The sequence below is a fragment of the Chenopodium album genome, chromosome 24 (genome assembly GCF_948465745.1).
Source record: "Chenopodium album chromosome 24, dcCheAlbu1.1, whole genome shotgun sequence".
Classification (NCBI taxonomy): domain Eukaryota; kingdom Viridiplantae; phylum Streptophyta; class Magnoliopsida; order Caryophyllales; family Amaranthaceae; genus Chenopodium; species Chenopodium album.
Genome location: NC_137857.1, coordinates 18,653,774 through 18,725,862, shown reverse-complemented (window position 1 = coordinate 18,725,862; position 72,089 = coordinate 18,653,774).

Genomic DNA, 72,089 nt, shown 5'->3' with positions numbered 1-72,089 from the left:
TGGAATACAATTGACTTTCATTTGATTCAAAAAGCTTTGTTTAAATGTATTTGACATTCATTTCATTCTAAAAGCTTTGTTGAAAGTGTTTGACGTTCATTTGACTCAATTAGCTTTGTTGAATGCATTTGACTTTCATTTGATTAAAAAAGATTTGTTTGAATGTGTTTGACTTTCATTTGACTCAATTAGCTTTGTTGAATGTGTTTGACTTTCATTTGACCCAATTAGCTTAGTTGAATGTGACTTTCATTTGACTCAATTACCATTGTGGAATGCAATTGACTTTCATTTGATTCAAAAAGTTTTGTTTGAATGTCTTTGACTTTCATTTGACCCAATTACCTTGGTTAAATGTGTTTGACTTTCATTTGTCTCAATTAGCATTATGGAATGCAATTGACTTTCATTTGTTTCAAAAAGCTTTTTTGAATGTATTTGACTTTCATTTGATTCTAAAAGCTTTGTTGAAAGTGTTTGACTTTCATTTGACTCAATTAGATTTGTTGAATGCATTTGACTTTCATTTGATTCAAAAAGCTTTGTTTGAATGTGGTTGACTTTCATTTGACTCAATTAGCATTGAGGAATGCAATCTTCTTTCATTTGATTTAAAAAGCGTTGTTTGAATGTATTTGACTTTCATTTGATTCTAAAAGCTTTGTTGAAAGTGTTTGACTTTCATTTGACTCAATTAGCTTTGTTGAATGCATTTGACTTTCTTTTGATTAAAAAAGCTTTGTTTGAATATGTTTGACTTTCATTTGAATCAATTAGCATTGTAGAATGCATTTGACTTTCATTTGACTCAAAAAGCTTTGTTTGAATGTGTTTGTTTTTCTTTTGACTCAATTAGCTTTTTTGAATGCATTTGACTTTCATTTGATTCAAAAAGCTTTGTTTGACTGTGTTTGACTTTCATTTGACTTTATTAGCATTGTTGAATGCAATTCACTATCATTTGATTCAAAAAGCTTTTTTGAATGTGTTAGACATTCATTTGATTCTAAAAGCTTTGTTGAAAGTGTTTGACTTTCATTTGACTCAATTAGCTTTGTTGAATGCATTTGACTTTCATTTGATTCAAAAAGCTTTGTTTGAATGTGTTTGACTTTCATTTGACTCAATTATCATTGTGGAATGCAATAGACTTTCATTTGATTCTAAAAGCTTTGTTGAAAGTGTTTGACTTTCATTTGACTCAATTAGCTTTGTTGAATGCATTTGACTTTTATTTGATTTAAAAAGCTTTGTTTGAATGTGTTTGACTTTCATTTGACTCAATTAGCTTTGTTGAATGTGTTTGACTTTCATTTGACTCAATTAGAATTGTGGAATGCAATTGACTTTCATTTGTTTCAAAAAGCTTTGTTTGAATGTATTTAACTTTCATTAGATTCTAAAAGCTTTGTTGAAAGTGTTTGACTTTCATTTAACATAATTAGCTTTGTTGAATGCATTTGACTTTCATTTTATTCAAAAAGCTTTGTTTGAATGTGTTTGACTTTCAATTGATTCAATTGCCATTGTGGAATGCAATTGACTTTCATTTGGTTCAAAAAGCTTTGTTTGAATGTATTTTACTTTCATTTGATTCTAAAAGCTTTGTTAAAAGTGTTTGACTTTCATTTGACTCAATTAGCTTTGTTGAATGCATTTGACTTTCATTTGATTCAAAAAGCTTTGTTTGAATGTGTTTGACTTTCATTTGACTCAATTAGCTTTGTTGAATGTGTTTGACTTTCATTTGACTCAATTAGTATTGTGGAATGCAATTGACTTTCATTTGATTCAAATAGCTTTGTTTGAATGTATTTGACATTCATTTGATTCTAAAAGCTTGGTTGAAAGTGTTTGACGTTCATTTGACTCAATTAGCTTTGTTGAATGCATTTGACTTTCATTTGATTAAAAAAGATTTGTTTGAATGTGTTTGACTTTCATTTGACTCAATTAGCTTTGTTGAATGTGATTGACTTTCATTTGACCTAATTAGCTTAGTTGAATGTGTTTGACTTTCATTTGACTCAATTACCATTGTGGAATGCAATTGACTTTCATTTGACCCAATTAGCTTTGTTAAATGTGTTTGACTTTCATTTGAATCAATTAGTATTATGGAATGCAATTGACTTTCATTTGTTTCAAAACGCTTTGTTTGAATGTATTTGCCTTTCATTTAATTAAAAATCTTTATTGAAAGTGTTTGACTTTCATTTGACTTAATTAGCTTTGCTGAATGAAATTGACTTTCATTTGTTTCAAACGCTTTCTTTGAATGTATTTGCTTTTCATTTGATTGAAGAGCTTTGTTGAAAGTGTTTGACTTTCATTTGACTCAATTAGCTTTGTTGAATGCAATTTACTTTCATTTGATTTAAAAAGCTTTGTTTGAATGTGTTTGACTTTCATTTGACCCAATTAGCTTTGTTAAATGTGTTTAACTTTCATTTGACTCAATTAGTATTGTTGAATGCAATTGACTTTCATTTGTTTCAAAAAGCTTTGTTTGAATGTATTTGACTTTCATTTAATTCTAAAAGCTTTGTCGAAAGTGTTTCACTTTCATTTAACTCAATTAGCTTTGTTGAATGCATTTGACTTTCATTTGATTCAAAAAGCTTTGTTTGAATGTGTTTGAATTTCCTTTGACTCAATTAGCATTGTAGAATGCATTTGACTTTCATTTGATTCAAAAAGCTTTGTTTGAATGTGTTTGACTTTCATTGGACTCGATTAGCTTTGTTGAATGCATTTGACTTTCATTTGATTCAAAAAGCTTTGTTTGAATGTGTTTGACATTCATTTGACTTTATTAGCATTGTGGAATGCAATTGACTTTCATTTGATTCAAAAAGCTCTTTTGAATGTATTTGACTTTCATTTGATTCTAAAAGCATTGTTAAAAGTGTTTGTCTTTCATTTGCCTCAATTAGCTTTGTTGAATGCATTTGACTTTCATTTGATTCAAAAAGCTTTGTTTGAATGTGTTTGACTTTCATTTGACTCAATTAGCATTGTGGAATGTAATCGACTTTCATTTGATTTAAAAAGCTTTGTTTGAATGTATTTGACTTTCATTTGATACTAAAAGCTTTGTTGAAAGTGTTTGACTTTCATTTGACTCAATTAGCTTTGTTGAATACATTTGACTTTCATTTGATTTAAAAAGCTTTGTTTGAATGTGTTTGACTTTCACTTGACTCAATTAGCTTTGTTGAATGTGTTTGACTTTCATTTGATTCAATTAGAATTGTGGAATGCAATTGACTTTCATTTGATTCAAAAAGCTTTGTTTGAATGTATTTGACTTTCATTAGATTCTACAAGCTTTGTTGAAAGTGTTTGACTTTCATTTAACACAATTAGCTTTGTTGAATGCATTTGACTTTCATTTGATTCAAAAAGCTTTGTTTGAATGTGTTTGACTTTCAATTGATTCAATTGCCATTGTGGAATGCAATGGACTTTCATTTGGTTCAAAAAGCTTTGTTTGAATGTATTTGACTTTCATTTGATTCTAAAAGCTTTGTTAAAAGTGTTTGACTTTCATTTGACTCAATTAGCTTTGTTGAATGCATTTGACTTTCATTTGATTCAAAAAGCTTTGTTTGAATGTGTTTGACATTCATTTGACTCAATTAGCATTGTAGAATGCATTTGACTTTCATTTGATTCAAAAAGCTTTATTTGAATGTGTTTGTTTTTCATTTGACTCAATTAGCTTTGTTGAATGCATTTGACTTTCATTTGATTCAAAAAGCTTTGTTTGAATGTGTTTGACTTTCATTTGACTCAATTAGCAATTGTAGAATGCCTTTGACTTTCATTTAATTCAAAAAGCTTTGTTTGAATGTGTTTGACTTTCATTTGACTCAATTAGCTTTGTTGAATGCATTTGACTTTCATTTGATTAAAAAGCTTTGATTGAATGTGTTTGACATTCAATTGATTCAATTGCCATTGTGGAATGCAATTGACTTTCATTTGGTTCAAAAAGCTTTGTTTGAATGTATTTGACTTTCATTTGATTCTAAAAGCTTTGTTTGAATGTGTTTCACTTTCATTTGACTCAATTAGCTTTGTTGAATGCATTTGAATTTTATTTGATTCAAAAAGCTTTGTTTGATTGTGTTTCACTTTCATTTGACTCCATTAGCTTTGTTGAATGTGTTTGACTTTCATTTGACTCAATTAGCATTGTGGAATACAATTGACTTTCATTTGATTCAAAAAGCTTTGTTTAAATGTATTTGACATTCATTTAATTCTAAAAGCTTTGTTGAAAGTGTTTGACGTTCATTTGACTCAATTAGCTTTGTTGAACGCATTTGAATTTTATTTGATTCAAAAAGCTTTGTTTGAATGTGTTTCACTTTCATTTGACTCAATTAGCTTTGTTGAATGTGTTTGACTTTCATTTGACTCAATTAGCATTGTGGAATACAATAGATTTTCATTTGATTCAAAAAGCTTTGTTTAAATGTATTTGACATTCATTTAATTCTAAAAGCTTTGTTGAAAGTGTTTGACGTTCATTTGACTCAATTAGCTTTGTTGAATGCATTTGACTTTCATTTGATTAAAAAAGATTTGTTTGAATGTGTTTGACTTTCATTTGACTCAATTAGCTTTGTTGAATGTGTTTGACTTTCATTTGACCCAATTAGCTTAGTTGAATGTGACTTTCATTTGACTCAATTACCATTGTGGAATGCAATTGACTTTCATTTGATTCAAAAAGCTCTTTTGAAAGTATTTGACTTTCATTTGATTCTAAAAGCTTTGTTAAAAGTGTTTGTCTCTTATTTGACTCAATTAGCTTTGTTGAATGCATTTGACTTTCATTTGATTCAAAAAGCTTTGTTTAAATGTGTTTGACTTTCATTTGACTCAATTAACTTTGTTGAATGCATTAGACTTTCATTTGATTCAAAAAGCTTTGTTTGAATATGTTTGATTTTCCTTTGACTCAATTAGCATTGTAGAATGCATTTGACTTTCATTTGATTCAAAAAGCTTTGTTTGAATGTTTTTGACATTCATTTGACTTTATTAGCATTGTGGAATGCAATTAACTTTCATTTGATTCAAAAAGCTCTTTTGAATGTATTTGACTTTCAATTGATTCTAAAAGCTTTGTTAAAAGTGTTTGTCTTTCATTTGACTCAATTAGCTTTGTTGAATGCATTTGACTTTCATTTGATTCAAAAAGCTTTGATTGAATGTGTTTGACATTCATTTGACTCAATTAGCTTTGTTGAACGCATTTGACTTTCATTTGATTCAAAAAGCTTTGTTTGAATGTGTTTGACTTTCATTTGACTCAATTAGCATTGTGGAATGTAATTGACTTTCATTTGATTCAAAAAGCTTTGTTTGAATGTGTTTGACTTTAATTTGACTCAATTAGCATTGTGGATTGCAATCGACTTTCACTTGATTTAAAAAGCTTTGTTTGAATGTATTTGACTTTCATTTGATTCTAAAAGCTTTGTTGAAAGTATTTGACTTTCATTTGACTCAATTAGCTTTGTTGAATGCATTTGACTTTCATTTGATTTAAAAAGCTTTGTTTGAATGTGTTTGACTTTCATTTGACTCAATTAGCTTTGTTGAATGTGTTTGACTTTCATTTGACTCAATTAGCATTGTTATATGCAATGGACTTTCATTTGGTTCAAAAAGCTTTGTTTGAATGTATTTGACTTTCAATAGATTCTAAAAGCTTTGTTGAAAGTGTTTGACTTTTATTTAACACAATTAGCTTTTTTGAATGCATTTGACTTTCATTTGATTCAAAAAGCTTTGTTTGACTGTGTTTGACTTTCATTTGACTTTATTAGCATTGTTGAATGCAATTGACTATCATTTGATTCAAAAAGCTTTTTTGAATGTATTTGACATTATTTGATTCTAAAAGCTTTGTTGAAAGTGTTTGACTTTCATTTGACTCAATTAGCTTTGTTGAATGCATTTGACTTTCATTTGATTCAAAAAGCTTTGTTTGAATGTGTTTGACTTTCATTTGACACAATTATCATTGTGGAATGCAATAGACTTTCATTTGATTCTAAAAGCTTTGTTGAAAGTGTTTGACTTTCATTTGACTCAATTAGCTTTGTTGAATGCATTTGACTTTTATTTGATTTAAAAAGCTTTGTTTGAATGTGTTTGACTTTCATTTGACTCAATTAGCTTTGTTGAATGTGTTTGACTTTCATTTGACTCAATTAGAATTGTGGAATGCAATTGACTTTCATTTGTTTCAAAAAGCTTTGTTTGAATGTATTTAACTTTCATTAGATTCTAAAAGCTTTGTTGAAAGTGTTTGACTTTCATTTAACATAATTAGCTTTGTTGAATGCATTTGACTTTCATTTTATTCAAAAAGCTTTGTTTGAATGTGTTTGACTTTCAATTGATTCAATTGCCATTGTGGAATGCAATTGACTTTCATTTGGTTCAAAAAGCTTTGTTTGAATGTATTTTACTTTCATTTGATTCTAAAAGCTTTGTTAAAAGCGTTTGACTTTCATTTGACTCAATTAGCTTTGTTGAATGCATTTGACTTTCATTTGATTCAAAAAGCTTTGTTTGAGTGTGTTTGACTTTCATTTGACTCAATTAGCTTTGTTGAATGTGTTTGACTTTCATTTGACCCAATTAGCTTAGTTAAATGTGTTTGACTTTCATTTGACTCAATTACCATTGTGGAATGCAATTGACTTTCATTTGACCCAATTAGCTTTGTTAAATGTGTTTGACTTTCATTTGAATCAATTAGTATTATGGAATGCAATTGACTTTCATTTGTTTCAAAACGCTTTGTTTGAATGTATTTGCCTTTCATTTAATTAAAAAGCTTTATTGAAAGTGTTTGACTTTCATTTGACTTAATTAGCTTTGCTGAATGCATTTGACTTTCATTTGATTCAAAAAGCTTTGTTTGAATGTGTTTGACTTTCATTTTACCCAATTAGCTTTGTTAAATGTGTTTGACTTTCATTTGACTCAATTAGCATCGTGGAATGAAATTGACTTTCATTTGTTTCAAAACTCTTTGTTTGAATGTATTTGCTTTTCATTTGATTGAAGAGCTTTGTGGAAAGTGTTTGACTTTCATTTGACTCAATTAGCTTTGTTGAATGCAATTTACTTTCATTTGATTTAAAAAGCTTTGTTTGAATGTGTTTGACTTTCATTTGACCCAATTAGCTTTGTTAAATGTGTTTAACTTTCATTTGACTCAATTAGTATTGTTGAATGCAATTGACTTTCATTTGTTTCAAAAAGCTTTGTTTGAATGTATTTGACTTTCATTTAATTCTAAAAGCTTTGTCGAAAGTGTTTCACTTTCATTTAACTCAATTAGCTTTGTTGAATGCATTTGACTTTCATTTGATTCAAAAAGCTTTGTTTGAATGTGTTTGACTTTCCTTTGACTCAATTAGTATTGTAGAATGCATTTGACTTTCATTTGATTCAAAAGGCTTTGTTTGAATGTGTTTGACTTTCATTTGACTCAATTAGCTTTGTTGAATGCATTTGACTTTCATTTGATTCAAAAAGCTTTTTTTGAATGTGTTTGACTTTCATTTGACTTTATTAGCATTGTGGAATGCAATTGACTTTCATTTGATTCAAAAAGCTCTTTTAAATGTATTTGACTTTCATTTGATTCTAAAAGCTTTGTTAAAAGTGTTTGTCTTTCATTTGACTCAATTAGCTTTGTTGAATGCATTTGACTTTCATTTGATTCAAAAAGCATTGTTTGAATGTGTTTGACATTCTTTTGACTCAATTAGCATTGTGGAATGCAATTGATTTTCATTTGATTCAAAAAGATTTGTTTGAATGTGTTTGTTTTTCATTTGACTCAATTAGCTTTGTTGAATGCATTTGACTTTCATTTGATTCAAAAAGCTTTGTTTGAATGTGTTTGACTTTCATTTGACTTTATTAGCATTGCTGAATGCGATTGACTTTCATTTGATTCAAAAAGCTTTTTTGAATGTATTTGACTTTCATTTGATTCTAAAAGCTTTGTTGAAAGTGTTTGACTTTCCTTTGACTCAATTAGCATTGTAGAATGCATTTGACTTTCATTTGATTCTAAAAGCTTTACTGAAAGTGATTGACTTTCATTTCACTCAATTAGCTTTGTTAAATGCATTTGCCTTTCATTTGATTCAAAAAGCTTTGTTTGAATGTGTTTGACTTTCATTTGACTCAATTAGCATTGTAGAATGCATTTGACTTTCATTTGATTCAAAAAGCTTTGTTTGAATGTATTTGACTTTCATTTTATTCTAAAAGCTTTGTTGAAAGTGTTTGACTTTCATTTGACTCAATTAGCTTTGTTGAATGCATTTGACTTTCATTTGATTCAAAAAGCTTTGTTTGAATATGTTTGACTTTCATTTGACTAAATTAGCATTGTAGAATGCATTTGACTTTCATTTGATTTAAAAAGCTTTGTTTGAATGTGTTTGTTTTTCATTTGATTCAATTAGCTTTGTTGAATGCATTTGACTTTCATTTGATTCAAAAAGCTTTGTTTGACTGTGTTTGACTTTCATTTGACTTTATTAGCATTGCTGAATGCAATTGACTTTCATTTGATTCAAAAAGCTTTTTTGAATGTATTTGACTTTCATTTGATTCTAAAAGCTTTGTTGAAAGTGTTTGACTTTCATTTGACTCAATTAGCTTTGTTGAATGCATTTGACTTTCATTTGATTTAAAAAGCTTTGTTGAAAGTGTTTGACTTTCATTTAATTCAATTAGCTTTGTTGAATGCATTTGACTTTCATTTGATTCAAAAAGCTTTGTTTTAATGTGTTTGACTTTCATTTCACTCAATTATCATTGTGGAATGCAATAGACTTTCATTTGATTCTAAAAGCTTTGTTGAAAGTGTTTGACTTTCATTTGACTCAATTAGCTTTGTAGAATGCTTTTCACTTTTATTTGATTTAAAAAGCTTTGTTTGAATGTGTTTGACTTTCATTTGACTCAATTAGCTTTGTTGAATGTGTTTGACTTTCATTTGACTCAATTAGAATTGTGGAATGCAGTTGACTTTCATTTGATTCAAGAAGCTTTGTTTGAATGTATTTGACTTTCATTATGTTCTAAAAGCTTTGTTGAAAGTGTTTGACTTGCATTTAACACAATTAGCTTTGTTGAATGCATTTGACTATCATTTGATTCAAAAAGCTTTGTTTGAATGTGTTTGATTTTCAATTGATTCAATTGCCATTGCGGAATGCAATTGACTTTCATTTGGTTCAAAAAGCTTTGTTTGAATGTATTTGACTTTCATTTGATTCTAAAATCTTTGTTAAAAGGGTTTGACTTTCATTTGACTAAATTAGCTTTGTTGAATGCATTTGACTTTCATTTGATTCAAAAAGCTTTGTTTGAATGTGTTTGACTTTCATTTGACTTTATTAGCATTGCTGAATGCGATTGACTTTCATTTGATTCAAAAAGCTTTTTTGAATGTATTTGACTTTCATTTGATTCTAAAAGCTTTGTTGAAAGTGTTTGACTTTCCTTTGACTCAATTAGCATTGTAGAATGCATTTGACTTTCATTTGATTCTAAAAGCTTTACTGAAAGTGATTGACTTTCATTTCACTCAATTAGCTTTGTTAAATGCATTTGCCTTTCATTTGATTCAAAAAGCTTTGTTTGAATGTGTTTGACTTTCATTTGACTCAATTAGCATTGTAGAATGCATTTGACTTTCATTTGATTCAAAAAGCTTTGTTTGAATGTATTTGACTTTCATTTTATTCTAAAAGCTTTGTTGAAAGTGTTTGACTTTCATTTGACTCAATTAGCTTTGTTGAATGCATTTGACTTTCATTTGATTCAAAAAGCTTTGTTTGAATATGTTTGACTTTCATTTGACTAAATTAGCATTGTAGAATGCATTTGACTTTCATTTGATTTAAAAAGCTTTGTTTGAATGTGTTTGTTTTTCATTTGATTCAATTAGCTTTGTTGAATGCATTTGACTTTCATTTGATTCAAAAAGCTTTGTTTGACTGTGTTTGACTTTCATTTGACTTTATTAGCATTGCTGAATGCAATTGACTTTCATTTGATTCAAAAAGCTTTTTTGAATGTATTTGACTTTCATTTGATTCTAAAAGCTTTGTTGAAAGTGTTTGACTTTCATTTGACTCAATTAGCTTTGTTGAATGCATTTGACTTTCATTTGATTTAAAAAGCTTTGTTGAAAGTGTTTGACTTTCATTTAATTCAATTAGCTTTGTTGAATGCATTTGACTTTCATTTGATTCAAAAAGCTTTGTTTTAATGTGTTTGACTTTCATTTCACTCAATTATCATTGTGGAATGCAATAGACTTTCATTTGATTCTAAAAGCTTTGTTGAAAGTGTTTGACTTTCATTTGACTCAATTAGCTTTGTAGAATGCTTTTCACTTTAATTTGATTTAAAAAGCTTTGTTTGAATGTGTTTGACTTTCATTTGACTCAATTAGCTTTGTTGAATGTGTTTGACTTTCATTTGACTCAATTAGAATTGTGGAATGCAGTAGACTTTCATTTGATTCAAGAAGCTTTGTTTGAATGTATTTGACTTTCATTTGATTCTAAAATCTTTGTTAAAAGGGTTTGACTTTCATTTGACTAAATTAGCTTTGTTGAATGCATTTGACTTTCATTTGATTCAAAAAGCTTTGTTTGAATGTGTTTGACTTTCATTTGACCCAATTAGCTTTGTTAAATGTATTTAACTTTCATTTGACTCAATAAGCATTGTTTGAATGTATTTGCCTTTCATTTGATCAAAAAGCTTTGTTGAAAGTGTTTGACTTTCATTTGACTCAATTAGCTTTGCTGAATGAATTTGACTTTCATATGATTCAAAAAGCTTTGCTTGAATGTGTTTGACTTTCATTCGACCCAATTAGCTTTGTTAAATGTGTTTAACTTTCATTTGAATGTATTTGACTTTCATTTAATTCTAAAAGCTTTGTTGAAAGTATTTGACTTTCATTTAACTCAATTAGCTTTGTTGAATGCATTAGACTTTCATTTGATTCAAAAAGCTTTGTTTGAATGTGTTTGACTTTCCTTTGACTCAATTAGAATTGTAGAATGCATTTGACTTTCATTTGATTCAAAAAGCTTTGTTTGAATGTGTTTGACTTTCATTTGACTTTATAAGCTTTGTGGAATGCAATTGACTTTCATTTGATTCAAAAAGCTTTTTTGAATGTATTTGACTTTCAATTGATTCTAAAAGCTTTGTTAAAATTGTTTGTCTTTCATTTGACTCAATTAGCTTTGTTGAATGCATTTGACTTTCATTTGATTCAAAAAGCTTTGATTGAATGTGTTTGACATTCATTTGACTCAATTAGCTTTGTTGAACGCATTTGACTTTCATTTGATTCAAAAAGCTTTGTTTGAATGTGTTTGACTTTCATTTGACTCAATTAGCATTGTGGAATGCAATTGACTTTCATTTGATTCAAAAAGCTTTGTTTGAATGTGTTTGACTTTAATTTGACTCAATTAGCATTGTGGAATGCAATCGACTTTCACTTGATTTAAAAAGCTTTGTTTGAATGTATTTGACTTTCATTTGATTCTAAAAGCTTTGTTGAAAGTGTTTGACTCTCATTTGACGCAATTAGCTTTGTTGAATGCATTTGACTTTCATTTGATTTAAAAAGCTTTGTTTGAATGTGTTTGACTTTCATTTGACTCAATTAGCTTTGTTGAATGTGTTTGACTTTCATTTGACTCAATTAGAATTGTGGAATGCAATTGACTTTCATTTGATTCAAAAAGCTTTGTTTGAATGTATTTGACTTTCATTATATTCTAAAAGCTTTGTTGAAAGTGTTTGACTTGCATTTAACACAATTAGCTTTGTTGAATGCATTTGACTATCATTTGATTCAAAAAGCTTTGTTTGAATGTGTTTGACTTTCAATTGATTCAATTGCCATTGCGGAATGTAATTGACTTTCATTTGGTTCAAAAAGCTTTGTTTGAATGTATTTGACTTTCATTTGATTCTAAAAGCTTTGTTAAAAGTTTTTGACTTTCATTTGACTCAATTAGCTTTGTTGAATGCATTTGACTTTCATTTGATTCAAAAAGCTTTGTTTGAATGTGTTTGACTTTTATTTGACAAAATTAGCTTTGTTGAATGTGTTTGACTTTCATTTTACTCAATTAGCATTGTGGAATGCAATTGACTTTCATTTTATTCAAAAAGCTTTGTTTGAATGAATTTGACATTCATTTGATTCGAAAAGCTTTGTTGAAAGTGTTTGACGTTCATTTTACTCAATTAGCTTTGTTGAATGCATTTGACTTTCATTTGATTCAAAAAGCTTTGTTTGAATGTGTTTGACTTTCATTTGACTCAATTAGCATTGTCGAATGCAATTGACTTTCATTTGATTCAAAAAGCTTTGTCTGAATGCATTTGACTTTCATTTGATTCAAAAACCTTTGTTTGAATGTGTTTGACTTTCATTTGACTCAATTACCATTGTGGAATGCAATTGACTTCCATTTGATTTAAAAAGCTTTGTTTGAATGTGTTTGACTTTCATTTGACCCAATTCGCTTTGTTAAATGTGTTTGACTTTCATTTGACTCAATTAGCATTATGGAATGCAATTGACTTTCATTTGTTTCCAAAAGCTTTGTTTGAATGTGTTTGACTTTCATTTGAATTAATTAGCATTGTAGAATGTATTTGACTTTCATTTGATTCTAAAAGCTTGTGTTGAAAGTCTTTGACTTTCATTTGACTCAATTAGCTTTGTTGAATGCATTTAACTTTCGTTTGATTCAAAAAGCTTTGTTTGAATGTGTTTGACTTTCATTTGACCCAATTAGCTTTGTTAAATGTGTTTGACTTTCATTTGAATCAATAAGCATTGTGGAATGCAATTGACTTTCATTTGTTTCAAAACGCTTTGTTTGAATGTATTTGCCTTTCATTTGATTAAAAAGTTTTGTTGAAAGTCTTTGACTTTCATTTGACTCAATTAGCTTTGTTGAATGCAATTGCCTTTCATTTGATTCAAAAAGCTTTGTATGAATGTGTTTGACTTTCATTTGACCCAATTAGCTTTGTTAAATGAGTTTAACTTTCATTTGACTTAATTATTGTTGTTGAATACAATTGACTTTCATTTGTTTCAAAAAGCTTTTTTTGAATGTATTTGACTTTCATTTTATTCTAAAAGCTTTGTTGAAAGTGTTTGACTTTCATTTGACTCAATTAGCTTTGTTGAATGCATTTGACTTTCATTTGATTCAAAAAGCTTTGTTTGAATGTGTTTGACTTTCATTTGTCTCAATTAGCATTGTCGAATGCAATTGACTTTCATTTGATTCAAAAAGCTTTGTCTGAATGAATTTGACTTTCATTTGATTCAAAAAGCTTTGTTTGAATGTGTTAGACTTTCATTTGACTCAATTAGCATTGTGGAATGCAATCGACTTTCATTTGGTTTAAAAAGCTTTGTTTGAATGTATTTGAATTTCATTTGATTCTAAAAGCTTTGTTGAAAGTGTTTGACTTTCATTTGACTCAATTAGCTTTGTTGAAGCATTTGACTTTCATATTATTTAAAAAGCTTTGTTTGAATGTGTTTGACTTTCATTTGACTCAATTAGCTTTGTTGAATGTGGTTGACTTTCATTTGACTCAATTAGAATTGTGGAATGCAATTGACTTTCATTTGATTCAAAAAGCTTTGTTTGAATGTATTTGACTTTCATTAGATTCTAAAAGCTTTGTTGAAAGTGCTTGACTTTTATTTAACACCATTAGCTTTGTTGAATGCATTTGACTTTCATTTGATTCAGAAAAGCTTTGTTTGAATGTGTTTGACTTTCAATTGATTCAATTGCCATTGTGGAATGCAATTGACTTTCATTTGGTTTAAAAAGCTTTGTTTAAATGTATTTGACTTTCATTTGATTTTAAAAGCTTTGTTAAAAGTGTTTGACTTTCATTTGACTCAATTAGCATTGTTGAATGCATTCGACTTTCATTTGACTCAATTAGCTTTGTTGAATGCATTTGACTTTCATTTGATTCAAAAAGCTTTGTTTGAATGTGTTTGACTTTCGTTTGACTTTATTAGCATTGTGGAATGCAGTTGACTTTCATTTGATTAAAAAAGCTTTATTTGAATGTATTTCATTTTCATTAGATTCTAAAAGCTTAGTTGAAAGTGTTTGACTTTCATTTGACTCAATTAGCTTTGTTGAATGCATTTGACTTTCATTTGATTCAAAAAGCTTTGTTTGAATGTGTTTGACATTCATTTGACTTAATTAGCATTGTTGAATGCATTTGACTTTCATTTGAATCAATTAGCTTTGTTGAATGCATTTGACTTTCATTTGATTCAAAAAGCTTTGTTTAAATGTGTTTAACTTTCATTTGACTCAATTAGCATTGTGGAATGCAATTGACTTTCATTTGATTCTAAAAGCTTTGTTTGAATATATTTGACTTTCATTTGATTATAAAAGCTTTTTTTGAATGTGTTTGACTTTCATTTTACCCAATTAGCTTTGTTAAATGTGCTTGACTTTCATTTGACTCAATTAGAATTATGGAATGCAATTGAATTTCATTTGTTTCAAAATGCTTTGTTTGAATGTATTTGACTTTAATTTGATTGAAACGCTTTGTTGAAAGTGTTTGACTTTCATTTGACTCAATTAGCTTTGCTGAATTTATTTTACTTTCATTTGATTCAAAAAGCTTTGTTTGAATGTATTTGACTTTCATTTTACCCAATTAGCTTTGTTAAATGTGTTTGACTTTCATTTGACTCAATTAGCATTGTGGAATGCAATTGACTTTCATTTGTTTCAAAAAGCTTTGTTTGAATGTATTTGACTTTCATTTGATTAAAAAGCTTTGTTTGAGTGTGTTTGACTTTCATTTGACCCAAATAGCTTTGTTAAATGTGTTTAACTTTCATTTGACTCAATTAGTATTGTTGAATGCAATTGACTTTCATTTGTTTAAAAAAGCTTTGTTTGAAAGTATTTGTAGTTGACTTTCATTTGGTTTAAAAAGCTTTGTTTGAATGTATTTTACTTTCATTTGATTTTATAAGCTTTGTTGAAAGTGTTTGACTTTCATTTGACTCAATTAGCTTTGTTGAATGCAATTGACTTTCATCTGATTCAAAAAGCTTTGTTTGAATGTGTTTGACTTTCATTTCATTCAATTAGCTTTGTTGAATGTGTTTGACTTTCATTTGACTCAATTAGCATTGTAGAATGCATTTGACTTTCATTTGATTCAAAAAGCTTTGTTTGAATGTGTTTGACTTTGATTTGACTCAATTAGCTTTGTTAAATGTATTTGACTTTCATATGATTCTAAAAGCTTTGTTGAAAGTGTTTGACTTTCATTTGACTCAATTAGCTTTGTTGAATGCATTTGACTTTCATTTGATTGAAAAAGCTTGGTTTGAATGTGTTTGCCTTTCAATTGACTCAATTTGCATTGTTTAATGTGTTTGACTTTCATTTAACTCAATTAGCATTGTGGAATGCAATTGACTTTCACTTGTTTCAAAAAGCTTTGTGTGAATGCATTTGACTTTCATTTGATTCTAAAAGATTTGTTGAAAGTGTTTGACTTTCATTTGACTCTAAAAGCTTTGTGTGAATGCATTTGACTTTCATTTGATTCAAAAAGCTTTGTTTGAATGTGTTTGACTTTCATTTGACCCAATAAGCTTTGTTAAATGTGTTTGACTTTCATTTGATTCAATTAGCGGTGTGGAATGCAATTGACTTTCATTTGTTTCAAAAAGCTTTGTTTGATTGTATTTGACTTTCATTAGATTCTAAAAGCTTTGTTGAAAGTGTTTGACTTTCATTTAACTCAAATTGCTTTGTTGAATGAATTTGACTTTCGTTTGATTCAAAAAGCTTTGTTTGAATGTGTTTGACTTTCAATTGACTCAATTAGCTTTGTTGAATGAATTTGACTTTCATTTGATTCTAAAAGCTTTGTTGAAAATGTTTGACTTTCATTTGACTCAATTAGCTTTGTTGAATGTATTTAACTTTCATTTGATTCAAAAAGCTTTGTTTGAATGTGTTTGCCTCTCAGTTGACTCAATTTGCGTTTTTTAATGTGTTTGAGTTTCATTTGACTCAATTAGCATTGTCGAATGCAATTGAATTTCATTTGTTTCAAAAAGCTTTGTTTGAATGTATTTGACTTTCATTTGATTCTAAAAGCTTTGTTGAAAGTGTTTGACTTTCATTTGACTCAATTAGCTTTGTTGAATGCATTTGACTTTCATTTGATTGAAAAAGCTTTGTTTGAATGTGTTTGCCTTTCATTTTATTGAATTAGCTTTGTTGAATGTGTTTAACTTTCATTTGATTCAAAAATTGATTCTAAAAGCTTTGTTGAAAGTGTTTGACTTTCATTTAACTCAAATTGCTTTGTTGAATGAATTTGACTTTCATTTGATTCTAAAAGCTTTGTTGAAAATGTTTGACTTTCATTTGACTCAATTAGCTTTGTGGAATGCAATTGACTTTCATTTGTTTCAAAAGCTTAGTTTGAATGTATTTGAGTTTTATTTGATTCTAAAAGCTAATTGAGTCAAATGAAAGTCAAATGCATTCTACAAAGCTAATTGAGTCAAATGAAAGTCAAATACATTCAACAAAGCTAATTGAGTCAAATGAAAGACAAACACTTTCAAACAAAGCTTTTTGAATCAAATGAAAGTCAAATGCATTCTACAAAGCTAATTGAGTCAAATAAAAGTCAAATGCATTCCACAATGATAATTGAGTCAAATGAAAGTCAAACACATTCAACAAAGCTAATTGAATCAAATTAAAGACAAACACATTTCAATAAAGATTTTTGAATCAAATGAAAGTCAATTGCATTCCACAATGCTAATTGAGTCAAATGAAAGTCAAACACATTCAAACAAAGCTTTTTGAATCAAATGAAAGTCAAATGCATTCAACAAAACTAATTGAGTTGAATGAAAGTCAAACACTTTCAACAAAGCTAATTGAGTCAAATAAAAGTCAAACACATTCAAACAAAGCTTTTTGAATTAAATGAAAGTCAATTTCATTCCACAAAGCATTTTGAATTAAATGATAGTCAAATGCATTCTACAAAGCTAATTCAGTTAAATGATGAAAGTCAAACACTTTCAACAAAGCTTTTAGAATAAAATGAAATCAAATACATTCAAACAAAGCTTTTTAATCAAACAAAAGTCAATTGCATTCCACAATGCTAATTGAGTCAAACAAAAGTCAAACACATTCAACAAAGCTAATTGAGTCAAATGAAAGTCAAACACATTCAAACAAAGCTTTTTAAATCAAATGAAAGTGAAATGCATTCAACAAAGGTAATTGAGTCAAATGAAAGTCAAACACTTTCAACAAAGCTTTTAGAATCAAATGAAAGTCAATTGCATTCCACAATGCTTATTGAGTCAAATGAACGTCAAACACATTCAACAAAGCTAATTGAGTCAAATGAAAGACAAACACATTCAAACAAAGCTTTTTAAATCAAATGAAAGTCAAATGCATTCAACAAAGCTAGTTGAGACAAATGAAAGTCAAACACTCTCAACAAAGCTTTTAGAATCAAATGAAAGTCAAACACATTCAAACAAAGCTTTTTGAATCAAATGAAAGTCAATTGCATTAAATAAAGCTAATTGAGTCAAATAAAAGTCAAACACATTCACACAAAAGTTTTTGAATGAAATGAAAGTCAAATGCATTCATTAAAGCTAATTGAGTCAAATGAAAGTCAAACCCATTCAAACAAAGCTTTTTGAATCAAATGAAAGTCAAATGCATTCAACAAAGCTAATTGAGTCAAATGAAAGTCAAAAACATTCAAACAAATCTTTTTGAATCAATTGAAAGTAAAATTTATTCAACAAAGCGAATTGAGTCAAATGAAAGTCAAACACATTCAAACAAAGCTTTTTGAATCAAATGAAAGTCAAATGCATTCAACAAAACTAATTGAGTTAAATGAAATTCAAACACTTTCAACAAAGCTAATTGAGTCAAATGAAACTCAAACACAATCAAACAAAGCTTTTTGAATCAAATGAAAGTCAATTTCATTCCACAAAGCATTTTGAATCTAATGAAAGTCAAACGCATTCATCAAAGCTAATTCAGTTAAATGAAAGTCAAACACTTTCAACAAATCTTTTAGAATTAAATGAAATCAAATACATTCAACAAAGCTAATTGAGTCATATGAAAGTCAAACACTTTTAACATAGCTTTTAGAATCATGTGAAAGTCAAATACATTCAAACAAAGCTTTTTGAATCAAATGAAAGCCAATTGCATTTCACAATGCAAGTTGAGTCAAATGAAAGTCAAACACATTCAACAAAGCTAATTGAGTCAAATGAAAGTCAAACACATTCAAACAAAGCTTTTTTAAACAAATGAAAGTCAAACGCATTCAACAAAGCTAATTGAGTTAAAAGAAAGTCAAACACTTTCAACAAACCTTTTAGAATCAAATGAAAGTCAAATACATTCAACAAAAGCTTTTAGAATCAAATGAAAGTCAATTGCATTCCACAATGCTAATTGAGTCAAATGAATGTCAAACAGATTCAACAAAGCTAATTGAGTCAAATAGACAAACACATTCAAACAAAGCTTTTTGAATCATATGAAAGTCAAATGCATTCTACAAAGCTAATTGAGTCAAATGAAAGTCAAACACATTCAACAAAGCTAATTGAGTCAAATGAAAGTCAAACACATTCAAACAAAGCTTTTTGAATCAAATGAAAGTCAAATGCATTCAACAAAACTAATTGAGTTAAATGAAAGTCAAACACTTTCAACAAAGCTAATTGAGTCAAATGAAAGTCAAACACAATCAAACAAAGCTTTTTAAATCAAATAAAAGTCAATTTCTTTCCACAAAGCATTTTGAATCTAATGAAAGTCAAATGCATTCATCAAAGCTAATTCAGTTAAATGAAAGTCAAACACTTTCAACAAAGCTTTTAGAATCAAATTAAATCAAATACATTCAACAAAGCTAATTGAGTTAAATGAAAGTCAAACACTTTTAACATAGCTTTTAGAATCATGTGAAAGTCAAATACATTCAAACAAAGCTTTTTGAATCAAATGAAAGTCAATTGCATTTCACAATGCAAATTGAGTGAAATGAAAGTCAAACACATTCAACAAAGCTAATTGAGTTAAATGAAAGTCAAACACATTCAAACAAAGCTTTTTGAATCAAATGAAATTTATTAGCATTCAACAAAGTTAATTGAGTCAAATAAAAGTCAAACACATTCAAACAAAGGTTTTTGAATCAACTGAAAGTCAAACACATTCAACAAAGCTAATTGAATCAAATGAAAGTCAAACACATTTCAATAAAGATTTTTGAATCAAATGAAAGTCAATTGCATTCCACAATGCTAATTGAGTCAAATGAAAGTCAAACACATTCAACAAAGCTAATTGAGTCAAATGAAAGTCAAACACATTCAAACAAAGCTTTTTGAATCAAATGAAAGTCAAATGCATTCAACAAAACTAATTGAGTTGAATGAAAGTCAAACACTTTCAACAAATCTAATTGAGTCAAATGAAAGTTAAACACATTCAAACAAAGCTTTTTGAATAAAATAAAAGTCAATTTCATTCCACAAAGCATTTTGAATCAAATGATAGTCAAATGCATTCAACAAAGCTAATTCAGTTAAATGATGAAAGTCAAACACTTTCAACAAAGCTTTTAGAATCAAATGAAATCAAATACATTCAAATAAAGCTTTTTTAATCAAATGAAAGTCAATTGGATTCCACAATCCTAATTGAGGCAAACGAAAGTCAAATGCATTTAACAAAGCTAATTGAGTCAAATGAAAGTCAAACACTTTCAACAAAGCTTTTAGAATCAAATGAAAGTCAATTGCATTCCACAATGCTAATTGAGTCAAATGAAATTCAAACACATTCAACAAAGCTAATTGAGTCAAATAAAAGACAAACACATTCAAACAAAGCTTTTTAAATCAAATGAAAGTCAAATGCATTCAACAAAGGTAGTTGAGTCGAATGAAAGTCAAACACTCTCAAAAAAGCTTTTAGAATCAAATGAAATTCAAACACATTCAAACAAAGCTTTTTGAATCAAATGAAAGTCAATTGCATTAAATAAAGGTAATTGAGTCAAATAAAAGTCAAACACATTCACACAAAAGTTTTTGAATGAAATGAAAGTCAAATGCATTCATTAAAGCTAATTGAGTCAAATGAAAGTCAAACACATTCAAACAAAGCTTTTTGAATCAATTGAAAGTAAAATTTATTCAACAAAGCTAATTGAGTCAAATGAAAGTCAAACACATTCAAACAAAGCTTTTTGAATCAAATGAAAGTCAATTTCATTCCACAAAGCATTTTGAATCAAATGTTAGTCAAATGCATTCAACAAAGCTAATTCTGTTAAATGAAAGTCAAACACTTTCAACAAAGCTTTTAGAATCAAATGAAAGTCAAATACATTCAACCAAAGCTTTTTGAATCATATGAATGACAAATGCATTCTACAAAGCTAATTGAGTCAAATGAAAGTCAAACACATTCAACAAAGCTAATTGAGTCAAATGAAAGACAAACACTTTCAAACAAAGCTTTTTGAATCAAATGAAAGTCAAATGCATTCTACAAAGCTAATTGAGTCAAATGAAAGTCAAATGCATTCAACAATGATAATAGAGTCAAATTAAAGTCAAACACATTCAATAAAGCTAATTGAATCAAATGAAAGTCAAACACATTTCAATAAAGATTTTTGAATCAAATGAAAGTCAATTGCATTCCTCAATGATAATTAAGTCAAATGAAAGTCAAACACATTCAACAAAGCTAATTGAGTCAAATGAAAGTCAAACACATTCAAACAAAGCTTTTTGAATCAAATGAAAGTCAAATGCATTCAACAAAACTAATTAAGTTGATTGAAATTCAAACACTTTCAACAAAGCTAATTGAGTCAAATGAAAGTCAAACACATTCAAACAAAGCTTTTTGAATCAAATGAAATTCAATTTCATTCCACAAAGCATTTTGAATCAAATGATAGTCAAATGCATTCAACAAAGCTTTTAGAATCAAATGAAATCAAATACATTCAAACAAAGCTTTTTTAATCAAATGAAAGTCAATTGCATTCCACAATGTTAATTGATTCAAACGAAAGTCAAACACATTCAACAAAGCTAATTGAGTCAAATGAAAGTCAAACACATTCAAACAAAGCTTTTTAAATCAAATGAAAGTCAAATGCATTCAACAAAGCTAGTTGAGTCAAATGAAAGTCAAACACTCTCAACAAAGCCTTTAGAATCAAATGAAAGTCAAACACATTCAAACAAAGCTTTTTGAATCAAATGAAAGTCAATTGCGTTAAATAAAGCTAATTGAGTGAAATAAAAGTCAAACACATTCACACAAAAGTTTTTGAATGAAATGAAAGTCAAATGCATTCATTAAAGCTAATTGAGTCAAATGAAAGTCAAACCATTCAAATAAAGCTTTTTGAATCAAATGAAAGTCAATTGCATTCCACAATGCTAATTGAGTCAAATGAAAGTCAAACACATTCAACAAAGCTAATTGAGTCAAATGAAAGTCAAACACATTCAAACAAAGGTTTTTGAATCAATTGAAAGTAAAATTCATTTAACAAAGCTAATTGATTCAAATGAAAGTTAAACACATTCAAACAAAGCTTTTTAAATCAAATTAAAGTCAATCGCATTCAACAAAGCTAATTGAGTCAATTGAAAGTAAAACACATTCAAACAAAACTTTTTGAATCAAATGAAAGTCAATTTCATTCCACCAAGCATTTTGAATCAAATGACAGTCAAATGCATTCAACAAAGCTAATTCTGTTAAATGAAAGTCAAACACTTTTAACAAAGCTTTTAAAATCAAATGAAATCAAATACATTCAAACAAAGCTTTTTAATCAAATGAAAGTCAATTGCATTCCACAATGCTAATTGAGTCAAATGAAAGCCAAACACATACAACAAAGCTAATTGACTCAAATGAAAGTAAAACACATTCAAACAAAGCTTTTTAAATCAAATAAAAGTCAAATGCATTCAACAAAGCTAATTGAGTCTAATAAAAGTCAAACACTTTCAACAAAGCTTTTTGAATCAAATGAAAGTCAATTGCATTCCACAATGCTAATTAAGTCAAATGAAAGTCAAACACATTCAACAAAGCTATTTAAGTCAAATGAAAGTCAAACACATTCAAATAAAGCTTTTGAATTAATTGAAAGTCAAATGCATTCAACAATGCTAATTGAGTCAAATGAAAGTCAAACACATCAAACAAAGCTTTTTGAATCAATTGAAAGTAAAATTCATTCAACAAAGCTAATTGAGTCAAATGAAAGTCAAACACATTCAAACAAAGCTAATTGAGTCAAATTAAAGTCAATTGCATTCAACAAATCTAATTGAGTCAAATGAAAGTCAAACACATTCAAACAAAGCATTTGAATCAAATGAAAGTCAATTGCATTCAACAAAGCTAATTGAGTCAAATGAAAGTCAAATGCATTCCACATGATAATTGAGTCAAATGAAAGTCAAACACATTCAATAAAGCTAATTAAGTCAAATGAAAGTCAAACACATTTCAACAAAGCTTTTAGAATCAAATGAAGTTAAACACATTCAACAAAGCTAATTGAGTCAAATGAAAGTCAAACACTTTCAAAAAAGCTTTTAGAATCAAATGAAAGTCAATTGCATTCAACAAAGCTAATTGTGTCAAATGAAAGTCAAACACATTCAAACAAAGCTTTTTGAATCAAATGAAAGTCAAATGCATTCAACAAAACTAATTGAGTTGAATGAAAGTCAAACACTTTCAACAAAGCTAATTGTGTCAAATGAAAGTTCAACACATTCTAACAAAGCTTTTTGAATCAAATGAAAGTCAATTTCTTTCCACAAAGCATTTTGAATCAAATGATAGTCAAATGCATTCAACAAAGCTAATTCAGTTAAATGAAAGTCACACACTTTCAACAAAGCCTTTAGAATCAAATGAAATCAAATACATTCAAACAAAGCTTTTTAATGAAATGAAAGTCAATTGCATTCCTCAATGCTAATTGTGTCAAATGAAAGTCAAACACATTCAACAAAGTTAATTGAGTTAAATGAAAGTCAAACACATTCAAATAAAGCTTTTTAAATCAGATGAAAGTCAAATGCATTCAACAAAGCTAATTGAGTCAACTGAAAGTCAAACAATTTCAACAAAGGTTTTAGAATCAAATGAAAGTCAATTGCATTCCACAATGCTAATTGAGTCAAATGAAAGTCAAACACATTCAATAAAGCTAATTGAGTCAAATGAAAGTCAAACACATTAAAACAAAGCTTTTTGAATCAAATGAAAGTCAAATGCATTCAACAAAGCTAATTGAGTCAAATGAAAATCAAACACATTCAAATGAAGCTTTTTGAATCAATTGAAAGTTAAATTCATTCATCAAAGCTAATTAAGTCAAATGAAAGTCAAACACATTCAAACAAAGCTTTTTGAATCAAATGAAAATCTATCGCATTCAACAACGCTAATTGAGTCAAATGAAAGTCAAATGCATTCCACAATGTTAATTGAGTCAAATAAAAGTCAAACACATTCAAAAAAGCTAATTTAGTCAAATGAAAGTCAAACACATTCAAATAAAGCTTTTTGAATCAAATGAAATTCAAATGCATTCAACAAAACTAATTGAGTTAAATGAAAGTCAAACACTTTCAACAAAGCTAATTGAGTCAAATGAAAGTCAAACACAATCAAACAAAGCTTTTTGAATCAAATAAAAGTCAATTTCTTTCCACAAAGCATTTTGAATCTAATGAAAGTCAAATGCATTCATCAAAACTAATTCAGTTAAATGAAAGTCAAACACTTTCAACAAAGCTTTTAGAATCAAATTAAATCAAATACATTCAACAAAGCTAATTGAGTCAAATGAAAGTCAAACACTTTTAACATAGCTTTTAGAATCATGTGAAAGTCAAATACATTCAAACAAAGCTTTTTGAATCAAATGAAAGTCAATTGCATTTCACAGTGCAAATTGAGTCAAATGAAAGTTAAACACATTCAACAAAGCTAATTGAGTCAAATGAAAGTGAAACACATTCAAACAAAGCTTTTTGAATCAAATGAAAGTTATTTGCATTCAACAAAGTTAATTAAGTCAAATAAAAGTCAAACACATTCAAACAAAGGTTTTTGAATCAACTGAAAGTCAAACACATTCAACAAAGCTAATTGAATCAAATGAAAGTCAAACACATTTCAATAAAGATTTTTGAATCAAATGAAAGTCAATTGCATTCCACAATGCTAATTGAGTCAAATGAAAGTCAAACACATTCAACAAAGCTAATTGAGTTAAATGAAAGTCAAACACATTCAAACAAAGCTTTTTGAATCAAATGAAAGTCAAATGCATTCAACAAAACTAATTGAGTTGAATGAAAGTCAAATACTTTCAACAAATCTAATTGAGTCAAATGAAAGTTAAACACATTCAAACAAAGCTTTTTGAATAAAATAAAAGTCAATTTCATTCCACAAAGCATTTTGAATCAAATGATAGTCAAATGCATTCAACAAAGCTAATTCAGTTAAATGATGAAAGTCAAACACTTTCAACAAAGCTTTTAGAATCAAATGCAATCAAATTCATTTAAACAAAGCTTTTTTAATCAAATGAAAGTCAATTGCATTCCACAATCATAATTGAGGCAAACGAAAGTCAAATGCATTTAACAAAGCAAATTGAGTCAAATGAAAGTCAAACCATTCAAATAAAGCTTTTTGAATCAAATGAAAGTCAATTGCATTCCACAATGCTAATTGAGTCAAATGAAAGTCAAACACATTCAACAAAGCTAATTGAGTCAAATGAAAGTCAAACACATTCAAACAAAGGTTTTTGAATCAATTGAAAGTAAAATACATTGAACAAAGCTAATTGATTCAAATGAAAGTCAAACACATTCAAACAAAGCTTTTTAAATCAAATTAAAGTCAATTGCATTCAACAAAGCTAATTGAGTCAATTGAAAGTCAAACACATTCAAACAAAACTTTTTGAATCAAATGAAAGTCAATTTCATTCCACCAAGCATTTTGAATCAAATGATAGTCAAATGCATTCAACAAAGCTAATTCTGTTAAATGAAAGTCAAACACTTTTAACAAAGCTTTTAAAATCAAATGAAATCAAATACATTCAAACAAAGCTTTTTAATCAAATGAAAGTCAATTGCATTCCACAATGCTAATTGAGTCAAATGAAAGCCAAACACATACAACAAAGCTAATTGAGTCAAATGAAAGTCAAACACATTCAAACAAAGCTTTTTAAATCAAATAAAAGTCAAATGCATTCAACAAAGCTAATTGAGTCTAATAAAAGTCAAACACTTTCAACAAAGCTTTTTGAATCAAATGAAAGTCAATTGCATTCCACAATGCTAATTAAGTCAAATGAAAGTCAAACACATTCAACAAAGCTATTTGAGTCAAATGAATGTCAAACACATTCAAATAAAGCTTTTGAATTAATTGAAAGTCAAATGCATTCAACAATGCTAATTGAGTCAAATTTAAGTCAAACACATCAAACAAAGATTTTTGAATCAATTGAAAGTAAAATTCATTCAACAAAGCTAATTGAGTCAAATGAAAGTCAAACACATTTAAACAAAGCTAATTGAGTCAAATTAAAGTCAGTTGCATTCAACAAAGCTAATTGAGTCAAATGAAAGTCAAACACATTCAAACAAAGCTTTTTGAATCAAATGAAAGTCAATTGCATTCAACAAAGCTAATTGAGTCAAATGAAAGTACAATGCATTCCACATGATAATTGAGTCAAATGAAAGTCAAACACATTCAACAGAGCTAATTGAGTCAAATGAAAGTCAAACACATTTCAACAAAGCTTTTAGAATCAAATGAAGTCAAACACATTCAACAAAGCTAATTGAGTCAAATGAAAGTCAAACACTTTCAACAAAGCTTTTAGAATCAAATGAAAGTCAATTGCATTCCACAATACTAATTGAGTCAAATGAAAGTCAAACACATTCAACAAAGCTAATTGTGTCAAATGAAAGTCAAACACATTCAAACAAAGCTTTTTGAATCAAATGAAAGTCAAATGCATTCAACAAAGCTAATTGAGTCAAATGAAAGTCAAACACTTTCAACAAAGCTAATTGTGTCAAATGAAAGTTAAACACATTCTAACAAAGCTTTTTGAATCAAATGAAAGTCAATTTCATTCCACAAACCATTTTGAATCAAATGATAGTCAAATGCATTCAACAAAGCTAATTCAGTTAAATGAAAGTCAAACACTTTCTACAAAGCCTTTAGAATCAAATGAAATCAAATACATTCAAACAAAGCTTTTTTAATGAAATGAAAGTCAATTGCATTCCTCAATGCTAATTGTGTCAAATGAAAGTCAAACACATTCAACAAAGTTAATTGAGTTAAATGAAAGTCAAACACATTCAAATAAAGCTTTTTAAATCAGATGAAAGTCAAATGCATTCAACAAAGCTAATTGAGTCAACTGAAAGTCAAACACTTTCAACAAAGCTTTTAGAATCAAATGAAAGTCAATTGCATTCCACAATGCTAATTGAGTCAAATGAAAGTCAAACACATTCAATAAAGCTAATTGAGTCAAATGAAAGTCAAACACATTAAAACAAAGCTTTTTGAATCAAATGAAAGTCAAATGCATTCAACAAAGCTAATTGAGTCAAATGAAAATCAAACACATTCAAATAAAGCTTTTTGAATCAATTGAAAGTTAAATTCATTCAACAAAGCTAATTAAGTCAAATGAAAGTCAAACACATTCAAACAAAGCTTTTTGAATCAAATGAAAATCAATCGCATTCAACAACGCTAATTGAGTCAAATGAAAGTCAAATGCATTCCACAATGCTAATTGAGTCAAATAAAAGTCAAACACATTCAAAAAAGCTAATTTAGTCAAATGAAAGTCAAACACATTCAAATAAAGCTTTTTGAATCAAATGAAAGTCAAATGCATTCAACAAAACTAATTGAGTTAAATGAAAGTCAAACACTTTCAACAAAGCTAATTGAGTCAAATGAAAGTCAAACACAATCAAACAAAGCTTTTTGAATCAAATAAAAGTCAATTTCTTTCCACAAAGCATTTTGAATCTAATGAAAGTCAAATGCATTCATCAAAGCTAACACTACAAGAAAAATGTCTTTTTGTAGCGATTATTTCGTAGCGATTGTACATTCGCTACAATATGCAAGTATGTTTGTGAAATCATTAAGGAAGTCGTATCATTTTACAATCACCATGGTTTTCCCATATAAAATCGATACGGAAACCATAATAATACATATCCACACTATTTTTACACATTTATATAATTTGGAGAAATCGTATCATTTACAATCGCCACTAAATCCCAAAAATTGATACGAAAAGCCTTTTCAACACTAGATATATAAATATTGTTTGACAAAGAATACATAAAATATGTCATAGCTTATTGGTGAAACATTTGCTATAAGAGTTTGAGGTTGCATGTTCGAATCTTATAAAGATCATACCCATGTTTTTTTTGAAGAAAATGAGTTCAACATTAATAGCAATTGTAATCGCCACAATAATCACCACGATTGGATGTATTTTTCGTATCGATTATTGAGGCCAACCCCAGCGATATTGAAAACCACTACTAAAGGCTAAGGCAACGGGGGATATTGTATCGAATAACCATTCGTTGGGAAAGCTTTTTGTTGCACTTACAATCGATACTAAAGGTTAAAATAATCGCTACGAAAAGGTTATTTTCTTGTAGTGTAATTCAGTTAAATGAAAGTCAAACACTTTCAACAAAGCTTTTAGAATCAAATTAAATCAAATACATTCAACAAAGCTAATTGAGTCAAATGAAAGTCAAACACTTTTAACATAGCTTTTAGAATCATGTGAAAGTCAAATACATTCAAACAAAGCTTTTTGAATCAAATGAAAGTCAATTGCATTTCACAATGCAAATTGAGTCAAATGAAAGTCAAACACATTCAACAAAGCTAATTGAGTCAAATGAAAGTCAAACACATTCAAACAAAGCTTTTTGAATCAAATGAAAGTTATTTGCATTCAACAAAGTTAATTGAGTCAAATAAAAGTCAAACACATTCAAACAAAGGTTTTTGAATCAACTAAAAGTCAAACACATTCAACAAAGCTAATTGAATCAAATGAAAGTCAAACACATTTCAATAAAGATTTTTAAATCAAATGAAAGTCAATTGCATTCCAAAATGCTAATTGAGTCAAATGAAAGTCAAACACATACAACAAAGCTAATTGAGTCAAATGAAAGTCAAACACATTCAAACAAAGCTTTTTGAATCAAATGAAAGTAAAATGCATTCAACAAAACTAATTGAGTTGAATGAAAGTCAAACACTTTCAACAAATCTAATTGAGTCAAATGAAAGTAAAACACATTCAAACAAATCTTTTTGAATAAAATAAAAGTCAATTTCATTCCACAAAGCATTTTGAATCAAATGATAGTCAAATGCATTCAACAAAGCTAATTCAGTTAAATGATGAAAGTCAAACACTTTCAACAAAGCTTTTAGAATCAAATGAAATCAAATACATTCAAACAAAGCTTTTTTAATCAAATGAAAGTCAATTTGATTCCACAATCCTAATTGAGGCAAACGAAAGTCAAATGCATTTAACAAAGTTAATTGAGTCAAATGAAAGTCAAACACTTTCAACAAAGCTTTTAGAATCAAATGAAAGTCAATTGCATTCCACAATGCTAATTGAGTCAAATGAAATTCAAACACATTCAACAAAGCTAATTGAGTCAAATAAAAGACAAACACATTCAAACAAAGCTTTTTAAATCAAATGAAAGTCAAATGCAATCAACAAAGCTAGTTGAGTCGAATGAAAGTCAAACACTCTTAACAAAGCTTTTAGAATCAAATAAAGTCAAACACATTCAAACAAAGCTTTTTGAATCAAATGAAAGTCAATTGCATTAAATAAAGCTAATTGAGTCAAATAAAAGTCAAACACATTCACACAAAAGTTTTTGAATGAAATGAAAGTCAAATGCATTCATTAAAGCTAATTGAGTCAAATGAAAGTCAAACACATTCAAACAAAGCTTTTTGAATCAATTGAAAGTAAAATTTATTCAACAAAGCTAATTGTGTCAAATGAAAGTCAAACACATTCAAACAAAGCTTTTTGAATCAAATGAAAGTCAATTTCATTCCACAAAGCATTTTGAATCAAATGTTAGTCAAATGCATTCAACAAAGCTAATTCTGTTAAATGAAAGTCAAATAGTTTCAACAAAGCTTTTAGAATCAAATGAAAGTCAAATACATTCAACCAAAGCTTTTTGAATCATATGAATGTCAAATGCATTCTACAAAGCTAATTGAGTCAAATAAAAGTCAAACACATTCAACAAAGCTAATTGAGTCAAATGAAAGACAAACACTTTCAAACAAAGCTTTTTGAATCAAATGAAAGTCAAATGCATTCTACAAAGCTAATTGAGTCAAATGAAATTCAAATGCATTCCACAATGATAATAGAGTCAAATTAAAGTCAAACACATTCAACAAAGCTAATTGAATCAAATGAAAGTCAAACACATTTCAATAAAGATTTTTGAATCAAATGAAAGTCAATTGCATTCCTCAATGCTAATTAAGTCAAATGAAAGTCAAACACATTCAACAAAGCTAATTGAGTCAAATGAAAGTCAAACACATTCAAACAAAGCTTTTTGAATCAAATGAAAGTCAAATGCATTCAACAAAACTAATTAAGTTGAATGAAAGTCAAACACTTTCAACAAAGCTAATTGAGTCAAATGAAAGTCAAACACATTCAAACAAAGCTTTTTAAATCAAATGAAATTCAATTTCATTCCACAAAGCATTTTGAATCAAATGATAGTCAAATGCATTCAACAAAGCTAATTCAGTTAAATGATGAAAGTCAAACACTTTCAACAAAGCTTTTAGAATCAAATGAAATCAAATACATTCAAACAAAGCTTTTTTAATCAAATGAAAGTCAATTGCATTCCACAATGCTAATTGATTCAAACAAAGGCAAACACATTCAAGAAAGCTAATTGAGTCAAATGAAAGTCAAACACATTCAAACAAAGCTTTTTAAATCAAATGAAAGTCAAATGCATTCAACAAAGCTAATTAAGTCAAATGAAAATCAAACACTTTCAACAAAGCTTTTAGTATCAAATGAAAGTCAATTGCATTCCACAATGCTAATTGAGTCAAATGAAAGTCAAACACATTCAACAAAGCTAATTGAGTTAAATGAAAGATAAACACATTCAACAAAGATAATTGAGTCAAATGAAAGTCAAATGCATTCCACAATGCTACTTGAGTTAAATGAAAGTCAAACACATTCAAAAAAGCTAATTTAGTCAAATGAAAGTCAAACACATTCAAACAAAGCTTTTTGAATCAAATGAAAGTCAATTGCATTAAATAAAGCTAATTGAGTGAAATAAAAGTCAAACACATTCACACAAAAGTTTTTGAATGAAATGAAAGTCAAATGCATTCATTAAAGCTAATTGAGTCAAATGAAAGTCAAACACATTCAAACAAAGCTTTTTAAATCAAATGAAAGTCAAATGCATTCAACAAAGCTAATTGAGTCAAATGAAAGTCAAACACATTCAAACAAAGCTTTTTGAATCAATTGAAAATAAAATTTATTCAACAAAGCTAATTGAGTCAAATGAAAGTCAAACACATTCAAACAAATCTTTTTCAATCAAATGAAAGTCAAACACATTCAACAAAGCTAATTGAGTCATATGAAAGTCAAATACATTTAAATAAAGCTTTTTGAATCAAATGAAAGTCAATTGCATTCCACCATGCAATTTGAGTCAAATGAAAGTCACACACATTCAACAAAGCAATTTGAGTCAAATGAAAGTCAAATGCATTCAACAAAACTAATTGTGTTAAATGAAAGTCAAACAATTTCAACAAAGCTAATTGAGTCAAATGAAAGTCAAACACATTTAAACAAAGCTTTTTGAATCAAATGAAAGTCAATTTCATTCCACAATGCTAATTGAGTCAAATGAAAGTCAAACACATTCAACAAAGCTAATTGAGTCAAATGAAAGTCAAACACATTCAAACAAAGATTTTTGAATTAAATCAAAAGCCAAACACATTCAACAAAGCTAATTGAGTTAGAAGAAAGTCAAACACTTTCAACAAAGCTTTTAGAATCAAATGAAAGTCAATTGCATTACACAATGCTAATTGAGTCAAATGAAAGTCAAACACATTCAATAAAGCTAATTGAGTCAAATGAAAGTCAAACACATTTAAACAAAGCTTTTTGAATCAATTGAAAGTCAAATTCATTCAACAAAGCTAATTGAGTCAAATGAAAGTCAAACACATTCAAAAAAAGCTTTTTGAATCAAATGAAAATCAATTGCATTCAACAAAGCTAATTGAGTCAAATGAAAGTCAAATGCATTCCACAATGCTAATTGAGTCAAGTGAAAGTCAAACACATTCAAAAAAGCTAATTTAGTCAAATGAAAGTCAAACACATTCAAATAAAGCTTTTTGAATCAAATGAAAGTCAATTGAATTCAACAAAGTAAATTGAGTCAAATGAAAGTCAAACACATTCAAACAAAGGTTTAGGAATCAAATGAAAGTCAAATGCATTCGTTAAAGCTAATAGAGTCAAATAAAAGTTAAACACATTTAAACAAAGCTTTTTGAATCAAATGAAAGTCAAATGCATTCAACAAAGCTAGTTGAGTCAAATGAAAGTCAAAGACTTTCAACAAAGCTTTTAGAATCAAATGAAAGTCAAACACATTCAAACAAAGCTTTTTGAATCAAGTGAAAGTCAATTGCATTAAACAATGCTAATTGATTCAAATGAAATTCAAACACATTCACACAAAAGTTTTTAAATGAAATGAAAGACAAATGCATTCATTAAAGCTAATTGAGTCAAATGAAAGTCAAACACATTCAAACAAAGTTTTTTGAATCAAATGAAAGTCAAATGCATTCAACAAAGCTAATTGAGTCATATGAAAGTCAAACACATTCAAAAAAAAAAATTTAAATCAATTGAAAGTAAAATTTATTCAACAAAGCTAATTGAGTCAAATGAAAGTCAAACACATTCAAACAAAACTTTTTGAATCAAATGAAAGTCAACTGCATTCAACAAAGCTAATTAAGTCAAATGATAGTCAATTCCATTCCACAATGTTAATAAAGTCAAATGAAAGTCAAACACATTCAACAATGCTAATTGACTCAAATGAAAGTCAAACATATTCAAATAAAGCTTTTTGAATCAAATGAAAATCAATTGCATTCCACCAAGCTAATTGAGTTAAATGAAAGTCAAACACTTTCAACAAAGCTAATTGAGTCAAATGAAAGTCAAACACATTCAAACAAAGCTTTTTGAATCAAATGAAAGTCAACTTCATTCCACAATGCTAATTGAGTCAAATAAAATCAAACACATTCAACAAAGCTAATTGAGTCAAATGAAAGTCAAACACATTCAAACAAAGCTTTTTGAATCAAATCAAAAGCCAAACGCATTCAACAAAGCTAATTGAGTTAGAAGAAAGTCAAACACTTTCAACAAAGCTTTTAGAATCAAATGAAAGTCAATTGCATTCCACAATGCTAATTGAGTCAAATGAAAGTTAAACACATTCAATAAAGCTAATTGAGTCAAATGAAAGTCAAACACATTAAAACAAAGCTTTTTGAATCAATTGAAAGTTAAATGCATTCAACAAAGCTAATTGAGTCAAATGAAAGTCAAACACATTCAAACAAAGCTTTTTGAATCAAATGAAAATCAATTGCATTCAACAAAGCTAATTGAGTCAAATGAAAGTCAAATGCATTCCACAATGCTAATTGAGTCAAATGAAAGTCAACTCATTCAAAAAAGCTAATTTTGTCAAATGAAAGTCAAACACATTCAAACAAAGTTTTTTGAATCAAATGAAAGTCAACTGCATTCAACAAAGCTAATTAAGTCAAATGATAGTCAATTCCATTCCACAATGCTAATAAAGTCAAATGAAAGTCAAACACATTCAACAATGCTAATTGAGTCAAATGAAAGTCAAACACATTCAAATAAAGCTTTTTGAATCAAAGGAAAATCAATTGCATTCCACCATGCTAATTGAGTCAAATGAAAGTCAAACACATTCAACAAAGTTAATTGAGTCAAATGAAAGTCAAACACATTCAAACAAAGCTCTTTGAATCAAATGAATGTCAAATGCATTGAACAAAACTAATTGAGTTAAATGAAAGTCAAACACTTTCAACAAAGCTAATTGAGTCAAATGAAAGTCAAACACATTCAAACAAAGCTTTTTGTTTCAAATGAAAGTCAATTTCATTCCACAACGCTAATTGAGTCAAATGAAAGTCAAACACATTCAACAAAGCTAATTGAGTCAAATGAAAGTCAAACACATTCAAACAAAGGTTTTTGAATCAAATGAAAGTCAAATGCATGCAACAAAACTAATGGAGTTAAATGAAAGTCAAACACTTTCAACAAAGCTTATTGAGTCAAATGAAAGTCAAACACATTCAAACAAAGCCTTTTGAATCAAATGAAAGTCAATTTAATTCCACAAAGCATTTTGAATCTAATGAAAGTCAAATGCATTCAACAAAGCTTTTAGAATCAAATACTTTCAAACAAAGCTTTTTGAATCAAATGAAAGTCAATTGCATTCCACAATGATTTTTGAATCAAATAAAAGTCAAACACATTCAAAAAAGTTAACTAAGTCAAATGAAAGTCAAACACATTCAAACAAAGCTTTTTGAATCAAATGAATGTCAAATGCATTGAACAAAACTAATTGAGTTAAATGAAAGTAAAACACTTTCAACAAAGCTAATTGAGTCAAATGAAAGTCAAACACAGTCAAACAAAGCTTTTTGAATCAAATGAAAGTCAATTTCATTCCACAATGCTAATTGAGTCAAATGAAAGTCAAACACATTCAACAAAGCTAATTGAGTTAAATGAAAGCCAAACACATTCAAACAAAGCTTTTTGAATCAAATGAAAGTCAAATGCATTCTACAATGCTAATTGAGTCAAATGATAGTAAAACACTTTCAACAAAACTTTTAGAATAAAATGAAAGTCAAATACATTCAAACAAAGCTTTTTGAATCAAATAAAAGTCAATTGCATTCCACAATGCTAATTGAGTTAAATGAAAGTCAAACACATTCAAACAAAGCTTTTTGAATCAAATGAAAGTCAAATGCATTCAACAAAGCTAATTAAGTCAAATGAAAGTCAAACACTAACAACAAAGCTTTTAGAATCAATTGAAAGTCAAATACATTCAAACAAAGCTTTTTGAATCAAATGAAAGTCAATTGCATTCCACAATGCTAATTGAGTCAAATGAAAGTCAAACACATTCAGCAAAGCTAATTGAGTCAAATGAAAGTCAAACACATTCAAACAAAGCTTTTTGAATCAATTGAAAGTAAAATTCATTCAGCAAAGATAATTGATTCAAATGAAAGTCAAACACATTCAAACAAAGCTTTTTGAATAAAATTAAAGTCAATTGCATTCAACAAAGCTAATTGAGTCAAATGACAGTCAAACACATTCAAACAAAGCTTTTTGAATCAAATGAAAGTCAATTGCATTCAACAAAGCTAATTGAGTTAAATGAAAGTCAAATGCATTCGACAATGATAATTGAGTCAAATGAACGTCAAACACATTCAACAAAGCTAATTGAGTCAAATGAAAGTCAAACAAATTTCAATAAAGATTTTTGAATCAAATGAAAGTCAATTGCATTCCATAATGCTAATTGAGTCAAATGAAAGTCAAACACATTCAACAAAGCTAATTGAGTCAAATGAAAGTCAAATACATTCAAATAAAGCTTTTTGAATCAATTGAAAGTAAAATTTGTTCAACAAAGCTAATTGATTCAAATGAAAGTCAAACACATTCAAACAAAGCTTTTTGAATCAAATTAAAGTAAATTGCATTCAACAAAGCTAATTGAGTCAAATGAAGTCAAACACATTCAGCAAAGCTAATTGAGTTAAATGAAAGTCAAACACATTCAAACGAAGCTTTTTGAATCAATTGAAAGTAAAATTCATTCAACAAAGCTAATTGATTCAAATGAAAGTCAAACACATTCAAAGCTTTTTGAATCAAATTAAAGTCAATTGCATTCCACAATACCAATTGAGTCAAATTAAAGTCAAACACGTTCAACAAAGCTAATTGAGTCAAATGAATGTCAAACACATTCAAACATATCTTTTTAAATCAAATGAAAGTCAAATGCATTCAACAAAGCTAATTGAGTCAAATAAAAGTCAAACACATTCAAACAAAGATTTTTGAATCAAATAAAAGTCAAATGCATTCAACAAAACTAATTGAGTTAAATGAATGTCAAACACTTTCAATAAAGCTGATTGAGTCAAATGAAAGCCAAACACATTCAAACAAAGCTTTTAGAATCAAATGAAAGTCAGTTTCATTCCACAAAGCATTTTGAATCAAATGATAGTCAAATGCATTCAACAAAGCTAATTTAGTTAAATGAAAGTCAAGCACTTTCAACAAAGCTTTTAGAATCAAATGAAATCAAATACATTCAAACAAAGCTTTTTTAATCAAATAAAAGTCAATTGCATTCCACAATGCTAATTGAGTCAAATGAAAGTCAAACAAATTCAACAAAGCTAATTGAATCAAATGAAAGTCAAACACATTCAAACAAAGCTTTTTGAATCAAATTAAAGTCAATTGCATTCAACAAAGCTAATTGAGTCAAATGAAAGTCAAACACATTCAGCAAAGCTAATTGAGTCAAATGAAAGTCAAACACATTCAAACAAAGCTTTTTGAATCAATTGAAAGTACAATTCATTCAACAAAGCTAATTGATTCAAATGAAAGTCAAACACATTCAAAGCTTTTTGAATCAAATTAAAGTCAATTGCATTCCACAATACTAATTGAGTCAAATTAAAGTCAAACACGTTCAACAAAGCTAATTGAGTCAAATGAATGTCAAACACATTCAAACATATCTTTTTAAATCAAATGAAAGTCAAATGCATTCAACAAAGCTAATTGAGTCAAATAAAAGTCAAACACATTCAAACAAAGATTTTTGAATCAAATAAAAGTCAAATGCATTCAACAAAACTAATTGAGTTAAATTAATGTCAAACACTTTCAACAAAGCTGATTGAGTCAAATGAAAGTCAAACACATTCAAACAAAGCTTTTAGAATCAAATGAAAGTCAGTTTCATTCCACAAAGCATTTTGAATCAAATGATAGTCAAATGCATTCAACAAAGCTAATTCAGTTAAATGAAAGTCAAGCACTTTCAACAAAGCTTTTAGAATCAAATGAAATCAAATACATTCAAACAAAGCTTTTTTAATCAAATAAAAGTCAATTGCATTCCACAATGCTAATTGAGTCAAATGAAAGTCAAACACATTCAACAAAGCTAATTGAATCAAATGAAAGTCAAACACATTCAAACAAAGCTTTTTGAATCAAATTAAAGTCAATTGCATTCAACAAAGCTAATTGAGTCAAATGAAAGTCAAACACATTCAGCAAAGCTAATTGAGTCAAATGAAAGTCAAACACATTCAAACAAAGCTTTTTGAATCAATTGAAAGTACAATTCATTCAACAAAGCTAATTGATTCAAATGAAAGTCAAACACATTCAAAGCTTTTTGAATCAAATTAAAGTCAATTGCATTCCACAATACTAATTGAGTCAAATTAAAGTCAAACACGTTCAACAAAGCTAATTGAGTCAAATGAATGTCAAACACATTCAAACATATCTTTTTAAATCAAATGAAAGTCAAATGCATTCAACAAAGCAAATTGAGTCAAATGAAAGTCAAACACATTCAAACAAAGATTTTTGAATCAAATAAAAGTCAAATGCATTAAACAAAACTAATTGAGTTAAATGAATGTCAAACACTTTCAACAAAGCTGATTGAGTCAAATGAAAGTCAAACACATTCAAGCAAAGCTATTAGAATCAAATGAAAGTCAGTTTCATTCCACAAAGCATTTTGAATCAAATAATAGTCAAATGCATTCAACAAAGCTAATTCAGTTAAATGAAAGTCAAGCACTTTCAACAAAGCTTTTAGAATCAAATGAAATCAAATACATTCAAACAAAGCTTTTTTAATCAAATGAAAGTCAATTGCATTCCACAATGCTAATTGAGTCAAATGAAAGTCAAACACATTCAACAAAGCTAATTGAATCAAATGAAAGTCAAACACATTCAAACAAAGATTTTTGAATCAAATGAAAGTCAAATTTATTCAATAAAGCTAATTGAGTCAAATGAAAATCAAACACATTCAAACAAAGCTTTTTGAATCAATTGAAAGTCAAATTCATTCAACAAAGCTAATTGTGTCAAATGAAAGTCAAACACATTCAAACAAAGCTTTTTGAATCAAATGAAAGTCAATTGCATTCAACAAAGCTAATTTAGTCAAATGAAAGTCAAATGCATTCCACAATGCTAATTGAGTCAAATGAAAGTCAAACATATTCAACAAAGCTAATTTAGTCAAATGAAAGTCAATTGCATTCCACAATGCTAATTGAGTCAAATGAAAGTCAAACACATTCAACAAAGCTAATTGAGTTTAATGAAAGTCAAACACATTCAAGTAAATCTTTTTTAATAAAATGAAAGTCAAACGCATTCAACAAAGCTAATTGAGTTAAAAGAAAGTCAAACACTTTCAACAAAGCTTTTAGAATCAAATGAAAGTCAAATACATTCAACCTAAGCATTTTGAATCAAATGAAAGTCAATTGCATTCCACAATGCTAATTGAGTCAAATGAAAGTCAAACACATTCAACAAAGCTAATTGAGTCAAATGAAAGTCAAATACATTCAAATGAAGCTTTTTGATTCAAATGAAAGTCAATTGCATTCCACAATGCTAATTGAGTCAAATGAAAGTCAAACACATTTAACAAAGCTAATTGAGTCAAATGAAAGTCAAACACATTCAAACAAAGCTTTTTGAATCAAATGAAAGTCAAATGCATTCAACAAAACTAATTGAGTTAAATGAAAGTCAAACACTTTCAACAAAGCTAATTGAGTCAAATGAAATTCAAACACATTAAAAAAAAAGCTTTTTGAATCAAATGAAAGTCAATTTCATTCCACAAAGCATTTTGAATCAAATGATAGTCAAATGCATTCAACAAAGCTAATTCAGTTAAATGAAAGTCAAACACTTTCAACAAAGCTTTTAGAATCAAATGAAATAAAATACATTTAAACAAAGCTTTTTTAATCAAATGAAAGTCATTTGCATTCCACAATGCTAATTGAGTCAAATCAAAGTCAAACACATTCAACAAAGCTAATGGAGTCAAACACATTCAAACAAAGCTTTTTTAATCAAATGAAAGTCATTTGCATTCCACAATGCTAATTGAGTCAAATCAAAGTCAAACACATTCAACAAAGCTAATGGAGTCAAACACATTCAAACAAAGCTTTTTGAATCAATTGAAAGTTAAATTCATTCAACAAAGCTAATTGTGTCAAATGAAAGTCAAACACATTCAAACAAAGCTTTTTGAATCAAATGAAAGTCAATTGCATTCAACAAAGCTAATTGAGTCAAATGAAAGTCAAATGCATTCCACAATGCTAATTGAGTCAAATGAAAGTCAAACATATTCAACAAAGCTAATTTAGTCAAATGAAAGTCAATTGCATTCCACAATGCTAATTGAGTCAAATGAAAGTCAAACACATTCAACAAAGCTAATTGAGTTAAATGAAAGTCAAACACATTCAAGTAAATCTTTTTTAATAAAATGAAAGTCAAACGCATTCAACAAAGCTAATTGAGTTAAAAGAAAGTCAAACACTTTCAACAAAGCTTTGAGAATCAAATGAAAGTCAAATACATTCAACCTAAGAATTTTGAATCAAATGAAAGTCAATAGCATTCCACAATGCTAATTGAGTCAAATAAAAGTCAAACACATTCAACAAAGCTAATTGAGTCAAATGATAGTCAAATACATTCAAATGAAGCTTTTTGATTCAAATGAAAGTCAATTGCATTCCACAATGCTACTTGAGTCAAATGAAAGTCAAACACATTTAACAAATCTAATTGAGTCAAATGAAAGTCAAACACATTCAAACAAAGCTTCTTGAATAAAATGAAAGTCAAATGCATTCAACAAAACTAATTGAGTTAAATGTAAGTCAAACACTTTCAACAAAGCTAATTGAGTCAAATGAAAGTTAAACACATTCAAAAAAAAGCTTTTTGAATCAAATGAAAGTCAATTTCATTCCACAAAGCATTTTGAATCAAATGATAGTCAAATGCATTCAACAAAGCTAATTCAGTTAAATGAAAGTCAAACACTTTCAACAAAGCTTTTAGAATCAAATGAAATAAAATACATTCAAACAAAGCTTTTTTAATCAAATGAAAGTCATTTGCATTCCACAATGCTAATTGAGTCAAATCAAAGTCAAACACATTCAACAAAGCTAATGGAGTCAAACACATTCAAACAAAGCTTTTTTAATCAAATGAAAGTCAAACGCATTCAAAAAAGTTAATTGAGTTTAAAGAAAGTCAAACACTTTCAACAAAGCTTTTGAAATCAAATGAAAGTCAAATACATTCAACCAAAGCTTTTTGAATCAAATGAAAGTAAATTGCATTCCACAATGATAATTGTGTCAAATGAAAGTCAAATACATTCAACAAAGCTAATTGAGTCAAATGGAAGTCAAACACTTTTCAATAAAGATGTTTGAATCAAATGAAAGTCAAATGAAAGTCAAACACATTCAACAAAGCTCTAAGAATCGAATTAAAGTCAAATACATTCATCCAAAGCTTTTTGAATCAAATGAAAGTCAATTACATTCCACAAGGCTAATTCGTCCATTGAAATTCAAACACTCTCAACAAAGCATTTTGAATCAAATGAAAATAAATTGCATTTAACAAAACTAATTGAGTTGAATGAAAGTCAAACACTTTCAACAAAGCTAATTAAGTTCAATGAAAGTCAAACAATTTCAACAAAATATTTTGAATCAAAAGAAAATTAAATGCATTCAACAAAACTAATTGAGTTGAATGAAAGTCAAACACTTTCAACAACACTAATTGAGTCAAATGAAAGTCAAACACAGTGAAACAAAGCTTTATGAATCAAATGAAAATGAATTTCATTCCACAAAGCATTTTGAATCAAATGATAGTCAAATGCATTTAACAAAGCTAATTTAGTTAAATAAAAGTCAAACACTTTCAACAAAGCTGTTAGAATCAAATGAAATCAAATACTTTCAAACAAAGCTTTTTTAATCAAATGAAAGTCAATTGCATTCGACAATGCTAATTGAGTCAAATGAAAGTCAAATACATTCAAAAAAACCAGTTGAGTCAAATGAAAGTCAAATACATTCAAACAAAGTTTTTTGAATCAAATGAAAGTCAATTGCATTCCACAATGCTAATTGAGTCAAATGAAAGTCAAACACATTCAACAAAGTTAACTAAGTCAAATGAAAGTCAAACCCGTTCAAACAAAGCTTTTTAAATCAAATGAAAGTCTAATGCATTCAACAAAGCCAATTGAGTCAAATGAAAGTCAAAATCTTTCAACAAAGCTTTTAGAATCAAATGAAAGTCAATTGCATTCCACAATGCTAATTCAGTGAAATGAAAATCAAACACATTCAACAAAGCTAACTGAGTCAAATGAAAGTGAAACACATTCAAACAAAGCTTTTTGAATCTAATGAAAGTCAAACGCATTCAACAAAGCTAATAGAGTTAAATGAAAGTCAAACACTTTCAACAAAGCTTTTAGAATCAAACGAAAGTCAAATACATTCAACCAAAGCTTTTTGAATCAAATGAAAGTCAATTGCATTCCACAATGCTAATTGAGTCAAATGAAAGTCAAACACATTCAACAAAGCTAATTGAGTCAAATGAAAGACAAACACATTCAAACAAAGCTTTTTGAATCAAATGAAAGTCAAATGCATTCTACAAAGCTAACTGAGTCAAATGAAAGTCAAACACATTCAACAAAGCTTTAAGAATCAAATGAAAGTCTTGAATCAAATAAAAGTCAATTGCATTCCACAATGCTAATTGAGTCAAATGAAAGTCGGACACATTCAAACAAAGCTTTTTGAATCAAATGAAAGTCAAATGCATTCAACAAAGCTAATTGAGTCAAATGAAAGTCAAACACTTTCAACAAAGCTTTTAGAATCAAATGAAAGTCATATACATTCAAACAAAGCTTTTTGAATCAAATAAAAGTCAATTGCATTCCACAATGCTAATTGAGTCAAATAAAAGTCAAACACATTCAAACAAAGCTCTTTGAATCAAATGAAAGTCAAATGCATTCAACAAAGCTAATTGAGTCAAATCAAAGTAAAACACTTTCAACAAAGCTTTTAGAATCAAATGAAAGTCAAATACATTCAAACAAAGCTTTTTGAATCAAATGAAAGTCAATTGCATTCCACAATGCTAATTAGGTCAAATGAAAGTCAAACACATTCAACAAAGCTAATTGAGTCAAATGAAAGTCAAACACATTCAAACAAAGCTTTTTGAATCAAATGAAAGTCAAATGCATTGAACAAAACTAATTGAGTTAAATGAGAGTCAAACACTTTCAAATCAAGCTTTTTGAATCAAAAGATAGTCTATTGCATTCAACAAAGCTAATTGAGTCAAATGAAAGTCAAATACATTCAAACAAAGCTTTTTGAATGAAATGAAAGTCAATTCCATTCCATAATGCTAATTGAGTCAAATGAAAGTCAAACACATTCAACAAAGCTAATTGAGACAAATGAAAGTCAAACACATTCAAACAAAGATTTCTTAATCAAATGAAAGTCAAATTTTGCATTCAACAAAGCTAATTGTGTCAAATGAAAGTCAAACACATTCAAACAAAGTTTTTTAAATCAATTGAAAGTAAAATGCATTTAACAAAGTTAATTGAGTCAAATGAAAGACAAACACATTCAACCAAAGGTTTTTGAAACAAATGAAAGTCGAATGCATTCATTAAAGCTAATAGAGTCAAATAAAAGTCAAACACTTTCAAACAAAGATTTTTGAATCAAATGAAAGTCAATGAATTCAACAAAGCTAATTGGGTCAAATGAAAGTCAGACACTATCAACATAGCTTTTAGAATCATATGAAATTCAAATACACTCAAACAAAGCTTTTTAAATCAAATGAAAGTCAATTGCATTCCACAATGCTAATTAAGTCAAATTAAAGTCAAACACGTTCAACAAAGCTAATTAAGTCAAATGAAAGTCAAACACATTCAAACAAATCTTTTTGAATCAAATGAAAGTCAAATGCATTCAACAAAGCTAATTGATTTAAATGAAAGTCAAACACTTTCAACAAAGCTTTTAGAATCAAATGAAAGTCAAATACATTCAAACAAAGCTTTTTGAATCAAATGAAAGTCAATTGCATTCCACAATGCTAATTGAGTCAAATGAAAGTCAAACACATTCAACAAAGTTAATTGAGTTAAATGAATGTTAAACAATTTCAACCAAAGTTTTTAGAATCAAATGAAAGTCAAATACATTCAAGCAAGGCTTTTTATATTAAATGAAAGTCAATTGCATTCCACAATACTAATTGAGTCAAATGAAAGTCAAACACATTCAACAAAGCTAATTGAGCCAAATGAAAGTCAAACACATTCAAACAAAGCTTTTTGAATCAAATAAAAGTCAATTGCATTCAACAATATTAATTGAGTCAAATGAAATTCAAACTCATTCAAACAAAGGTTTTTGAATCAAATGAAAGTCAAATGCATTCGTTAAAGCTAATAGAGTCAAATGAAAGTCAAACACATTCAAACAAAGCTTTTTGAATCAAATTAAAGTCAATTGCATTAAACAAAGCTAATTGAGTCAATTGAAAGTCAAACACATTCACACAAAAGTTTTTGAATGAAAAAAAAGTCAAATGCATTCATCAAAGCTAATTGAGTCAAATGAAAGTCAAACACATTCAAACAAAAGCTTTTTGAATCAAATGAAAGTCAAATGCATGCAACAAAGCTAATTGAGTCAAATGAAAGTCAAACACATTCAAACAAAGCTTTTTGAATCAATTGAAAGTAAAATTAATTCAACAAAGCTAATTGAGTCAAATGAAAGTCAAACACATTCAAACAAAGCTTTTTGAATCAAATGAAAGTCAATTACATTCAACAAAGCTAATTGAGTCAAATGATAGTCAATTCCATTCCGCAATGCTAATTGACTCAAATGAAAGTCAAACACAGTCAACAAAGTTAATTGAGTTTAAAGAAAGTGAAACACTTTCAACAAAGCTTTTGAAATCAAATGAAAGTCAAATACATTCAACCAAAGCTTTTTAAATCAAATGATAGTCAATTGCATTCCACAATGATAATTGAGTCAAATGAAAGTCAAATACATTCAACAAAGCTAATTGAGTCAAATAAAAGTCAAACACATTTCAATAAAGATGTTTGAATCAAATGAAAGTCAAATGAAAGTCAAACACATTCAACAAAGCTCTAAGAATCGAATTAAAGTCAAATACATTCATCCAAAGCTTTTTGAATCAAATGAAAGTCAATTACATTCCACAAGGCTAATTCGTCCAATGAAATTCAAACACTTTCAACAAAGCATTTTGAATCAAATGAAAATAAATTGCATTCAACTAAACTAATTGAGTTGAATGAAAGTCAAACACTTTCAACAAAGCTAATTGAGTTCAATGAAAGTTTCAATTTCAACAAAACATTTTGAATCAAATGAAAATAAAATGCATTCAACAAAACTAATTGAGTTGAATAAAAGTCAAACACTTTCAACAACGCTAATTGAGTCAAATGAAAGTCAAACACAGTGAAACAAAGCTTTATGAATCAAATGAAAATGAATTTCATTCCACAAAGCATTTTGAATCAAATGATAGTCAAATGCATTTAACAAAGCTAATTTAGTTAAATGAAAGTCAAACACTTTCAACAAAGCTTTTAGAATCAAATGAAATCAAATACTTTCAAACAAAGCTTTTTTAATCAAATGAAAGTCAATTGCATTCGACAATGCTAATTGAGTCAAATGAAAGTCAAATACATTCAAAAAAACCAGTTGAGTCAAATGAAAGTCAAATACATTCAAACAAAGTTTTTTGAATCAAATGAAAGTCAATTGCATTCCACAATGCTAATTGAGTCAAATGAAAGTCAAACACATTCAACAAAGTTAACTAAGTCAAATGAAAGTCAAACCCATTCAAACAAAGCTTTTTAAATCAAATGAAAGTCAAATGCATTCAACAAAGCCAATTGAGTCAAATGAAAGTCAAAATCTTCCAACAATGCTTTTAGAATCAAATGAAAGTCAATTGCATTCCACAATGCTAATTCAGTCAAATGAAAATCAAACACATTCAACAAAGCTAACTGAGTCAAATGAAAGTGAAACACATTCAAACAAAGCTTTTTGAATCAAATGAAAGTCAAACGCATTCAACAAAGCTAATAGAGTTAAATGAAAGTCAAACACTTTCAACAAAGCTTTTAGAATCAAACGAAAGTCAAATACATTCAACCAAAGCTTTTTGAATCAAATGAAAATCAATTGCATTCCACAACGCTAATTGAGTCAAATGAAAGTCAAACACATTCAACAAAGCTAATTGAGTCAAATGAAAGACAAACACATTCAAACAAAGCTTTTTGAATCAAATGAAAGTCAAATGCATTCTACAAAGCTAACTGAGTCAAATGAAAGTCAAACACATTCAACAAAGCTTTAAGAATCAAATGAAAGTCTTGAATCAAATAAAAGTCAATTGCATTCCACAATGCTAATTGAGTCAAATGAAAGTCGGACACATTCAAACAAAGCTTTTTGAATCAAATGAAAGTCAAATGCATTCAACGAAGCTAATTGAGTCAAATGAAAGTCAAACACTTTCAACAAAGCTTTTAGAATCAAATGAAAGTCATATACATTCAAACAAAGCTTTTTGAATCAAATAAAAGTCAATTGCATTCCACAATGCTAATTGAGTCAAATGAAAGTCAAACACATTCAAACAAAGCTCTTTGAATCAAATGATAGTCAAATGCATTCAACAAAGCTAATTGAGTCAAATGAAAGTAAAACACTTTCAACAAAGCTTTTAGAATCAAATTTAAGTCAAATACATTCAAACAAAGCTTTTTGAATCAAATGAAAGTCAATTGCATTCCACAATGCTAATTAGGTCAAATGAAAGTCAAACACATTCAACAAAGCTAATTGAGTCAAATGAAAGTCAAACACATTCAAACAAAGCTTTTTGAATCAAATGAAAGTCAAATGCATGAACAAAACTAATTGAGTTAAATGAGAGTCAAACACTTTCAAATCAAGCTTTTTGAATCAAAAGATAGTCTATTGCATTCAACAAAGCTAATTGAGTCAAATGAAAGTCAAATACATTCAAACAAAGCTTTTTGAATGAAATGAAAGTCAAATGCGTTCAACAAAGCTAATTGAGTCAAATGAAAGTCAACTACATTCAAACAAAGCTTTTTAAATCAATTGAAAGTAAAATGCATTTAACAAAGTTAATTGAGTCAAATAAAAGACAAACACATTCAACCAAAGGTTTTTGAATCAAATGAATGTCGAATGCATTCATTAAAGCTAATAGAGTCAAATAAAAGTCAAACACTTTCAAACAAAGATTTTTGAATCAAATGAAAGTCAATGAATTCAACAAAGCTAATTGGGTCAAATGAAAGTCAGACACTATCAACATAGCTTTTAGAATCATATGAAATTCAAATACATTCAAACAAAGCTTTTTGAATCAAATGAAAGTCAATTGCATTCCACAATGCTAATTAAGTCAAATTAAAGTCAAACACGTTCAACAAAGCTAATTGAGTCAAATGAAAGTCAAACACATTCAAACAAATCTTTTTGAATCAAATGAAAGTCAAATGCATTCAACAAAGCTAATTGAGTTAAATGAAAGTCAAACACTTTCAACAAAGCTTTTAGAATCAAATGAAAGTCAAATACATTCAAACAAAGCTTTTTGAATCAAATGAAAGTCAATTGCATTCCACAATGCTAATTAAGTCAAATGAAAGTCAAACACATTCAATAAAGCTAATTGAGTTAAATGAATGTTAAACAATTTCAACCAAAGTTTTTAGAATCAAATGAAAGTCAAATACATTCAAGCAAGGCTTTTTATATTCAATGAAAGTCAATTGCATTCCACAATACTAATTGAGTCAAATGAAAGTCAAACACATTCAACAAAGCTAATTGAGTCAAATGAAAGTCAAACACATTCAAACAAAGCTTTTTGAATCAAATAAAAGTCAATTGCATTCAACAATGTTAATTGAGTCAAATGAAAGTCAAACTCATTCAAACAAAGGTTTTTGAATCAAATGAAAGTCAAATGCATTCGTTAAAGCTAATAGAGTCAAATGAAAGTCAAACACATTCAAACAAAGCTTTTTGAATCAAATGAAAGTCAATTGCATTAAACAAAGCTCATTGAGTCAATTGAAAGTCAAACACATTCACATAAAAGTTTTTGAATGGAAAAAAAGTCAAATGTATTCATCAAAGCTAATTGAGTCAAATGAAAGTCAAACACATTCAAACAAAAGCTTTTTGAATCAAATGAAAGTCAAATGCATGCAACAAAGCTAATTGAGTCAAATGAAAGTCAAACACATTCAAACAAAGCTTTTTGAATCAATTGAAAGTAAAATTAATTCAACAAAGCTAATTGAGTCAAATGAAAGTCAAACACATTCAAACAAAGCTTTTTGAATCAAATGAAAGTCAATTACATTCAACAAAGCTAATTGAGTCAAATGATAGTCAATTCCATTCCACAATGCTAATTGACTCAAATGAAAGTCAAACACATTCAACAAAGCTAATTGAGTCAAATGAAAGTCAAACACATTCATATAAAGCTTTTTGAATCAAATGAAAGTCAATTGCATTCCACAATGCTAATTGAGTCAAATGAAAGTCAAACACATTCAAACAAAGCTTTTTGAATCAAATGAAAGTCAAATGCATTCAACAAAACTAATTGAGTTAAATGAAAGTCAAACACTTTCAACAAAGCTAATTGAGTCAAATGAAAGTCAAACACATTCAAACAAAGCTTTTTGAATCAAATGAAAGTCAATTTCATTCCACAAAGCATTTTTGAATCAAATAAAAGTCAATTGCATTTCACAATGCAAATTGAGTCAAATGAAAGTCAAACACATTCAACAAAGCTAATTAGGTCAAATGAAAGTCAAACACATTCAAACAAAGATTTTTCAATCACATGAAAGTCAAACGCATTTAACAAAGCTAATTGAGTTAAAAGAAAGTCAAACACTTTCAACAAATCTTTTAGAATCACATGAAAGTCAAATACATTCAACCAAAGCTTTTTGAATCGAATGAAAGTCAATTGCATTCCACAATGCTAATTGAGTCAAATGAAAGTCAAACACATTCAACAAAGCTAATTGAGTCAAATGAAAGACAAACACATTCAAACAATGCTTTTTGAATCAAATGAAAGTCAAACACATTCAAAAAAGCTTATTGAGTCAAATGAAAGTGAAACACATTCAAACAAAGCTTTTTGATTCAAGTGAAAGTCAAATGCATTCAACAGAGCTACTTGATTCAAATGAAAGTCAAATACTTTCAACATAGCTTTTAGAATCATGTTAAAGTCAAATACATTCAAACAAAGCTTTTTAGATCAAATGAAAGTGAGTTGCATTCCAAAATGCTAATTGAGTCAAATGAAAGTCAAACACATTCAACAAAGCTAATTGAGTCAAATGAAGTCAAACAGATTCAAACAAAGATTTTTGAATCAAATGAAAGTGAAATGCATTCAACAAAGCTAATTGAGTCTAATGAAAGTTAAACACTTTCAACAAACCTTTTAGAATCAAATGAAAGTCAAAATACATTCAAACAAAGCTTTTTGAATCAAATGAAAGTCAAAAGCATTCAACAAATCTAATTGAGTCAAATGAAAGTCAAACACATTCAAACAAAGATTTTTGAAACAAATGAAAGTCAAATACATTCAAACAAAGCTTTTTGATTCAAATGAAAGTCAATTCCATTCCATAATGCAAATTGAGTCAAATGAAAGTCAAACACATTCAACAAAGCTAACTGAGTCAAATGAAAGTCAAACACATTCAAACAAAGCTTTCTTAATCAAATGAAAGTCAAATGCATTCAACAAAGCTAATTGAGTCAAATGAAAGTCAAACACATTCAAACAAAGCTTTTTAACTCAATTGAAAGTCAAATGCATTTAACAAAGTTAATTGAGTCAAATGAAAGTCAAACACATTCAACCAAAGGTTTTTGAATCAAATGAAAGTCGAATGCATTCATTAAAGCTAATAGAGTAAAATAAAAGTCAAACACTTTCAAACAAATCTTTTTGAATCAAATGAAAGTCAAATGAATTCAACAAAGCTAATTGGGTCAAATGAAAGTCAGACACTATCAACATAGCTTTTAGAATCATATGAAATTCAAATACACTCAAACAAAGCTTTATGAATCAAATTAAAGTCAACTGCATTCTACAATGCTAATTAAGTCAAATTAAAGTAAAACACATTCAACAAAGCTTATTGAGTCAAATGAAAGTCAAACACATTCAAACAAATCTTTTTGAATCAAATTAAAGTCAAATGCATTCAACAAAGCTAATTGAGTTAAATGAAAGTCAAACACTTTCAACAAAGCTTTTAGAATTAAATGAAAGTCAAATACATTCAAACAAAGCTTTTTGAATCAAATGAAAGTCAATTGCATTCCACAATGCTAGTTGAGTCAAATGAAAGTCAAACTCATTCAACAACGCTAATTGAGTCAAATGAAAGACAAACACATTCAAACAAAGCTTTTTGAATCAAATGATAGTCAAATGCATTCAACAAAGCTAATTGAGACGAATGAAAGTCAAACACATTCAAATAAAGCTTTTTCAATCAAATGAAAGTCAAATTATTCAACAAAGCTATTTGAGTCAAATGAAAGTCAAACACATTCAAACAATGGTTTTTGAATCAAATAAAAGTCAAATGCATTCATTAAAGCTAATAGAGTAAAATGAAAGTGAAACACCTTTAAACAAAGCTTTTTGAATCAAATAAATGTCAAATGAATTTAACAAAGCTAATAGAGTCAAATGAAAGCCAAACACATTTAAACAAAGATTTTTGAACCAAATGTAAGTCAAATACATTCAAACAAAGCTTTTTGAATCAAATGAAAGTCAATTCCATTCCATAATGCAAATTGAGTCAAATGAAAGTCAAAGACATTCAACAAAGCTAATTGAGTCAAATGAAAGTCAAACACATTTAAACAAAGCTTTTGGAATCAAATGAAAGTCAAATGCATTCAACAAAGCTAATTGAGTTAAATGAATGTCAAACAATTTCAACAAATGTTTTAAGAATCAAATGAAAGTCAAATACATTCAAGCAAGGCTTTTTGTATTAAATGAAAGTCAATTGCATTCCACAATGCTAATTGAGTCAAATGAAAGTCAAACACATTCAACAAAGCTAATTGAGTCAAATGAAAGTAAAACACATTCAAACAATAGTTTTTGAATCAAATAAAAGTCAATTGCATTCAACAATGTTGATTGAGTCAAATGAATGTCAAACACATTCAAACAAAGCTTTTTGAATCAAATGAAAGTCAAATGCATTCATTAAAGCTAATAGAGTCAAATGAAAGTTTAGCACATTCAAACAAAGCTTTTTGAATAAAATGAAAGTCAAATGCATTCAACAAATCTAATTGAGTCAAATGAAAGTCAAACACATTCAAACTATGATTTTTAAATCAATTGAAAGTCAATTGCATTTAACAAAGTTAATTGAGTCAAATGAAAGTCAAACACATTCAAAAAAAGGTTTTTGAATCAAATGAAAGTCAAATGCATTCATTAAAGCTTATAGAGTCAAATGAAAGTCAAACAATTTCAAATAAAGCTTTTTGAATCAAATGGAAGTAAAATGAATTCAACAAAGCTAATTGAGTCATATGAAAGTCAAACACTATCAACCTAGCTTTTAGAATCATACGTTAGTCAAACACATTCAAACAAAGCTAATTGAGTCAAATGAAAGTTAAACACATTCAAACAAAGATTTTTAAATCAAATGAAAGTCGCATTCAACAAAGTTAATTGAGTCAAATAAAAGTCAATCAAATTCAAACATAGCTTTTTGAATCAAATTAAAGTCAAATGCATTCATTAAAGCTAATAGAGTCAATTGAAAGTTAAACACATTCAAACAAAGCTTTTTGAATCAAATTAAAGTCTAATGCATTCAACACAGCTAATTGAGTCAAATGAAAGTCAAACACTTTCAACAAAGCTTTTAGAATCAAATGAAAGAAAAAAACATTCAAATAAAGCTTTTGGAATCAAATGAAAGTCAATTGCATTAAACAAGGCTAATTGAGTCAAATGAAAGTCAAACACATTCAAACAAAGCTTTTTGAATCAAATGAAAGTCAAATTCATTCATTAAAGCTAATAGATTCAAATGAAAGTTAAACACATTCAAACAAAGCTTGTAGAATCAAATGAAAGTCTAATGCATTCAACAAAGCTAATTGAGTCAAATGAAAGTCAAACACTTTGAACCAAGCTTTTAGAATCAAATTAAAGTAAAAAACATTCAAATAAAGCTTTTGGAATCAAATGAAAGTCAATTGCATTCCACAATAATAATTGATAAAATGAATGTCAAACACATTCAACAAATCTAATTGAGTCAAATAAAAGTCAAACACATTCAAACATAGCTTTTTGAATCAAATAAAAGTCAAATGCATTCAACGAAGCTAATTGAGTCAAATGAAAGTGAAACACATTCAAATAAAGCTTTTTGAATCAAATGAAAGTCAAATGCATTCCATAATACTATTGAGTCAAATTAAAGTCAAACACATTCAACAAAGCTAATTGAGTCAAATGAATGTCAAACACATTCAAACATAGCTTTTTAAATCAAATGAAAGTCAAATGCATACAACAAAGCTAATAGAGTCAAATGAAAGTTAAACACATTCAAACAAAGCTTTTTGAATCAAATGAAAGTCTAATGCATTCAACAAAGCTAATTAAGTCAAATGAAAGTCAAACACTTTGAACAAAGGTTTTAGAATCAAATGAAAGTAAAAAACATTCAAACAAATCTTTTTGAATCAAATAAAAGTCAATTGCATTAAACAAGGCTAATTGAGTCAAATGAATGTCAAACACATTCAAACAAAGATTTTTGAATCAAATGAAAGTCAAATTCATTCATTAAAGCTAATAGAGTCAAATGAAAGTTAAACACATTCAAACAAAGCTTTTTGAATCAAATGAAAGTCTAATGCATTCAACAAAGCAATTGAGTCAAATTAAATTTAAACACTTTCGACAAAGCTTTTAGAATCAAATGAAAGTAAAAAACATTCAAACAAAGCTTTTGGAATCAAATGAAAGTCAATTGCATTCCACAATAATAATTGATTAAATGAATGTCAAACACATTCAACAAATTTAATTGAGTCAAATGAAAGTCAAACACATTCAAACATAGCTTTTTGAATCAAATGAAAGTCATATGTATTCAACAAATTGCTAATTGAGTCAAATGAAAATGAAACACATTCAAACAAAGCTTTTTGAATCAAATGAAAGTCAATTGCATTCCACAATGCTAATTGAGTCAAATTAAAGTCAAACACATTCAACAAAGCTAATTGAGTCAAATGAAAGTCAAACACATTCAAACATAGCTTTTTAAATCAAATGAAAGTCAAATGCATTCAACAAAGCTAATTGAGTCAAATGAAAGTCAAACACTTTCAACAAAGCTTTTAGAATCAAATGAAAGAAAAAACATTCAAACAAAGCTTTTGGAATCACATGAAAGTCAAACACATTCAAACAAAGCTTTTTGAAGCAAATGAAAGTTAAATGCATTCAACAAAGCTAATTGAGTCATATGAAAGTTAAACACATTCAAACAAAGATTTTTGAATCAAATGAAAGTTTAATGCATTCAACAAAGCTAATTGAGTCAAATGAAAGTCAAACACTTTCAACAAAGGTTTTAGAATCAAATGAAAGTAAAAAACATTCAAAGAAATCTTTTTGAATCAAATGAAAGTCAATTGCATTAAACAAGGCTAATTGAGTCAAATGAATGTCTACCACATTCAAACAAAGCTTTTTGAATCAAATGAAAGTCAAATTCATTCAATAAAGCTAATAGAGTCAAATGAAAGTTAAACACATTCAAACAAAGCTTTTTGAATCAAATGAAAGTCTAATGCATTCAACAAAGCTAATTTAGTCAAATGAAATTCAAACACTTTCAACAAAGCTTTTAGAATCAAATGAAAGTAAAAAACATTCAAACAAAGCTTTTGGAATCAAATGAAAGTGAATTGCATTCCACAATAATAATTGATTAAATGAATGTCAAACACATTCAACAAATCTAATTGAGTCAAATGAAAGTCAAACACATTCAAACATAGCTTTTTGAATCAAATGAAAGTCATATGCATTCAACAAAGCTAATTAAGTCAAATGAAAGTGAAACACTTTCAAACAAAGCTTTTTGAATCAAATGAAAGTCAATTGCATTCCACAATGCTAATTAAGTCAAATTAAAGTCAAACACTTTCAACAAAGCTAATTGAGTCAAATGAAAGTCAAACACATTCAAACATAGCTTTTTAAATCAAATGAAAGTCAAATGCATTCAACAAAGCTAATTGAGTCAAATGAAAGTCAAACACATTCAAACAAAGCTTTTTGAATCAAATGAAAGTCAATTGCATTCAACAAAGCTAATTAAGTCAAATGAAAGTCAAACACTTTCAACAAAGCTTTTAGAATCAAATTAAAGTCAAATACAGTCAAACAAAGCTTTTTAAATCAATTGAAAGTCAATTACATTCCACAATGTTAATTGAGTCAAATGAAAGTCAAGCGCATTCAAACAAAGGTTTTTGAATCAAATGAAAGTCAAATGCATTCATAAAAACTAATTGAGTCAAATGAAAGTCAAACACATTCAAACAAAGCTTTTTAAATCAAATGAAAGTCAAATGCATTCAACAAAGCTAATTGATTTAAATGAAAGTCAAACACTATCAACATAACTTTTAGAATCATACATAAGTCAAACACATTCAAACAAAGCTTTTTAAATCAAATGAAAGTTAAATGCATTCAACAAACCTAATTGAGTCATATGAAAGTTAAACACATTCAAACACTTTCATTTTTGAATCAAATGAAAGTTTAACGTATTCAACAAAGCTAATTGAGTCAAATGAAAGTCAAACACTTTCAACAAAGGTTTTAGAATCAAATGAAAGTAAAAAACCTTCAAACAAATCTTTTTGAATCAAATGAAAGTCAATTGCATTAAACAAGGCTAATTGAGTCAAATGAATGTCAAACACATTCAAACAAAGCTTTTTGAATCAAATGAAAGTCAAATTCATTCAATAAAGCTAATAGAGTCAAATGAAAGTTAAACACATTCAAACAAAGCTTTTTGAATCAAATGAAAGTCTAATGCATTCAACGAAGCTAATTGAGTCAAATGAAAATGTAACACATTCAAATAAAGCTTTTTGAATCAAATGAAAGTCAAATGCATTCCATAATACTATTGAGTCAAATTAAAGTCAAACACATTCAACAAAGCTAATTGAGTCAAATGAATGTCAAACACATTCAAACATAGCTTTTTAAATCAAATGAAAGTCAAATGCATACAACAAAGCTAATAGAGTCAAATGAAAGTTAAACACATTCAAACAAAGATTTTTGAATCAAATGAAAGTTTAATGCATTCAACAAAGCTAATTGAGTCAAATGAAAGTCAAACACTTTCAACAAAGGTTTTAGAATCAAATGAAAGTAAAAAACATTCAAACAAATCTTTTTGAATCAAATGAAAGTCAATTGCATTAAACAAGGCTAATTGAGTCAAATGAATGTCTAACACATTCAAACAAAGCTTTTTGAATCAAATGAAAGTCAAATTCATTCAATAAAGCTAATAGAGTCAAATGAAAGTTAAACACATTCAAACAAAGCTTTTTGAATCAAATGAAAGTCTAATGCATTCAACAAAGCTAATTTAGTCAAATGAAATTCAAACACTTTCAACAAAGCTTTTAGAATCAAATGAAAGTAAAAAACATTCAAACAAAGCTTTTGGAATCAAATGAAAGTGAATTGCATTCCACAATAATAATTGATTAAATGAATGTCAAACACATTCAACAAATCTAATTGAGTCAAATGAAAGTCAAACACATTCAAACATAGCTTTTTGAATCAAATGAAAGTCATATGCATTCAACAAAGCTAATTAAGTCAAATGAAAGTGAAACACTTTCAAACAAAGCTTTTTGAATCAAATGAAAGTCAATTGCATTCCACAATGCTAATTAAGTCAAATTAAAGTCAAACACTTTCAACAAAGCTAATTGAGTCAAATGAAAGTCAAACACATTCAAACATAGCTTTTTAAATCAAATGAAAGTCAAATGCATTCAACAAAGCTAATTGAGTCAAATGAAAGTCAAACACATTCAAACAAAGCTTTTTGAATCAAATGAAAGTCAATTGCATTCAACAAAGCTAATTAAGTCAAATGAAAGTCAAACACTTTCAACAAAGCTTATAGAATCAAATTAAAGTCAAATACAGTCAAACAAAGCTTTTTAAATCAATTGAAAGTCAATTACATTCCACAATGTTAATTGAGTCAAATGAAAGTCAACCGCATTCAAACAAAGGTTTTTGAATCAAATGAAAGTCAAATGCATTCATAAAAACTAATTGAGTCAAATGAAAGTCAAACACATTCAAACAAAGCTTTTTAAATCAAATGAAAGTCAAATGCATTCAACAAAGCTAATTGATTTAAATGAAAGTCAAACACTATCAACATAACTTTTAGAATCATACATAAGTCAAACACATTCAAACAAAGCTTTTTAAATCAAATGAAAGTTAAATGCATTCAACAAACCTAATTGAGTCATATGAAAGTTAAACACATTCAAACACTTTCATTTTTGAATCAAATGAAAGTTTAACGTATTCAACAAAGCTAATTGAGTCAAATGAAAGTCAAACACTTTCAACAAAGGTTTTAGAATCAAATGAAAGTAAAAAACCTTCAAACAAATCTTTTTGAATCAAATGAAAGTCAATTGCATTAAACAAGGCTAATTGAGTCAAATGAATGTCAAACACATTCAAACAAAGCTTTTTGAATCAAATGAAAGTCAAATTCATTCAATAAAGCTAATAGAGTCAAATGAAAGTTAAACACATTCAAACAAAGCTTTTTGAATCAAATGAAAGTCTAATGCATTCAACAAAGCTAATTGAGTCAAATGAAATTCAAACACTTTCAACAAAGCTTTTAGAATCAAATGAAAGTAAAAAACATTCAAACAAAGCTTTTGGAATCAAATGAAAGTCAATTGCATTCCACAATATTAATTGATTAAATGAATGTCAAACACATTCAACAAATCTAATTGAGTCAAATGAAAGTCAAACACATTCAAACATATCTTTTTGAATCAAATGAAAGTCATATGCATTCAACAAATCTAATTGAGTCAAATGAAAGTGAAACACATTCAAACAAAGCTTTTTGAATCAATTGAAAGTTTAATGCATTCAACAAAGCTAATTGAGTCAAATGAAAGACAAACACTTTCAACAAAGGTTTTAGAATCAAATGAAAGTAAAAACATTCAAACAAATATTTTTGAGTCAAATGAAAGTCAATTGCATTAAACAAGGCTAATTGAGTCAAATGAATGTCAAACACATTCAAACAAAGCTTTTTAAATCAAATGAAAGTCAAATTCATTCAATAAAGCTAATAGAGTCAAATGAAAGTTAAACACATTCAAACAAAGCTTTATGAATCAAATGAAAGTCTAATGCATTCAACAAAGCTAATTGAGTCAAATGAAATTCAAACACTTTCAACAAAGCTTTTAGAATTAAATGAAAGTAAAAAACATTCAAACAAAGCATTTGGAATCAAATGAAAGTCAATTGCATTCTACAATAATAATTGATTAAATGAATGTCAAACATATTCAACAAATCTAATTGAGTCAAATAAAAGTCAAACACATTCAAACATAGCTTTTTGAATCAAATGAAAGTCATATGCATTCAACAAAGCTAATTGAGTCAAATGAAAGTGAAACACATTCAAACAAAGCTTTTTGAATAAAATGAAAGTTAATTGCATTCCACAATGCTAATTGAGTCAAATTAAAGTCAAACACATTCAACAAAGCTAATTGAGTCAAATGAAAGTCAAACACATTCAAACATAGCTTTTTAAATCAAATGAAAGTCAAATGCATTCATCAAAGCTAATTGAGTCAAATGAAAGTCAAACACATTCAAACAAAGCTTTTTGAATCAAATGAAAGTCAATTGCATTCAACAACGCTAATTAAGTCAAATGAAAGTCAAACACTTTCAACAAAGCTTTTAGAATCAAATTAAAGTCAAATACAGTCAAACAAAGCTTTTTGAATCAATTGAAAGTCAATTACATTCCACAATGTTAATTGAGTCAAATGAAAGTCAAACGCATTCAAACAAAGGTTTTTGAATCAAATGAAAGTCAAATGCATTCATAAAAGCTAATTGAGTCAAATGAAAGTCAAACACATTCAAACAAAGCTTTTTAAATCAAATGAAAGTCAAATGCATTCAACAAAGCTAATTGATTTAAATGAAAGTCAAACACTATCAACATAGCTTTTAGAATCATACATAAGTCAAACACATTCAAACAATGCTTTTTGAATCAAATGAAAGTTAATTGCATACAACAAAGCTAATTGAGTCATATGAAAGTTAAACACATTCAAACACTTTCATTTTTGAATCAAATGAAAGTTTAATGCATTCAACAACGCTAATTGAGTCAAATGAAAGTCAAACACTTTCAACAAAGGTTTTAGAATCAAATGAAAGTAAAAAACATTCAAACAAATCTTTTTGAATCAAATGAAAGTCAATTGCATTAAACAAGGCTAATTGAGTCAAATGAATGTCAAACACATTCAAACAAAGCTTTTTGAATCAAATGAAAGTCAAATTCATTCAATAAAGCTAATAGAGTCAAATGAAAGTTAAACACATTCAAACAAAGCTTTTTGAATCAAATGAAAGTCTAATGCATTTAACAAAGCTAATTGAGTCAAATGAAATTCAAACACTTTCAACAAAGCTTTTAGAATCAAATGAAAGTAAAAAACATTCAAACAAAGCTTTTGGAATCAAATGAAAGTCAATTGCATTCCACAATAATAATTGATTAAATGAATGTCAAACACATTCAACAAATCTAATTGAGTCAAATGAAAGTCAAACACATTCAAACATAGCTTTTTGAATCAAATGAAAGTCATATGCATTCAACAAAGCTAATTGAGTCAAATAAAAGTAAAACACATTCAAACAAAGCTTTTTGAATCAAATGAAAGTTTAATGCATTCAACAAAGCTAATTGAGTCAAATGAAAGTCAAACACTTACAACAAAGGTTTTAGAATCAAATTAAAGTAAAAACATTCAAACAAATCTTTTTGAATCAAATGAAAGTCAATTGCATTAAACAAGGCTAATAGAGTCAAATGAATGTCAAACACATTCAAACAAAGCTTTTTGAATCAAATGAAAGTCAAATTCATTCAATAAAGCTAATAGAGTCAAATGAAAGTTAAACACATTCAAACAAAGCTTTTTGAATCAAATGAAAGTCTAATGCATTCAACAAAGCTAATTGAGTCAAATGAAATTCAAACACTTTCAACAGAGCTTTTAGAATCAAATGAAAGTAAAAAACATTCAAACAAATATTTTTGAGTCAAATGAAAGTCAATTGCATTAAACAAGGCTAATTGAGTCAAATGAATGTCAAACACATTCAAACAAAGCTTTTTGAATCAAATGAAAGTCAAATTCATTCAATAAAGCTAATAGAGTCAAATGAAAGATAAACACATTCAAACAAAGCTTTATGAATCAAATGAAAGTCTAATGCATTCAACAAAGCTAATTGAGTCAAATGAAATTCAAACACTTTCAACAAAGCTTTTAGAATTAAATGAAAGTAAAAAACATTCAAACAAAGCATTTGGAATCAAATGAAAGTCAATTGCATTCCACAATAATAATTGATTAAATGAATGTCAAACACATTCAACAAATCTAATTGAGTCAAATAAAAGTCAAACAAATTCAAACATAGCTTTTTGAATCAAATGAAAGTCATATACATTCAACAAAGCTAATTGAGTCAAATGAAAGTGAAACACATTCAAACAAAGCTTTTTGAATCAAATGAAAGTCAATTGCATTCCACAATGCTAATTGAGTCAAATTAAAATCAAACACATTCAACAAAGCTAATTGAGTCAAAAGAAAGTCAAACACATTCAAACATAGCTTTTTAAATCAAATGAAAGTCAAATGCATTCATCAAAGCTAATTGAGTCAAATGAAAGTCAAACACATTCAAACAAATCTTTTTGAATCAAATGAAAGTCAATTGCATTCAACAACGCTAACTAACCAGTCAAATGAAAGTCAAACACTTTCAACAAAGCTTTTAGAATCAAATTAAAGTCAAATATAGTCAAACAAAGCTTTTTGAATCAATTGAAAGTCAATTACATTCCACAATGTTAATTGAGTCAAATGAAAGTCAAACGCATTTAAACAAAGGTTTTTGAATCAAATGAAAGTCAAATGCATTCAAAAAAGCTAATTGAGTCAAATGAAAGTCAAACACTTTCAAACAAAGCTTTTTAAATCAAATGAAAGTCAAATGCATTCAACAAAGCTAATTGATTTAAATGAAAGTCAAACACTATCAACATAGCTTTTAGAATCATACGTAAGTCAAACACATTCAAACAAAGCTTTTTGAATCAAATGAAAGTCAATTGCATTCAACAAAGCTAATTAAGTCAAATGAAAGTCAAACACTTTCAACAAAGCTTTTAGAATCAAATTAAAGTCAAATACAGTCAAACAAAGCTTTTTGAATCAATTGAAAGTCAATTACATTCCACAATGTTAATTGAGTCAAATGAAAGTCAAACGCATTCAAACAAAGGTTTTTGAATCAAATGAAAGTCAAATGCATTCATAAAAGCTAATTGAGTCAAATGAAAGTTAAACACATTCAAACAAAGCTTTTTAAAGTCAAATGCATTCAACAAAGCTAATTGAGTCAAATGAAAGTCAAACACTATCAACATAGCTTTTAGAATCATACATAAGTCAAACACATTCAAACAAAGCTTTTTGAATCAAATGAAAGTTAAATGCATTCAACAAAGCTAATTGAGTCAAATGAAAGTTAAACACATTCAAACAAAGATTTTTGAATCAAATGAAGGTTTAATGCATTCAACAAAGCTAATTGAGTCAAATGAAAGTCAAACACTTTCAACAAAGGTTTTAGAATCGAATGAAAATAAAAAACATTCAAACAAATCTTTTTGAATCAAATGAAAGTCAATTGCATTAAACAAAGCAAATTGAGTCAAATGAAAGTCAAACACATTTAAACAAAGCTTTTTGAATCAAATGAAAGTCAAATACATTCTTTAAAGCTAATAGAGTCAAATGAAAGTTGTTGCATTCAAACAATGGTTTTTGAATCAAATGAAAGTCTAATGCATTTAACAAAGCTAATTGAGTCAAATGAAAGTTAAACACATTCAAACAAAGCTATTTTAATCAAATGAACGTCTAATGCATTCAACAAAGCTAATTGAGTCAAATGAAAGTCAAACACATTCATACAAAGGTTTTTGAATCAAATGAAAGTCAAATGCATTCAACAAAGCTAATTGAGTCAAATGAAAGTAAAACACTATCAACATAGCTTTTAGAATCATACATGAGTCAAACACATTCAAACAAAGCTTTTTGAATCAAATGAAAGTTAAATGCATACAACAAAGCTAATTGAGTCAAATGAAATTCAAACACTTTCAACAAAGGTTTTAGAATCGAATGAAAGTAAAAAACATTCAAACAAATCTTTTTGAATCAAATGAAAGTAAATTGCATTAAACAAAGCTAATTGAGTCAAATGAAAGTCAAACACATTTAAACAAAGCTTTTTGAATCGAATGAAAGTCAAATTCATTCTTTAAAGCTAATAGAGTCAAGTGAAAGTTAAACGCATTCAAACAAAGCTTTTTGAATCAAATGAAAGTCAATTGCATTCAACAAAGCTAATTAAGTCAAATGAAAGTCAAACACTTTCAACAAAGCTTTTAGAATCAAATTAAAGTCAAATACAGTCAAACAAAGCTTTTTGAATCAATTGAAAGTCAATTACATTCCACAATGTTAATTGAGTCAAATGAAAGTCAAACGCATTCAAACAAAGGTTTTTGAATCAAATGAAAGTCAAATGCATTCATAAAAGCTAATTGAGTCAAATGAAAGTTAAACACATTCAAACAAAGCTTTTTAAAGTCAAATGCATTCAACAAAGCTAATTGAGTCAAATGAAAGTCAAACACTATCAACATAGCTTTTAGAATCATACATAAGTCAAACACATTCAAACAAAGCTTTTTGAATCAAATGAAAGTTAAATGCATTCAACAAAGCTAATTGAGTCAAATGAAAGTTAAACACATTCAAACAAAGATTTTTGAATCAAATGAAGGTTTAATGCATTCAACAAAGCTAATTGAGTCAAATGAAAGTCAAACACTTTCAACAAAGGTTTTAGAATCGAATGAAAATAAAAAACATTCAAACAAATCTTTTTGAATCAAATGAAAGTCAATTGCATTAAACAAAGCAAATTGAGTCAAATGAAAGTCAAACACATTTAAACAAAGCTTTTTGAATCAAATGAAAGTCAAATACATTCTTTAAAGCTAATAGAGTCAAATGAAAGTTGTTGCATTCAAACAATGGTTTTTGAATCAAATGAAAGTCTAATGCATTTAACAAAGCTAATTGAGTCAAATGAAAGTTAAACACATTCAAACAAAGCTATTTTAATCAAATGAACGTCTAATGCATTCAACAAAGCTAATTGAGTCAAATGAAAGTCAAACACATTCATACAAAGGTTTTTGAATCAAATGAAAGTCAAATGCATTCAACAAAGCTAATTGAGTAAAATGAAAGTAAAACACTATCAACATAGCTTTTAGAATCATACATAAGTCAAACACATTCAAACAAAGCTTTTTGAATCAAATGAAAGTTAAATGCATTCAACAAAGCTAATTGAGTCAAATGAAATTCAAACACTTTCAACAAAGGTTTTAGAATCGAATGAAAGTAAAAAACATTCAAACAAATCTTTTTGAATCAAATGAAAGTAAATTGCATTAAACAAAGCTAATTGAGTCAAATGAAAGTCAAACACATTTAAACAAAGCTTTTTGAATCGAATGAAAGTCAAATTCATTCTTTAAAGCTAATAGAGTCAAGTGAAAGTTAAACGCATTCAAACAAAGCTTTTTGAATCAAATGAAAGTCTAATGCATTCAACAAAGCTAATTGAGTCAAATGAAATTCAAACACTTTCAACAAAGCTTTTAGAATTAAATGAAAGTAAAAAACATTCAAACAAAGCATTTGGAATCAAATGAAAGTCAATTGCATTCCACAATAATAATTGATTAAATGAATGTCAAACACATTCAACAAATCTAATTGAGTCAAATAAAAGTCAAACACATTCAAACATAGCTTTTTGAATCAAATGACAGTCATATACATTCAACAAAGCTAATTGAGTCAAATGAAAGTAAAACACATTCAAACAAAGCTTTTTGAATCAAATGAAAGTCAATTGCATTCCACAATTCTAATTGAGTCAAATTAAAGTCAAACACATTCAACAAAGCTAATTGAGTCAAAAGAAAGTCAAACACATTCAAACATAGCTTTTTAAATCAAATGAAAGTCAAATGCATTCATCAAAGCTAATTGAGTCAAATGAAAGTCAAACACATTCAAACAAATCTTTTTGAATCAAATGAAAGTCAATTGCATTCAACAACGCTAACTAACCAGTCAAATGAAAGTCAAACACTTTCAACAAAGCTTTTAGAATCAAATTAAAGTCAAATATAGTCAAACAAAGCTTTTTGAATCAATTGAAAGTCAATTACATTCCACAATGTTAATTGAGTCAAATGAAAGTCAAACGCATTTAAACAAAGGTGTTTGAATCAAATGAAAGTCAAATGCATTCAAAAAAGCTAATTGAGTCAAATGAAAGTCAAACACTTTCAAACAAAGCTTTTTAAATCAAATGAAAGTCAAATGCATTCAACAAAGCTAATTGATTTAAATGAAAGTCAAACACTATCAACATTGCTTTTAAAATCATACGTAAGTCAAACACATTCAAACAAAGCTTTTTGAATCAAATGAAAGTCAATTGCATTCAACAAAGCTAATTAAGTCAAATGAAAGTCAAACACTTTCAACAAAGCTTTTAGAATCAAATTAAAGTCAAATACAGTCAAACAAAGCTTTTTGAATCAATTGAAAGTCAATTACATTCCACAATGTTAATTGAGTCAAATGAAAGTCAAACGCATTCAAACAAAGGTTTTTGAATCAAATGAAAGTCAAATGCATTCATAAAAGCTAATTGAGTCAAATGAAAGTTAAACACATTCAAACAAAGCTTTTTAAAGTCAAATGCATTCAACAAAGCTAATTGAGTCAAATGAAAGTCAAACACTATCAACATAGCTTTTAGAATCATACATAAGTCAAACACATTCAAACAAAGCTTTTTGAATCAAATGAAAGTTAAATGCATTCAACAAAGCTAATTGAGTCAAATGAAAGTTAAACACATTCAAACAAAGATTTTTGAATCAAATGAAGGTTTAATGCATTCAACAAAGCTAATTGAGTCAAATGAAAGTCAAACACTTTCAACAAAGGTTTTAGAATCGAATGAAAATAAAAAACATTCAAACAAATCTTTTTGAATCAAATGAAAGTCAATTGCATTAAACAAAGCAAATTGAGTCAAATGAAAGTCAAACACATTTAAACAAAGCTTTTTGAATCAAATGAAAGTCAAATACATTCTTTAAAGCTAATAGAGTCAAATGAAAGTTGTTGCATTCAAACAATGGTTTTTGAATCAAATGAAAGTCTAATGCATTTAACAAAGCTAATTGAGTCAAATGAAAGTTAAACACATTCAAACAAAGCTATTTTAATCAAATGAACGTCTAATGCATTCAACAAAGCTAATTGAGTCAAATGAAAGTCAAACACATTCATACAAAGGTTTTTGAATCAAATGAAAGTAAAATGCATTCAACAAAGCTAATTGAGTCAAATGAAAGTAAAACACTATCAACATAGCTTTTAGAATCATACATAAGTCAAACACATTCAAACAAAGCTTTTTGAATCAAATGAAAGTTAAATGCATTCAACAAAGCTAATTGAGTCAAATGAAATTCAAACACTTTCAACAAAGGTTTTAGAATCGAATGAAAGTAAAAAACATTCAAACAAATCTTTTTGAATCAAATGAAAGTAAATTGCATTAAACAAAGCTAATTGAGTCAAATGAAAGTCAAACACATTTAAACAAAGCTTTTTGAATCGAATGAAAGTCAAATTCATTCTTTAAAGCTAATAGAGTCAAGTGAAAGTTAAACGCATTCAAACAAAGCTTTTTGAATCAAATGAAAGTCTAATGCATTCAACAAAGCTAATTGAGTCAAATGAAAGTCGAATGCATTCAACAAAGTCAATTGGATTCTACAATGCTAATTGAGTCAAATAAAAGTCAAACACTTTCAACAAAGCTAATTGTGTCAAATGAAAGTCAAACACATTCAAACAAAGCTTTTTGAATCAAATGAAAGTGAAATACATTCAAACAAAGCTTTTTGAATCAAACGAAAGTCAAATCCATTCATTAAAGCTAATAGAGTCAAATGAAAGTTAAACACATTCAAACAAAGCTTTTTGAATCAAATGAAAGTCTAATGCATTCAACAAAGCTAATTGAGTCCAATGTAAGTCAAACACTTTTAACAAAAGTTTTAGAATCAAATGAAAGTCAAAAACATTCAAACAAAGCTTTTTTAATCAAATGAAAGTCAATGTCATTAAACAAAGCTAATTGAGTCAAATGAAAGTCAAACACATTTAAACAAAGCTTTTTGAATCAAATGAAAGTCAAATTCATTCATTAAAGCTAATAGAGTCAAATGAAAGTTAAACGCATTCAAACAAAGCTTTTTGAATCAAATGAAAGTCTAATGCATTCAACAAAGCTAATTGAGTCAAATGAAAGTCAAACACTTTCAACAAAGCTTTTAGAATCATATGAAAGTCAAAAACATTCAAACAAATCTTTTGAAATCAAATGAAAGTCAAATGCATTCCACAATGATAATTGATTAAATGAATGTCAAACACATTCAACAAATCTAATTGAGTCAAATGAAAGTCAAACACATTCAAACATAGCTTTTTGAATCAAATGAAAGTCATACGCATTTAGCAAAACTAATTGAGTCAAATGAAAGTGAAACACATTTAAACAAAGCTTTTTAAATCAAATGAAAGTCAATTGCATTCCATAATGCTAATTGAGTCAAATTAAAGTCAAACACATTCAACAAAGCTAATTGAGTCAAATGAAAGTCAAACACATTCAAACATAGCTTTTTAAATCAAATGAAAGTCAAATGCATTCAACAAAGCTAATTGAGTCAAATGAAAGTCAAACACATTCAAACAAAGCTTTTTGAATCAGATGAAAGTCAATTGCATTTAACAAAGCTAATTAAGTCAAATGAAAGTCAAACACTTTCAACAAAGCTTTTAGAATAAAATTAAAGTCAAATACAGTCAAACAAAGCTTTTAGAATCAATTGAAAGTCAATTACATTCCACAATGTTAATTGAGTCAAATGAAAGTCAAACACATTCAAACAAAGGTGTTTGAATCAAATGAAAGTCAAATGCATTCATTAAAGCTAATTGAGTCAAATGAAAGTCAAACACATTCAAACAAAGCTTTTTAAATCAAATGAAAGTCAAATGCATTCAACAAAGCTAATTGATTCAAATTAAAGTCAAACACTATCAACATAGCTTTTTTAATCATACGTAAGTCAAACACATTCAAACAAAGCTTTTTGAATCAAATGAAAGTTAAATGCATTCAACAAAGCTAATTTAGTCAATGAAAGTTAAACACATTCAAACAAAGATTTTTGAATCAAATGAAAGTTTAATGCATTCAATAAAGCTAATTGAGTCAAATGAAAGTCGAACACTTTCAACAAAGGTTTTAAAATCAAATGAAAGTAAAAAACATTCAAACAAATCTTTTTGAATCAAATGAAAGTCAATTGCATTAAACAAAGCTAATTGAGTCAAATGAAAGTCAAACACATTTAAACAAAGCTTTTTGAATCAAATGAAAGTGAAATTCATTCTTTAAAGTTAATAGAGTCAAATGAAAGTTGTTACATTCAAACAAAGCTTTTTGAATCAAATGAAAGTCTAATGCATTCAACAAAGCTAATTGAGTCAAATGAAAGTCAAATGCATTCAACAAAGTCAATTGGATTCTACAATGCTAATTGAGTAAAATGAAAGTCAAATACATTCAACAAAGCTAATTGTGTCAAATGAAAGTCAAACACATTCAAACAAAGCTTTTTGTATCAAATGAAAGTGAAATACATTCAAACAAAGGTTTTTGAATCAAATGAATGTTAAATGCATTCAACAAAGCTAATTGAGTCAAATGAAAGTTAAACACATTCAAACAAATATTTTTGAATCAAATGAAAGTTTAATGCATTCAATAAAGCTAATTGAGTCAAATGAAAGTCAAACACTTTCCACAAAAGTTTTAGAATCAAATGAAAGTAAAAAACATTCAAACAAATCTATTTGAATCAAATGAAAGTCAATTGCATTAAACAAAGCTAATTGAGTCAAATGAAAGTCCAACACATTTAAACAAAGCTTTTTGAATCAAATGAAAGTGAAATTCATTCTTTAAAGTTAATAGAGTTAAATGAAAGTTATCACATTCAAACAAACTTTTTGAATCAAATGAAAGTCTAATGCATTCAACAAAGCTAATTGAGTCAAATGAAAGTCAAATGCATTCAACAAAGTCAATTGGATTCTACAATGCTAATTGAGTCAAATGAAAGTCAAACACATTCAACAAAGCTAATTGTGTCAAATGAAAGTTAAACACATTCAAACAAAGCTTTTTGAATCAAATGAAAGTGAAATACATTCAAACAAAGCTTTTTGAATCAAATGAAAGTCAAATCCATTCATTAAAGCTAATAGAGTCAAATGAAAGTTAAACACATTCAAACAAAGCTTTTTGAATCAAACGAAAGTCTAATGCATCCAACAAAGCTAATTGAGTCCAATATAAGTCAAACACTTTTAAAAAAGGTTTTAGAATCAAATGAAAGTAAAAAACATTCAAACAAAACTTTTTTAATCAAATGAAAGTCAATTGCATTAAACAAAGCTAATTGAGTCAAATGAAAGTCAAACACATTTAAACAAAGGTTTTTGAATCAAATGAAAGTCAAATTCATTCATTAAAGCTAATAGAGTCAAATGAAAGTTAAACGCATTCAAACAAAGATTTTTGAATCAAATGAAAGTCTAATGCATTTAACAAAGCTAATTGAGTCAAATGAAAGTCAAACACTTTCAACAAAGCTTTTAGAATCATATGAAAGTCAAAAACATTCAAACAAAGCTTTTGAAATCAAATGAAATTCAATTGCATTACACAATGATAATTGATTAAATAAATGTCAAACACATTCAACAAATCTAATTGAGTCAAATGAAATTCAAACACATTCAAACATAGCTTTTTGAATCAAATGAAAGTCATACGCATTTAACAAAGCTAATTGAGTCAAATGAAAGAGAAACACATTTAATGAAAGCTTTTTAAATCAAATGAAAGTCAATTGCATTCCAAAATGCTAATTGAGTCAAATTAAAGTCAAACACATTCAACAAAGCTAATTGAGTCAAATGAAAGTCAAACACATTTAAACATAGCTATTTAAATCAAATGAAAGTCAAATGCATTCAACCAAGCTAACTAAGTCAAATGAAAGTCAAACATATTCAAACAAAGCTTTTTGAATCAAATGAAAGTCAAATTGCATTCAACAAAGCTAATTAAGTCAAATGAAAGTCAAACACTTTCAACAAAGCTTTTAGAATCAAATGAAAGTCAAATGCATTCAACAAAGCTAATTGAGTCAAATGAAAGTGAAATGCATTCATTTAAGCTAATAGAGTCAAATGAAAGTTTAACACATTCAAACAAACCTTTTTGAATCAAATGAAAGTCAAATGCATTCAAAAAAGCATATTGAGTCAAATGAAAGTGAAACACATTCAAACAAAGGTTTTTGAATCAAATGAAAGTCAAACGCATTCGTTAAAGCTAATAGAGTCAAATGAAAGTCAAACACTTTTACACAAAGCTTTTTGAATCAAATGGAAGTCAAATGAATTCAACAAAGCTAATTGAGTCAAATGAAAGTCAAAAACATTCAAACAAAGCTTTTTGAATCACATGAAAGTCAAATTCATTCATTAAAGCTAATAGAGTCAAATGAAAGTTAAACACATTTAAACAAAGCTTTTTGAATCAAATGAAAGTCTAATGCATTCAACAAAGCTAATTGAGGCCAATGTAAGTCAAACACTTTTAACAAAGGTTTTAGAATCAAATGAAAGTAAAAAACATTCAAACAAAGCTTTTTTAATCAAATGAAAGTCAATTGCATTAAACAAAGCTAATTGAGTCAAATGAAAGTCAAACACATTTAAACAAAGCTTTTTGAATCAAATGAAAGTCAAATTCATTCATTAAAGCTAATAGAGTCAAATAAAAGTTAAACGCATTCAAACAAATCTTTTTGAATCAAATGAAAGTCTAATGCATTCAACAAAGCTAATTGAGTCAAATGAAAGTCGAACACTTTCAATAAAGCTTTTAGAATCATATGAAAGTCAAAAACATTCAAACAAAGCTTTTGGAATCAAATGAAAGTCAATTGCATTCCACAATGATAATTGATTAAATGAATGTCAAACACATTTAACAAATCTAATTGAGTCAATTGAAAGTCAAACACATTCAAATATAGGTTTTTGAATCAAATGAAAGTCATATGCATTTAACAAAGCTAATTGAGTCAAATGAAAGTTAAACACATTTAAACAAAGCTTTTTGAATCAAATGAAACTCAAATGAATTCAACGAAGCTAATTAAGTCAAATGAAAGTCAAACACGCACTTTTAACAAAGCATTTACAATCAAATGAAAGTCAAATACATTCAAACAAACTTTTTGACTCAAATGAAAGTTAAACACATTTAAACAAAGGTTTTTGAATCAAATGAAAGTCAAATGCATTCATTAAAGCAAATAGAGTCAAATAATAGTTAAAAACATTTGAACAAAGCTTTTTGAATCAAATGAAAGTCAAATGCATTGTACAAATCTAATTGAGTCAAATGAAAGTCAAACACTTTCTACAAAGCTTTAAGAATCAAATGAAAGTCAAATAAATTCAAACAAAGCTTTTTGAATCAAATGAAAGTCAATTTCATTCCACAAAGCTAATTGAGTCAAATGAAAGTCAAACACATTCAAACAAAGCTTTTTGAATCAAATAAAAGTCATTTGCATTCAACAAAGCTAATTAAGTCAAATGAAAGTCAATCAATTTCAACAAAGCTTTTAGAATCAAATTAAAGTCAAATACAGTCAAACAAAGCTTTTTGAATCAATTTAAAGTCAATTACACTCTACTAAGTTAATTGAGTCAAATTCAAGTCAAACACATTCAACAAAGCTAATTGAGTCAAATAAAAGTCAAACTCATTCAAACAAAGCTTTTTGAATCAAATGAAAGTCAAATGCATTCAACAAAAGATAATTGAGTCAAATGAAAGTTAAACACATTCAAACAAAGCTTTTTGAATCAAATGAGAGTCAAACACATTTAAACAAAGCTTTTTGATGTAAATAAAAAGTCAATTGCATTCAACAAAGCTAATTAAGTCAAATGAAAGTCAAACAATTTCAACAAAGCTTTTAGAATCAAATTAAAGTCAAATACAGTCGAACAAAGCTTTTTGAATCAATTGAAAGTTAATTACATTCTACTAAGTTAATTGAGTCAAATTAAAGTCAAACACATTCAACAAAGCTAATTGAGTCAAATGAAAGTCAAACACATTCAAATAAAGCTTTTTGAATCAAATGAAAGTCAAATGCATTCAACAAAAGATAATTGAGTCAAATGAAAGTTAAACACATTCAAACAAAGCTTTTTAAATCAAATGAGAGTCAAATGCATTCTACAAAGCTAATTGAGTCAAATGAAAGTCAAACACATTCAAAATTAGCTTTTTAAATCAAATGAAAGTCAAATGCATTCAACAAAGCTAATTGAGTCAAATGACAGTCAAACGCATTCAAACAAAGGTTTTTGAATCAAATGAAAGTCAAATGCATTCATAAAAGCTAATTCAGTCAAATGAAAGTCAAACACATTCAAACAAAGCTTTTTAAATAAAATGAAAGTCAAATGCATTCAACAAAACTAATTGAGTCAAATGAAAGTCAAACACTATCAACATAGCTTTCAGAATCAGACATAAGTCAAACACATTCAAACAAAGCTCGAGGACGAGCAAAAGTTTAGCTTGGGGGAATTTGATGTGTGACATTTTTGGCACTCATTTGGTTCCTTTTTGGATGATTTTTATTTCATTTTATCTCTCTTTTCTTTAGTTTTCCTTAGTTTTATTCTTGTTTTCTTCATTTTTTGCTTTTTGTAGTTAGTTTCTCTTTTTCATGTCTTTTTCTAGTTTACTTGTTATTTTTCTCTTTTACTTGCTTTTTATCTTTTGCTTGTAGGTGGTAATTGATTGTCCAAGAATTCCCAGGCTTCCTTTCTATAGTTTTCCATTGATTTTCATGCCTAAAGCTTGTGCAAGAAGTTTCAAGTCAATGAGAGGTTCAAGGAGCGTGCTTCAAAGTCTTGTTTATGCCTTCCTCATGGCTCATTTCCTTCAAGAAATTCAAGGAAGTTGCTGCCTACCTTGTCCTCCATCATCATCATCTAGGATGCGTGCACCTCGTGAGCAAGGGCAAGGAAGAAAGGAGGAAGCTGCAGCTATGTGCGGGCGCACTCAAGGAGTGTGCGGCCGCACATCTGTCGTGTGCCGCCGCACATCAGGTTTGTGCGGGCGCACATTCCTGGGTACACTCCTTCGAGCGCCCGCACTTACGAGGGTCTATTTTTGGGCGTCATTGCCGACCTCTCCTTTGTATATATAGTTATTTCTACCTATTTTTGGAAGGGTAAGTTTTAGTTTAGATTGAATAGGATAGTTAGTTTTTGGGGAGAATTTTAGAGAGAGAAACTCAAGAACTAGAGAGAGAAACTCATGATTTTTGGTGATTGCTCAAGGATTCCTCATTGTGTTTGATCTTTGGATCAAAGTTTTGTAAGGATTTTCTTCTTGATTTCAATACAAGTTTGATTTTAGTTGATTTCATTAGTTTTTCATATTGTTGATGATTGATTTGGTTATTGATTGAATTTTGATTGATTTTGATTGATTGTTGGTTTAATCTTTGAATTCAAGCATGTTGATAATGAATTTGATGAATGTTGTAGTTTTGATCTCCATTTCTATGGCTAGTGAGTAGTTTTCTAGCTAGGGAGATGGTGAAGCATGTATGAATGATGGAATAGTGTAATTTGGGGATAATTGATGGAGTTGATGATATGATTAAATTTGGTTGATATTTCATGTGCATGTGTGTGATTAATTGAGGTTAGGCCATCTTTGATTAATACACTAGATTGCATTGTAAGCTTGCTATGATACGGACCATTGATTAGTGAACTTGCAATTTCACGATTGAGGTGCTTTGTGACGTTCCCTAGTTAGTGTTTAGCGTAGTTGACGCTAGTTAGACCTCTAGGTGGACCACCTTAGTATGCTCTTTTGGATACATGATGATTTTCCTTCATATCGCTTGACTTAGTCGGTTTGACCTCCCAAATTACCGTTTCCATTATGATTGCATGTGGATCCATTGCCCTAGTGTCTTAGATTGATTTAATACAAGTTTGCATACCTAGTTAGCTATACTTCTACCTCAAACCCCTTTTTGATTCCGAAATAGCTTGATCTAGACTTCGTGCACTTGATATCCATTCCCTTGGGTTCGACCTTGACTTGCCACTACGCTAAATAGGGGTTAGTTAAGCTACAAATTTTGTTTGATAGGGTGGGGTGGTAGACCAACGACCTACCGTTCTCCGTCCCATCAAAATGGCGCCGTTGCTGGGGAATGGTGCTTGAGTGTATGTTGTTTTTGAGTCTATTTCATTTTGATAAAATACAAAAAG